The 53,856-nt window shown below is 40.0% G+C and overlaps 1 protein-coding gene and 1 non-coding gene across 3 annotated transcripts; both read left to right on the top strand.

Moving 5' to 3' along the window:
• Window positions 1-3,142: 3,142 nt before the first annotated feature.
• MRPS31 (mitochondrial ribosomal protein S31) lies at window positions 3,143-30,170 on the top strand. Of its 2 annotated transcripts, XM_068984504.1 has the most exons (8): window positions 3,143-3,724; window positions 8,413-8,697; window positions 11,361-11,367; window positions 12,791-12,942; window positions 13,684-13,824; window positions 16,343-16,416; window positions 19,948-20,091; window positions 29,922-30,170. In XM_068984504.1, exons 1-8 carry the CDS (start codon window positions 3,573-3,575, stop codon window positions 30,149-30,151), a joined length of 1,185 nt encoding a protein of 394 aa, XP_068840605.1. In that variant the 5' UTR covers window positions 3,143-3,572; the 3' UTR covers window positions 30,152-30,170. The 2 variants fall into 2 exon arrangements, with proteins under 2 accessions (XP_068840605.1, XP_068840604.1); XM_068984503.1 differs by lacking the exon at window positions 11,361-11,367 and having other exon boundaries at window positions 3,152-3,697; window positions 12,787-12,942; window positions 16,337-16,416.
• LOC138089379 (small nucleolar RNA SNORA71) lies at window positions 16,442-16,573 on the top strand. Its single transcript, XR_011145807.1, has one exon. It is a non-coding gene; the product is annotated as a small nucleolar RNA SNORA71 (small nucleolar RNA).
• Window positions 30,171-53,856: the final 23,686 nt, after the last annotated feature.

The raw sequence follows: 53,856 nt of genomic DNA on the forward strand, positions 1-53,856 counted from the left end.
TCCAGGAGTGCCACGTTTGACATCATAAGATATCCTTCTAAAGGACATCATTTAATAGCCTTCTAGATAATTAAACATTCTCACACCAAATTTTTTTCTGCAGGAGTTCTGGAGCTGGCAATGCAAATTTTTTGTACCCAGAAGGGTGCAAAATTCTATATAGACTGAAATATGAAGTGTTTAAAAGACCATCAGGATAGTTGGAAATGGGGGAAAAAATCCAGAAGAATATACTGGTAAGGTGAATGGCCTTAATTAAAAGTGTGCTTGGATGTGGTAGCAAGTCTTCAAAGATGGTCCTGCCTCCTGGAATAAGCCATGCATCCTGGAATTTGAAGGGAAATGTAATTTCCTCCAGTGGTCCAGCGGTAAAGCATTCACCTGTCAGTGCAGGAGACCCAGGTTCGATCCCTAGGTCAGGAAGATCCCCTGGAGGAGGGTATGGCAACCCACTCCAGTATTCTTGCCTGGATAATCCCATGGAGAAAGGAGCCTGGCAGGCTACAGTCTGAAGGGTTGCAGAGAGTCGGATGTGAGTGAATCAATTTAGCACGCACATGCGTAGTTCTCTCCCTTAGAACATGGGTTGGCCCTGCAACTGATTTTTTTTTTTTAACCAATAGAATATCATAGAAGTGATTCTAGGTGACTTCCAACGCTAGGTCATAAAAAGCTGTGCAACTTTAGCCCACATCTGTGGAATCCTCATTGCAAGGCAAGCCAGCTTCCGTGTAAGAAATTCAAATGCCCTAAGGTGCCATGCTGTGAGGAAGCCCAAGCTAGCCAAGTAGAGAGGTATAGGGAAGGAAAATGATCTGTTTTCCATCTACCTATCATAGTTTCATTGGCTGGGCCTCTGTAAATTAAACTGACAGAACACGGGTTAACAAGAGAAAAACAGAAATTTATTAACACATGCATCATGCATATATATGGGAGCACTCAGAGATGAGTAACTCAAAAAGTGGTTATAATTCAGGGTTATAGAGCATTGTAACAAAAAGCAATACATTTAGAGATGGGACAAAACCATAGCAAATGCTTTGAGTTTCTAGGGCAGCATATTGTAAGAAGGTAAACATATATGGGAACTAATGAAAGATAGAGGTTAGTGAGTAAAGTTGGTCATGTGGATTCCTTTTGAACCATCTCTGGGCCAACAAGGGTCTAGAGTTGTCTTCAGGGATTAATTTTTGTCCTTCCTGGTAGAGGAGGGAGGGGACACCTTTGCAAATTTATATCCTGCTTTTGAGCAGACATAGGGAGGGCAGAGAGGTTGGGGTGTGTGTGTTTGCTTCTTCTTAAATGCTTACAGCTCAAAATAATCTTTACACCAAAGGGGCATATTTTGAGCTGGCATATTCTGCTATATCTCAGAGGCCATGTGGACAGAGAGTGGGGTGGGGGAGAATTGCCCCGTCAGCCTGTATCTTCCAGTCATTCCATCTAAGCCATCAAATATATGAATGAAAACACTGTTTTGGACATCCAGTTCAGACTAACCACTACCTGACTGCGACCACATGAGATACTTCAAGCAGGAACCACCCAACTCAGCCCAGTCAACCACAGAACCATGAAAGATAATAAATTGTTGTTTTAAGCCATTAAGTTAAATTTTGGGGTGATGTGTTATGTAGCAATCAATAACTGGAATATAGAATGATTTTTTTTTTCATTTTCACGGCAGACTTGTCAAGTCAATTAGTGTAGAATTTCATGAGACATTTAGGACAAAGTCACTGATGTATATCTGGACCTCTTTCAGTTGATTTACCACCTCTTGCCAAAGGCTTTCGGCTCTGGAAAGTGCATTTCAAGGGGGTAGGGAAGAAAATGACCAGTGTATCGACACCAGAGAAAAGGAGGAGGAAAACATTTTCTTCTAGGCCATGCTTTTGTTGCTTTCATAAATGATTGCTCTGGACAGTTGCACAAGTTACCGTTTTTCAATGGACGGGTCTATTTTATTTTTCTTAGAATGTACTGAATTTCTCTTACAGTTTAATTTGTGGTCAGTTAGAACTGATGCTGGGGGGGATTGGGGGCAGGAGAAGAAAGGGACGACAGAGGATGAGATGGCTGGATGGCATCACTGATTCGATGGACATGAGTCTGAGTGAATTCCGGGAATTGGTGATGGACAGGGAGGCCTGGCCTGCTGCGATTCATGGGGTCGCAAAGAGTCGGAGGCAACTGAGCAACTGAACTGAACTGAACTGAGAACTACTCTATTAATTATCTTTATTGTGGTAAACATTTCATAACGTATGTGAGCCAAATCATTACACTGCACACCTTAAACTTAATGCTGAGTGTCAATTATATCTCAACACAACTGGAAGAAAAACAAACAACCTCACAGCCAAACAATACAGTGTATTTCTTGTAGGCAGAAGAAGAAAAAAAAAAAAAGGAAAGCATCCTTGAGTGTACTGTACTTAGCATTGTCATAAGGGTTCTGCCAGGGTTAGTGGATCTTAGTAAGATCTGCTCAACGTTTACAGCACAACACACAAAAAAAATCCCCTAGCAATCTTGATTCTTTTTTGAAGCGGCAGGGAAAATGTTGATGTTAATATTCAACGGAGGGCTTCCCAGGTGGCGCTAGTGGTAAACCGCCTTGCCAGTGCAGGAGACATCAGAGACGGGGGCAGGGGTGGTGGGGTGGTGGTAATCTCTGGGTTGGGAAGATCCCCTGGAGGAGGGTATGGCTACCCACTACAGTATTCTTGCCGGGAGAATCCCATTAACAGAGGAGCCTGGCGGACTCATAGGGTCGCAAAAGCCGAACACGACTGAAGCGACTTGGCATACACACACACTATTCAACCGACACTATGGGATTCTAAGCTAGAGGTTTCCATGTGACCTAAAAGCTGGCATTTTTTTCTTTTTTCATGACTCATGGGCTTCCAGATTGTGGAACCCCTCATCTCTTCTGGGTCACTGTTCACCGCTTTCATAAAGGGCAGAAAAGGCCACATCTCTCTGTTGCATCTTTTTTTTCAATCTCTCAGGACATTTTGGATAAATGAAGCATATGGTTTACGTTTTGACTCTCTGTCAAAAACAGAGACTGAAAAGAATTACTAATTTACCGGACCGCATGCCCACCGTAACTTGGCTTTTTAACCGTCTTGGCCACCATGGATCATTTTGAGAATACTATGATAAACGCTGCGACCGTTCATCACCGAGAGTCGAGCTCTTGTCCCCCAGACGCCGCACCCTGGGGTCAGTTCTGCGCTTCATCGGCAGCATCTGCACAGTCGATCGCTTCCTCCACTCCCAGCTGGGAGATCAGGGTCCCCCCACCCTTTGCGCCGCACCCTCGCTGACCTCAGTTGACTCCATCTCTGGGACCAAAATCTCTGTGGGGCGCAGTCGCCTGCAGGCAGCGGCTAGGCTCCGGGCGAATCCGGAACATAATTACTCTCCCCTTGTTGTCCACCGGAACGCTACGGGAGAGGAGCGCGCCGGGCCGGGGGACGGAAGCGGGAGCCGGGGGGGCGTGTTTGGTAGAGAACGCGTCATCCGCCGGTGTCCCTGGTGGTGTTCGTTTCTCGGAGATGTTCTCTAGGGTCTCGGCGGTCCTCCCTTTTCGCCCCCTTTCCCAGCTCCCTCTGTGCTCCGCAGGCCCGGAGGCATCGGCAGCCATCGTTGTGCCCCTCGCTTCTCCGCACGGAACTGTCAGGTACCGCGTTTCCGCGCTGGTGGGCCCGCAGGTCTTCAGGCACCCCTTGTCCCGGCTCCGGCACGTTCAAGTTTAATCTTTCTCCGGCGTCCTGGGGTTCGTGTTATGACCCGCGAGAGCTTAGAAGCCGCCGCTTTAACTCTGAGCAAGGGAAAATCCCAGAAAAATAAGGTGACTTGCCCAAGGTCATAGCGTGCGTGGGGAACAGCTGCCGTCACAGGCCTGGGCCGCTGCCCTGTGCGCTACCACCTACCGCCCCTCATCTCTCTTCCCGCTTCTCCCCTCATTTTATCCAGGTTCCAGAAAGCGAAATTCTTTTATGTACTTTTTTTTTTCAAACCTCCCAAGACTGTGATGGTCTTATTCCTACCTTCATAATTGAAAGCACTGATCTTTATGCCAGCACTGGGGTTATGCCCCGAATACACAGTCCTGCCATCGCAGAGCTTAGAGTTCCACCAAGTAGGCAGTTCAAGTATAGTGGAGTAACCGCTGAGATAATGTGAGTAGCGCAGAATACGGCAGAATTCGTCGAACAGGTAATAGCTGGATGAGCAGAGACGCCTGACCGTTGTAGGGGAGGTTCAGGGTGTCCTTTCTGGAAAGAAGTCTGGTAAAATCTGAAGGGGACCCGAGGGTTTGAGTTAGCCAGGCAAGAAAAAGATTTGCAGCATCAGTTCAGTCCAGTTGCTCAGTCGTGTTCGACTCTTTTCGACCCCATGAACCGCAGCACGCCGGGCCTCCCTGTCCATCACCAACTCCTGGAGTCCACCCAAACTCATGTCCATTGAGCTGGTGATGCCATCCAACCATCTCATCCTCTGTCTCCTCCTGCCTTCACTCTTTCCCAGCATCAGGGTCTTTCCAATGAGTCAGTTCTTTGCATCAGGTAGCCATAGTATTGGAGTTTCAGCCTCAGCATCAGTCCTTCCAATGAATATTCAGGACTGACTTCCTTTAGGATGAATTGGTTTGATCTCCTTACAGTCCAAAGGACTCTCAACAGCCTTCTGCAGCACCACAGTTCAGAAGCATCAATTCTTCGGTGCTCGGCTTTCTTTATAGTGCAACTCTCACATCCATACATGACTACGAGAAAGTTAGGCCGGACTAGAGTTTGATTATTTTAGTGTTATGCAGCTACTATTAAAATACTAGTTATTATTTGTTTAGTGTTGTACAGAAGGCTGAAACTACCGCACAATTGCACTCATCTCACACGCTAGTAAAGTAATGCTCAAAATTCTCCAAGCCAGGCTTTGGCAATACTTGAACCGTGAACTTCTAGTTGTTCAAGCTGGTTTTAGAAAAGGCAGAGGAACCAGAAATCAAATTGCCAACATCTGCTGGATCATGGAAAAAGCAAGAGAGTTCCAGAAAAACATCTTATTTCTGCTTTATTGACTATTATGCCAAAGCCTTTGACTGTGTGGATCACAATAAGCTGTGGAAAATTCTGAAAGAGATGGGAATACCAGACCACCTGACCTGCCTCTTGAGAAACCTGTATGCAGGTCAGGAACCAACAGTTAGAATTAGACATGGAACAACAGACTGGTTCCAAACAGGAGCAGGAGTACGTCGAGGCTGTATATTGTCACCCTGCTTATTTAACTTCTGTGCAGAGTACATCATGAGAAACGCTGGGCTGGAAGAAGTACAAGCTGGAATCAAGATTGCCAAGAGAAATATCAGTAACCTCAGATATGCAGATGACACCACCCTTATGGCAGAAAGTGAAGAGGAACTAAAAAGCCTCTTGATGAAAGTGAAAGAGGAAGTGGAAAAAGTTGGCTTAAAGCTCACCATTCAGAAAACGAAGATCATGGCATCTGGTCTCATCACTTCATGGCAAATAGATGGGGAACCAGTGGAAACAGTGTCAGACTTTATTTTTTGGGGCTCCCAAATCACTGCAGATGGTGACTGCAGCCATGAAATTAAAAGCCACTTACTCCTTAGAAGGAAAGTTATGACCAACCTAGACAGCATATTCAAAAGCAGAGACATTACTTTGCCAGCAGAGATCCATCTAGTCAAGGCTATGGTTTTTCCAGTGGTCATGTATGGACGTGAGAGTTGGACTGTGAAGAAAGCTGAGCACCGAAGAATTGATGCTTTTGAACTGCGGTGCTGGAGAAGACTCTTGTGAGTCCCTTGGACTACAAGGAGATCCAACCAGTCCATCCTAAAGGAGATCAGTCCTGGGTGTTCATTGAAAGGACTGATGCTGAGGCTGAAACTCCAATCCTTTGGCCACCTCATGTGAAGAGTTGACTCATTGAAAAAGACTGTGATGCTGGGAGGGATTGAGGGCAGGAGAAGGGGCCGACAGAGGATGAGATGGCTGGATGGCATCACCGACTCAATGGATGTGAGTTTAAGTGAACTCCAGCAGTTGGTGATGGACAGGGAGGACTGGCGTGCTGCGATTCTTGGGGTTGCAATGGGTGGGACACGACTGAGCGACTGAACTGAACTGATACATGCATGATTTTCCTGGAATAATATAGGCTACTTTAATATAGGTGACTGAGCAGTAGTGCTAGAGCAGTGTTGGAAGAAAACATTGAAGCACAGGTTATATGAGATTCAGTCTCCTGATTGTCACCTTTCTGTTATGATACCTTTAGTGTTAATTTGACTTTCTCATGGGAAATCGTAATTAGCGTTTTCCTGAATTCATAGGTACCACATGTTGAGTATTATATTGAGGCTCCTGTGTACTGATTATAAGGATACTGATTATGCGGTTGGTTTTCATTCTGATTTTTAAGTTGTTCGATGTGTTAGCCTCTGACAGTTTTATGAGCAGATCAAGAGTTTCTTTCAGCATTTTTGGAAGAAGCCATTTTCTCTTTCATTAAAGGGTTTCATAAAGGGCTTGCCCGATGGCTCAGCGGTAAGAAATTTGCCTGCAGTGCAGAAGATGCAAGAGACTTGCGTTCAGTCCCTGGGTTGGGAAATCTCCTGGAGGAGGGTATGGCAACCCAATCCTGTATTCTTGCCTGGAGAATCCCATGGACAAAGGAGCCTGGCGGGCTTTAGTCCATAGGGTCGCAAAGAGTTGAACAGGACTGGAATGACTGAGCAGGCACACAGTAAGCTACCACTTACTAGCTGTGAAAACTTGAGATACTGTTTAACCCATTGTCTTATGCTGTTTCTTGAGATCAGTGGCACCAAGTCTTGATTAAATGCAGATCCCTGGGCCTGATTCCAGACTTACCAACTGAGAATGTCAGGAATCCATGTTTTAAATAAGGTCCCTTTTTGATTCATATAACCTCTAGAGGTTAAGAACCACTAATTTAACCTATTTGGGCAGCAGCTTCTTCTGTAATGTGGAAAAATATAATAAGACAACCTGTCCTGTAAGATTGTAAGGATTAAATGACATAGTAACGTGGCTACTCAGATGTGGTCCTCTGACAGGCAGCATCAGCATTACTTGGGAACCTGTTAGAAATGCAGACTACAAGTCCCTCCCCAAATCTGCTGAAGCAGAATTGTTGGTAGAACCAAAGAATCTGTGTTTCAGTAAGTCCTCTAGGTAGTTATTAAAGTTTGTGAAAGTGTTCTAGCCTATTAGCTTCATGAAAGTAGGGACCTTGAGATTCTTATTTACTGATGTATCATCAGTGCCTAGAATAGTGCCCAGCACAGAGTAGATATTCACTATATTTAATCAATGACTTTCATAGGTTATACCCAGTTACCAAGACTAGCACATTCACTAGTTTTTAAGGTGCTTCAATATTAACTATATTAAAAGGTTCTTAATGCCACAAAATATAAAATTAGACATTTGGGTTCCTTAGACATTTGGGAAATCTTTTTCTGCATGAAATAGATGGGATAGTTTGTGTTGTTCTTTTTCATAAATGAATCTATAAAGAAGAAAGCAGAATGGCAACTCTAGCCACTAAATATTCTTTTTTTTCTGTCCCATTTTAGCTTAGTTTACAAAGAGTGACTGGTTAAATGACATTGGTAGCTCAAGTGAGAAAGTCGAAAAGATTAGAATCATAGCCAGGAATTTTTTTTTTTAAGAAAGTAACCTTTGTTATTGATAGAAGTTTCTTTATTTCATAGTGTTTAATTGTGAGATATTCTTATGTCAGGTTAAGAACAAGAACTAGGCAGTCTGTTAGTTTCGGGTTTAAGAATAATACATTGAAATTTATTAACCATGTCAGTGGTTTGCAAAGTTTTTAGTGTTATGGAACACATAGACAGTGATATTTGTATTAATACCAAACCTTGAGGTAAATGGAAGGAGGCAACAGACAGGCACTCCAGGAGCTGCTGGCCCCGAATAGCCTTTGCTGGGCTCAGGTGGGCAGCATCTCAGCACACCTGTAACTTACTTGTGCTCACCAGTGTGTCTTAGGCCTTAGTGAGCTCTGAGCTACATGGCCTTGGGTAAGTTACATCTCTGGTTTCCAGTTTCCTTATCTGCAAAATGGGGGTAACACCTGCCTTATGGAGTTGATGTGGGTGTGGGAAAATATACATAAAATGTTGCACATAACTAGGCACACAGTATGTGTTCAAGAAATGTTAAGTGCTGTTCTTATGGTTGCTAACAACAAGAATAAGCAAAAGGGAAGGGTTTGAACTGAAAGAAATTTAAATCCACTGAAGCAATGTTTTGAGCCCTGGCTCTGTTATTTTGCATTATATTTCCTTTTTTTTTCCTTTGATCTTTTCAGGACAAAAAGTAATATCCAGAGATATTTTGGCACTAACAGTGTGATCTGTAGCAAGAAAGATGATAAGTCTGTTCCAGCCTGTGAAATTCCCAAAGAAACGGAGAACCAACAGAGTATAAAGGAGAACAAGAAAAAAGACTTGGTAAATATTATTAAGGGCATGAAAGTTGAATTAAGCACAGTAAATGTACAAACAACAAAGCCACCCAATAGAGGACAACTTAAAAGTTTGGAAGCTGCAATTGGCAGACTTCAAAAATCTCCAGACGATGCCCCCAGAAAGAGGTAAATTGAACTGCAATTCGAATTTTTTTTTAAAGTAATTTTGGAAACTCCAGTAAACTTTTTCTTTCAGAAAAAAAAATTTTTTTAGAGTACATTAGAGGTATGGAATTAATGAAGACTGAATATTAGTTTGTAAACACAGAGACTAATAATTACATGAGAAATAAAATAAGTGGATTATCTGTGTAGAGTCTAGAGAGAGGAAAAGAATAGTGATCTAATTGAGAATTCCACATTCTTTTACATATTTATCAGTTGTTAACCACATTTAATTGCTTTAAGCTGTTTATTAGCACATTATTTACGTCCTGATTTGAAGGTAGCTTTGTATCTCTGGAAGACTTCTTTATTTGAAATTTCATTAAAAAATTCCACTTAGGGTAGAATTTTGGCATGTTAATTACCGCTGTTTTATATGACTTCCTTTGCAGTAATTCCAGGGCTCTCAGCTTATGTGGTTTCTTAAAAGTATTATAATTCCTTGTGCATGTCAAAAGAGTATAATTTACTGAATTTAAGTACAGTCATGATATTTTAGCATTTTGTTGTAGTTTCTATGTCAAGATTTTGTTTTAGTTATATATAAGTATATAAATAATGATTGCACCAACAACATCATCAATAATAAGAAATGTGGCTGTAAGATCCCTATCTGTCACTTAGCAGAATAAATAGATAATACAGATTTCTGTACTCAGAGTGACTGAACACTTTTTAATTAATTTTTATTACAGTTGCTTTTCAATGTTGTATTAGTTTCTGCTGTACAGGAAAATAAATCAGCCATATATATACCTATATCCCCTCCCTTTTGGACTTCCTTCCTATTCAGGTCACCATGACTTAACATTTTAATGGAATTGTTTGATTTCTATATTGTATCAAAACTACCACTGGAAGGCATAACTAGGTAGAGAGTAAGCTAATTCAAACAGGAAATGCCTGTAATAAGTATCTTCTCCTCCTTTTTAGAAACAATGTAAAACAAATTAAAATATATATACATATAATTAGATAATATTCAAATACACATTTTAAAATATTTATGAAGAATGAGGGTTTTTCCCGTTTCCAGACCTGCTTATGATCCCTTATGCTTTTTTATTATAATTTAGTTAACTGTTAATGAAGTGGTTCAGATATGTTGATTGCTTTGGAGAGATTCAGTGAGTGAAAAGTGAAAGTGAAGGTCTCTCATATGTATCAGACTCTTTGCGACCCCATGGACCATACAGTCCCTGGAATTCTCCAGGCCAGAATACTGGTTGCCTTTCCCTTCTCCGGGGGATCTTCCCAACCCAGGGATTGAACCCAGGTCCCCCGCGTTGCAGGCTAATTCTTTACCAGCTGAGCCACAAGGGAAGCCCAAAAATACTGGAGTGGGTGGCCTACCCCTTCTCCAACGGATCTTCCTGACCCAGGAATTAAACCGGGGTCTACCTGCATTGCAGGCGGATTCTTTACCAGCTGAGCTATGAGGGAAGAGATTCAGTAATTTTAAAAATTGCTTTCCAGTTAGGTATGAATGAGACAAGCATAAAAGGAGAATTCTCTGCTCAGACTGCTTTGTGTTTTAAGGGATTCCAGATGCACAGATCCTCTGGACTGTCCTGGTGGCTCAGAATCCGCCTGCCAGTGCAGGAGACTCAGGTTCAATCCCTGGGTCAGGAAGGATCCCCTGGAGGAAGAAATGGCAACCCACTCCAGTTACCTTGCCTGGAAAGTCCCATGGATAGAGGAGCCTGGTGGGCTACAGTCCATGGGGCTGCACAGAGTCGGACACGACTGAGCGAGTAACATAGACAGATGCGCAGAACTAGGTTAATCACTGTCTTTGATTCATGATGCACTGTCATTGCTTCGTGCATGGCCTGCTTTTAGTTTCTTTATTTGTATTATGTATTGAAACCTGTGCACATTTATATAGATACCATGGATGTGTAACTATTGCCCCCAAAGTTAGCAGCATAAAACAGCCATTTTTTTAATGCTCATAAATTCTGTGGGTCAGCAGTGTGGATGGAGCAGAACGAAGAAGGTTAATCTCCACCTCACAATCTCTGAGACCTCAGCTGGAAGACTTGGAAGTTCAGGAGCTGGAACCATCTGTGGGTTTGCTCAGTCTGGTCTGGCAGTTGATACTGGCTGTTAGCTGATACCTTAGCCAGAACTGTTACAGAAACACCTGTGTGTGGCCTGGGCCTCCTCACTGCATGGTGGCTGGACCCCATCTTCATCTTCCCATCAGTAACCTTCTGTCCTGAGGCAGCCGCTGTTCTGATTTTTTTTTTTTCCCACCTTAATTTGGGGAGTGTCCAGAGAGAAAACGAGCCCCTAGGAATTGTGTAGTTTTTATGACCTAGCCTTCGACACTGTCACTCTCATTCCTGTTCCATACTGATTTTTGAAGGCTTTGTGCTTTTTAATCACAGCAGCTGCTGGAGAACCGTCTTTACAAAGATACAGTGACATAGAAAGGAATGCGGTAGTCTGATGTTAAAGCTGTGAACTACCTTGACTTAGTAGTTCACAGTCGCTGACAGACATGGCTAATATTTCCCTGTGGTACTCTGGGGTGCCTTAGGGCACAGTTTGGGAACCAAGGTCCAGGTCTATATTGAGCTCCCTGTGAGAGGCCCTGGGACATCTTTTAAGTTTCTTAGAATTCCTGTTGTCTGAAAGGCACTCTAAGGCACCGTCTTAAATCTTTCTAAGATCTTAGGTTTTTACAGTCATGCCCACAGCTTTGGAGCCAAATATATCATGAAACCAAATAAGACCCCTGGTGGGCACAGTGGTAGCCAAAATTTCTATCTCCTACGTTAACTAATATCCTTGTAACCAACCAACTGCCTTTTCCAGTTTCAGCTACCTGTTCTTTAAGGTCCCCTTTCTTTCAGTTCCGGGTAACACTGACTTACATACAGCTCTCACTCACAGCTTCCTTGAGGGTCTCTTTGAGGCCAAGCTTCAGGGATTTGGGAACCTCAGTTTTCATGTTACACATCATTTCCCGAGATAGAAAGCCAAGTAAAGTAAAACAGTAATTTGGATCCTACTCATTGAGATGGCAATTATTTTCAGTGAGTTAAAAAACTTTTTTGTAGCTGGCATATTTTTCTGGTAACTTACCCTAATTTCCTGAAGAATAGCCCTTTTTTTTTAGCTTATGGAAAATGGAAAATATAAGGTAAAATCCTATGATGAAGTTTTGGCAGTTACCACATCTTGCCATTCTTGTGTCATCTATACCTTCACTCGCTTTCCATCTCCCACTTGATGATTTATGGTTCCCCCCACCAGCCGGGTAAAATTTACATACATTGAAGTATACAGATCTTAGCGGCAGGATATTAACAAATTGATGTGCGCGTGGAACACCCACACTTTCCAAGATGCAAAGCATTCCCCAGCTTCAGCTTCCCCATCAGTAACTTTCTGTCCTGAGGCAGCTGCCGTTCTGATTTTTTTTTTTTTCACCTTAATTTGGCCTTTTGATACAAGTAGAATCATGCAAGATACACTTTGATTTAACCCAGCTTCTTCCATTCATTTTCATACATGTGACAGGGGCTGAGTACTGTTCGTTGCATGGATATATATCACAGTTTACCTGTTGTGGTGATAAGTGCTTTGGGTTGTTTCCAGTTTGGGGAGATTTTGATTAAAGCTTATATAAACAGGTTTCACGACTTTTATATTTGCTTGCAGTCTGTATTGTTTTTTGAAATAAAATGACATCTAATTTAAAAATCCACAGATTTATCCTTTTTGAGGCTGATCCCTCATCCTTCCACCTTCATATATTGTTCTGAGTTAGTATTGTGCTGCATTAAGGATCCATTAACTTGAACTTTCAGCATTGTAACACTTGTTTATAAAACTGATACCTCATATTTAAGAATTCTTTTTTTTTAAGTTTATTGAAGTGTAGTTGATTTACAATATTGTGTTAAGAATCCTTGATTTTGTTAGAAATTGAATGGTACTTTTCGAATGACAAGAACTTTTTCACCCAGGAAATCAAATTTGACTTTCCACTGAAGTCATGCCTCCCTCTCATTTGTTTTCCATGTTCTCTTTCTGAAGCAAGTCCCTGAGCCTGGAGTTGGTGGCGGCTGCGGCTGCAGTTGCTGACTCTCTCCCTTTTGACAAGCAGACCACCAAGTCGGAGCTGCTCAGGCAGCTCCGGCAGCACGAGGAAGACTCGAAGGCTCAGAAGGATGGAGAGAAACCCAAAATTAGGTTAGTGAGTCAAATAGCCGTGCCAGTGGCACTGATACCGCCAAGAGACTGGCTTCACTCAGTGCATGCTGAGCAATATACGTAATATATCCATTCGTATATAAAGTATGCCTTGTAAATATTAGCAGTTTGATTTCTGTTATAACTCACATGTTAATAAGGAGGATCACAATGTTACAAGACCAGTGGAATGGTTAAAACTTCTTTTGAGAAGTTACATAATTCTTGTCCCTGAAAAAGAAGTGGTACATTCAGTAATGTTATTAAAAATAATAAGTAACAGAATAAGAATTTCTCTGAGAAGATTTTTTTTTAGATAAATAATATGCTGATTTTATGCATAATATGATCACTCATTTTATTTGTATTTGAACAAACGTAAGGCAGCAAATAAAAATGGCTACATTTCAGCTGTAATGCAGCTTTTTAATCTAGGTGATAGGGATAAAGATACTGATTGTATTTCCACTTCTCTGGATGTGTGACAGTTTCTCATGAGTGACACCTTTAATCATGTTTTGAATGAGCATTTCTGAATAGCACTTTTAAAAGACAGAGCAGCAGCAATCTTAGTGGTCTGTGGTATTGATACACAACGAATAGTCTTTTATTTAGACATAACTTTTTTGTTCACTATTAGTACATAGACGTGTAAGAATTATATGAATCTCATGTTTCAGAAAGTTCATTACTCTTCCATAGCTAAAATTTCTAACACACTTGACCTTTCTCTTTTCTCAGTTTCAGTAACATCATATCAGATATGAAAGTTGCCAGATCCTCCACAGCAAGAGCTAGCACACAGCCAGTGCACCAGATTCAGTTTGACGAAGGGGCTGATGATTTTGCTGACCAAGAGAAGACGGCTGATCTGAGAAAAAGGTACTCAGGCTCTGCAGTCTTACTTGATTTGTTGAACTATCGATTAACTCTGTTGCTGTGTATATTCTTGCTATTGGATATCTGAGCGTCACGGATACATTTATATCTGTCTCCATAGTCTCTGCTTACCATCTCCTAGAAAGGGAAAGATGTACCGGGTTTAGCAGCCTTCCATTTTCTATCTCGTAAATCAAAATGGGCCCCGCCTCACATTTACCCTGATTAGCGGTCTCCTGTTTAGAGTAAGTGGAGCTGACCAAACTCTGAACAAACGCATGTTTTGTGAGAAGCATTATTTTTCATTCTGATGTAGCATGTTCATGTAGCCTTTACCTTTTTCTAGAATCATCTTTCTTCACACCTCAGAGAAAGGATCCACCATCAAAAAAGGGAAGATCCATTATAATACCTTTAAGTGGTAGCTTATTTGTGGCAATCTCAATTCGGTAATTTGTAGTTCTTAAAGATGCTAAGCCATGTCTTACATAGTTATTTTATAGTAGAAAGCTGTCTGTGTTTACGTAAAGTTTGTGCTTTTTCTCTTTCAAGCCTTTGAAGTGATAGTTGGGGAGATAAAGCCGAATATTTAGCATGTTCTTACAAACGCTAGCTGAACTTTATAGCAGGATGTGCTTACAATTGGAGTGTTTTCTGTGTGTTGCTTATTCCATGGATTTTGTTCTACATATAATCTCAGGAATCTGAGTTAGCGCCTTCTGGGTGTTAAATTATTAATTTATACAAGAGGATTGGAAAAGATGGTCAGCAGTTAATAAACGAAGTTCAGATGTTATAGTGACTTTGGAAGATTCTTTGAATTAAAGTAATTTGTATATCTGTGACATTGAGTGAAGTAGAATGTGTCACTTGGAATTTAACTTACGATTCCTCCAATAATGACCTATATGGGAATAAAATCTAAAAAAGAGTTGCTATATTTATTTGTATAAGTGACTCACTTTGCTGTACAGCAGAAGCTAACACAGCATTGTAAATCAGCTGTATTCAAGTGAAAAAAAATTCCACAAAACACCCTAGAAAACTTCACAAACAAACTAAGAGCTTCTCCCAAAATATTTAACTGTAGTCATCTTTAAATCAGTCTCCAAGTCAGTCTTTGAAATGACTCCATGCAATTACATCAGAATGCTGTATCATAGGTTGATTTTTAATGATTTGAGCGGTCATCAAAAATTAGAAGGCCACAAGGCGGAAGATAAAAAAGTAGGGAAGGGGTTTATGTGCTTATAATGCCTGCATTAAAAAGCTGCTTACAGGACTCTAGTATAAGGGGAAGCAATGGTACACCAGATTGTTCACCTGCTGTTGACTTGGGTTGGAGCAACCTGAGACAACCCAGGCCTCAACTGATTCCTTCCATCAGAAATGGAGAAGTGTGAATCACAAGTGCTGGCTTTGGAGCCACGCTGGCCTGCACCATGCATCTGACTAATTCCGGGACATCTTTCATAGTCCTGTCAGTCTGTTTGCCTACCTGTGACATGCTGAATATGACGCCCTAGGGCGTGGCTCAAATGGTAAAGAATCTGCTTGTAAGGCAGGAGACCCAGGTTCCATCCCTGGGTCAGGAAGATCTCCTGGAGAAGGAAATGGCTACCCAGCCCAGTATTCTTGCCTGGAGAATCCCATGGACAGAGGAGCCTGGCGGGCTACATACAGTCCATGGAGTCCCAAACAGTCGGAGTCGACTGAGCTACTAACACTTTACACTTATCTAATTTTAATATGATATTTTAATTTTTTTCAGTTAGTTTAATTTAGTAGAAAAAAGTAATTTGATCCAGAGAAGAATTCAAAGTTATTTTAAGAGCTAACCTTCCAGTTTATAACCTAGTGTTTAATCTGCTAGGACATTTTTTCAGATAAGAACGTGAATTGATGCATAAAGCAGTTGATTAAAACGTACAAAGAAAAGTTACCTATTAACTGTGACATTAATTTTGAGTTAATTAAATAGTTTTGTAAATAAAGTTAATCATAATTTTAAAATTACAGAACGATCACTTTGCAAGTGGAGATGTTTTGATTTTTCTGTGCAGTCTTTTATAATTATAATTTGTAAAAAGAAGCATGCAGTGTTTTCTACCCTTAAATGACTTAAATATTGACTTTAACAATTTTTAACTTAGCATATTTTGATATCTTTCTACAACATCAGATTCTCTAAAACCTTAATATGCAATGGAGCAAATAAAAATTGTAGTAAATTAAGCTGATCTTTTCAATTAGGTATTTTGGAAATTAAATTGTTGTAACTGCTTTGCTGTATTATGATGCAAAAATTCAGGTGAATTTATTCCTATTTTTAATTGTCAGTCCTAAAGACATGTGGTTTAATTCAAATATCTGGTGTGAGTCAGTGGAATTAATTTTTAATTTTTTTTTTACTTTAAATTTTTATATTGACTTTCATATAAAAGTTTCCTCTCATAAACAATTTTTGTTGACCATGTATAAAAATATTCATTAAAATAATTTTTTTCTTTTTCAGTTTTAGGAAAAATATATACAAGGGGAAGAGACTTAATATTTTTGAGCTTAAGGCAGTTACCGAAGAGGCACCTGAAACAGGTTTGTTAAGAAAATAAGACTGTTCTCCTGCATCGAAAGTGATCGTGGGCTGCCTGTGCCCTGGTCATGGATACTGGAGGGAGAGGAGTTGCTGAAAGATCTTACCCCATGTTTGAAGAGCCTAGCCATCAGTTCCAAATCCTGGAGTTTTCACACACTAGCCAAAAAAAAAAAAAGTAGCACTATTTATTTCTCAGGTGTGGAAACGTTCTATCTTTGAACAATGTCCTACTTTGATTTCATAATAATCGGGTATTTTGATATTCTATCCTGTCATTGACCATTCATATTCATGTGCAGTCTTGTCTGACTCTTTGCGACCCCATGGACTGTAGCCCTGCCAAGTTCCGATCATGGGATTTTTTAGGCAAGAATACTGGAGTAGATTGCCATTTCCTCCTCCAGGGGATTGTCCCAACCCAGGGATCATACCCCCATGTGCTGCATTGCAGTGGATTCTGTGTTCACTGAGCCATCAGGGAAGCCCTGTCTACCTGGATCGTGCTTATTCACGTAGTTGTTAACATACTTGTGTTGGTCAGGTTTTCCCTTTGAAATGTTGCAGCCCCAAAGGACACAGGAGGTAAGTACTGTCTGCTTCAGGAATCCAGATCTATAGAGTGGCTGCTAACCTGGGTTAAAATGTTAATGATCAACTGTTAGACTGTTTGCAACATACCTCTGTGTTGTTAGTAAAGAAAAATTGTAATGTCTGCCCTAAGGCATCTTACTATCTAGAAGAGGAGTGTCATTTATAGATGCTAACTTGTAGAAATGGTTTAGAGATTATTTAGGAGATGCGAAGGAGAGCTTTCAGAAAATGTATTTAGTGGGCTTGTAGTGTTTTTTTCTGAACACACTTAGTTGGTTAGTTTTTGTTTTCTTCTCTCTTTCGGCAAGAAGTCAAATTCCTTAGTTACCATTTTAATCCTAATTAAAAAAGAACTAAGAGTGTCCTCTTGCTTGACATTAAATTTGTTTTACTGATAAAGTAAGTGAATAAACTCCATACAAATGGTCTATGCTTATAAGTGACTTTCATTTCTAAACATTGTAAGTTAGCTTTTTGAACCTTGGTAGAAATAATTTTAGTTCTGATATTTAAGTTCCTAGGCCATCTTCCAGTGGCTCTGTCAGTTATAAAAACATCTGATTTTCCCACTGTTCAATAAATCTCTTGACATTAGTGGCTAGGTCTCACTGATTTTTGTGTAATGAATAGTCCCTAGCCAAGTGGCTTACAAATAATAGGAATCTGTTATCTTAAATCTCTTTTAATTGAGCTATAAATAAATACCATGGAGAAAAGGCATTAATTCAGTCACTGTTCATTTAAACTGAAAATGAAACTAGGTGACCAACCCCCTTCTTGTACTGTGACAGCTGCATTCTGTCATAGATGATTGATGAAAAGGAAGTGCAAAAGCACAGACATGGAGAATGGATCACCTCTCCCCTGTTGAGGTGGCAACTCTTTTTGGCTACACTGTGCACTAGCGGATCTTAGTTCCCTAACTAGACTAGGGATTGAACCTGGCCTATCAAGGTGAATCTTAAACCACCAGACCTCCAGAGAATAACAAAGTGGCAACTCTTAAACTTGTCTCTGAAAGGGAATTTGTTGACAGGGTAGCTGGTATTGTCTGCCTAATGAACAACCAGAAGAGGCACATGGATTCTTGAAGGAGCCAGCTTGCTTTTTAAAATCAGGTATCCTATTCCGGAAACTTAACATGAGCTGACCCAGAGATACTGAAGGTATATGTATTTTCTAAAATAAAATTAAGTGATTATGCTCTATTAAGGAAAGTAATGCACATTTATATAAATGTACTCTATTGAAGGCAGTTTAATAAGCTCTGCTTGCATGAATCTGAAGAAAGTCTTTTGTTCCCAATTAAATTCAATCATAGCAACAGTGTGCGAACTTACATTTAGTGTTTTTTCACTGCTCTTTCCCTACCATGTGTTGATAAAAATAATGCCTGACATGTTGGCATTCGTTAATTATTTATTGACTGACTGAATGAGTTCTTCCATCCCATGGTTCCCAGATTTTGCTCCCTGCTAAGTTCTTACACTGCTGCGTATCTTAGACCCAGCTGCTTATCCTGGAGTAACCTAGAGCTGAGAGGCAGTTTAGCCTCATGGAAAGAGTTTTGGTGTTGCATAGATCTTGATTATTCAGATTCAGATTCTGCCTTACTAACCTCTCAGAGTCTCCCTTTTCCCACTTAGGAAGTCTGGGTAATACATACATCTCAAGGATTAAATGAGATAATATAATTAAACTGTCAAGTAGTGTCTGGATGGACTTCCCAGGTGGCTCAGTGGGCAGAATCTACCTGCCAGTGCAGGAGACTCAGGAGACACGGGTTCAATCCCTGGATCAGGAAAATCCCCTGGAGAAGGAGATGACAACCCACTCCAGTACTCCTGCCTGGGAAATCCCATAGACAGAGGAGCCTGGTGGGCTACAGTCCAGAGGGTCACAAAAGAGTTGGACACTACTTAGCGACTAAACAACAGTGTCTGGAACACAGTGGGCGTTCAATAAATAGTTGTGACTCTTAATAATGATTATGGAAAAAAGTTGATCAGTGTCCACTGAATAAATTTAAAAGTTGTAACCATAATAATTAAATTATTTTCTGTTATGATTACTCTAACTGTGGCTAATTAGCCTAACTGCTGAAATCTTCTCCTTATCCCATGTACAAGACCAACATAATTCATAGGTAGCAGTCAGTATGTGGTCAGGCACAGTCATACATGAACTTCCATGTACAGATCTATGTATGGATCTTTTTTAGTAAATAGGAGTAAAATGATGGTGTGATAGGTGTATTCTTAACTTCTTAAGAAACTGCCAAACTCTTTTACAAAGCAGTGTACCATTTTACATTTCCACCAGCAACAGTTGGTGAGAATATGACTCATTCTTCAAAGATGTCTTGAATTTCCAAAGGAAATAAATGATTGAAATGTGATATAATGATCATAATAAGCATCATTATATTACCTTACTCATAGAGTTGGTTGTGAGGATTAAATGGACTAATATATAAAAACCATTTAGCACAGAGTAAATGCCCAGTATACATTAACGGTATTATCATTGTCATTGTTATTGTGATTTAGTTTACATTAATAACTTATCTCGACAGACTAAAACAGTCTAGAGTTTACAGATCAAAATCACATGTTGTATAAAAGTTCTCACATTCATCAAAAGGATCCTTGAACACATGGATGTTTATTTTCTCCACAGTAGAGGGGACTGTGAGACTAGGGGTTAATTACCTAGCATTGTAGTAAAAACAAAAGTTGAGGCTTACAGTTATTGTGGTTGTAGTCTTTATATATAGTTTTTGTTTCCATTTTAGCTATCAGAGAGTGACCTTTCATTATATACTGTTTATGAGTTTCAAGATCTCAAAATACATTGCCAGTTCAGAGGTGATGATAACATTTTTAAAAGAAAGATAATTACATAGAACTGTGTGTATTTCGTATGTCTTTATTCTACAGAGGCAGCACCTTCTCTTTGGGATGTAGAATTTGCTAAGCAGTTAGCAGCAGTCACTGAACAGCCCTTTCAGAATGGTTTTGAAGAGATGATCCAGTGGACAAAAGAGGGGAAATTGTGGGAGTTCCCAATTAATAATGAAGCGGGTAAGTCTTAACATCAGAGGTTTATAAAACTCTGATTGAGATTAATCTGGTAGATGTTCAGTTGTAGGTCCTGGATATTTACCTGAATTTCAGAACTTAGTGTAGACATCTTTGTGATGTCCTAAAAGAAATCTGACGGTGTTTTTAAGAAGAATACTAAGATTTCACTTAATTCTGATTGTTCGATAAGAAAGTAAATTTCCATGGCAGAAATGACATCATGAATTTCTATGACATCCAGGTGTTGAAAACCGCAAATGACAGTTTTGTGCTTGCTAAGCAGGAGATAACTTGGTAAATCTTCTAATACATTAAATACTGGGTAAGATCATCCTTCAGTTTGGGGCAACATTACAACTCTTTAAGTCGTACACTAGTGTCTTATTTGAAACCGTTGCATTAACAAGGCACGTGTTTCTTGTATTCAAAACCTCTCAAAATAAGTATGTTTGGAGGCTTTGAACTTCCTTGGAACTGTGGCTGCATACCTAGATACTTTGAGCTGGTAATAAAATATTTTCTCCTTTCCTGGAGATCTTTCTGGAGGTGTTACCTCTTCCTCAGTCAAAAGGAAAACAGTATTAACTCTGCTATTTATTTTTTATGGCACTCATGATATCATCAGCTAAACATGTCATTGAATATTTATAGGTATATTTTCAGTTAGAGATTCGTTTACTTTTATGGTAAGATTAGCTAGAAATTGCAAACACCTCAGGAAGTCTTAGGAAAACGCAGTTCATATTTTAACCTTTGTAATATTCTGCACTGTAATATTTTAATTTTTGATAACCTTTCATTTGTTTGGATAAGTGGGGTAGAAGTTTAAATAGTCTTATATTTTCATATAGTAGTATTTTATATAGGAAAACTTTAGGGGCTTACACATCCTTTAGCAAATTCTTAATATTTTAAATATTTGTATGATATATTCAATAATATAGAAATCTGTGTTTCATCTATTACATAATGTGCATTCTGAAAGGTATCAGGGTAAGGTAAAAAAACAAAACCCAAATCCAGAGACTTGTTTGTATAAACCTGAATACAGATTCCAACTCTGTCAGTTATTAGCCATTTGCCTCTGAGGTAATAATTTAACCTCCTGAGCTTTAGTTTCCTCAACTGTAAATTAAAGAAACCTCATTGGAAGAATGTAATAATTAAATCAGATAAGTTAGTGAGTTGCTCAGCACAGTTCTTGGCATATAATACTTAGGAATAAATGTTAGTTCCTTTCCCCTCTTGTATGTGATCATAGAATTTTAAAGTAGCAAAAAAAAAAAAAACTAAGAAATACAATCTGTGATGTTAAGGGAAGACTTCATTCTGTATTTGTTGAAGCTTGGATGTTCCAGGTACTCATGGTGACAGACATGTTTTAAAACCCATTATTGAGATAGAATATGCGACTTAAGAGAAACAGCGAACTGTGGTGGTTAGAGGTCAAGTGCCTGAGTGAGGCTTAATCTCTCCCAGCCTCAGGTCCTCCGTCTTATAAAATGATAGAAATAATAATAGGACTTATTTTTACGGAATTCTTCTGAAAAACAAGTCAGCTTATACAAGTCACCATCATCATCCCTGTTTGTACAACAATGATATTGTGAGGGGATTTGCTATTATAACTATTTTGTCTTCTATAACATTTTAAAATCTTAAAATATTCACAAGGATATTGTGTATTTTCTAGGCACCACCAAATAGGATCGTAGGAAAGCATGACTTGGTGATACATTGTCATCAGCAGTGAAACGTTTCAGTTCATCAAAATCTTGCGTGTTCAGATGCTAAAGAATTTAGCTTAGATTTGGCCTGGTTTTCGAGAAAGTGCGATTTCTGAGAAAGGGAAAAAAAAACCCAAACATGTTTTCTGGTTAGGTTGGGGAGATAAATGTGACAAGTGTCGATGTACACTGTACACATTATTGATGCTTTGGGGTCAGAAAGGGAGACATCTCATTTCCAGCTCCTGAAGGCAATTGTTATCTGAATGAAAAACAGGAAGGGAACTGTGGAAACTTTCTCACTTTGATCACCCCCCCTCAGTACACACTTAAGATCTTCTCAATACTTTAATAAGAGGACTGGCCTTAGAACCCGGAGTCTTAGCCCTTTAGTAACGTTCTTTTATGTTTCTTATACTTCAGTTTTAAGAGTAACGAAATATCATGCTCTCTCTCCTAATAATTAGTTTCATGAAGATTTACTTTGATACTTTTGGAAAAAGATTCCCCCCGCCCCCAAAGAAAAAACAGGGGCTTACCATGTCAGGTTGGGAACACAATGCTGAAAACATCTTAAAGGCATGTCCTGTGTTTACAATTTACTTCCCAGTGTTGTGTCTTTCTGTTACATTAAAAAAAAAAAATCTGTTGTTTGTTTTGCTACTTAAAATGTAAAAATTGTCTTTCCAATTTGATGTATTATTATTATTATTTTTTGGCGAGTTAAGACCTGACTTGTCCCTTCTGATGTGCTTTTCCAGTCCAGAGATTTATAAGAATGGTTGCTGCTACTGCTAAGTCGCTTCAGTCGTGTCTGACTCTGTGCGACTCCATAGACGGCAGCCCACCAGGCTCCCCTGTCCCTGGGATTCTCTAGGCAAGAACCCTGGAGTGGGTTGCCATTTCCATCTCCAGTGCATGAAAGCGAAAAGTGAAAGTGAAGTTGCTTAGTCATGTCAGACTCTTAGTGACCCCATGGACTGCAGCCTACCAGGCTCCTCCATCCATGGGATTTTCCAGGCAAGAGTACTGGAGTGGGGTGCCATTGCCTTCTCCATATAAGAATGGTTAGGTGGAATTATTTCCAGTAGATTTTCCAATAAGATCACTTTTATTTTAGCTTTGGCTTTATCTAAACTTAATCCCATTTTTATCACTGCCCAGTTAACAAGAGTCTTGCTCTTGCATATTCATCAGCCATGTATATACCACCCAAATTACAGGTGTCTTTGAAATGCCCTCCAAGAGTAATTCTCAGTTTGGAGGCTTCAGTGGGCAAAAAAGCTCAGTCATGCTTTTATTTTTCAGTTGGTTTAAATTTGTTCACTTATAACATGCCATCCTTTGCCTGGGTGTCTGGAATGAGTGCTATAACATGAGCTAGCAAGAATAGTTAGAAAAGCTCAGAATTACCATAAAACTCAGTGGTGGTTATGTGGGAGGATATAGTGTGGAGAAAATCGGGGCAAATATAAAGATGATAGGTCTGTGTTGTCTGAAACAATCTGCTGGTTGTTTCAGATGGTGGCCAGTGAACAAGAGCCTCAGAGTACTGCCAGGAAAAGAAATAATAGTTTTGACAAAATAGAAGTGAAAACAAGTCAAAGTGAAAGTGAATTTGCTTCAGTGCTGTAATACACTCTTTGTCAAATTGTTCGTTGCTATTCGCTGGATTTTACCTTTTATTTGCTATACTGTATTTTTAGCTGTAGTCAGTAATATTAACACATTATTGACCAGGGGATTTTTGTAGAAACTAACGCCTATGGCGTTAATACGTCTCCAGTCAATAATGTGTTAAATTGCATTTACTAATATTTAAAGTAGAATTAGACACAGATTTAACCTATGTTGCTTTAGTTAATTGTACACCACTGGGGTTTCCTTCTTGTCTGTAATTTTCCACTCTTATTTTTTCCTTACTATATATTGTTTCTTTTGCTTTTTAAAAAGTATTTTAAGCTATAGAAATGAATGTATGAAAGTTTACTCACAAAAACGTAATACAGAAGAATAAAGAATAAACTTTACCCCTCAGTTCTCTTCCCTTTTCTTGAAACAACCATTGCCAGTAGTTTGATGTATGTCCCCACATCCACCTTAAATGATAGTTTCACATTTATCTTTGTTTTGGTCTAAATGGGGCCGTATGATACATATAGTGTCCTGTAGCTTTTTAATTTTATTTAGTTTTACTTAGCAGTATGTCTTAAGCATTTCCTTGTCAGTACATAGAGATCAACTTTGTTTTAGTAGTTCTGTAAAATGGGAACTATTAAGTATTCTGTACTATGCCATTGTATGAATGACTGGAATTTATTTTTTACCATTTTCCTACTGATGACTAGAGCTTTAGTGAATCCTGTTATACATATCCTTCTGTCCATGTCTGAGTATGTTAATTCAAGGGTCAAACAACAGGCATATTTTAAACTGCAATAAATATGGACACATTCTCTTCTAATAAGATAGCCAGTCGATCCTCCAACTGGTGAGGATGATTCCACCATTGGTGGGAGTGGGGAGGAATTATTCACTAATCAGCATACAGACTTAATTACCCTACTTATCAATTAAATGATTCATTCCTCTTTTTGTTTTAGTTTCTCCAAAAAATAAAACTGCCCATCTTCTCTGGGAGATGGATGGTGTAGCTATCTAGAGGTACAGGTAGAAGATGGATCTTGGGAGATCTAATTATCCCCTAAACCAGTTTTTAATTAGTCTTCTGTTTCTTGTCCCTCATCCCCATTCCTAATTTCAGTGGTATATGGTGCCACTAATTTCCAAAGCCTTTGATGTCTGTTTGCTTCTTAATTTGGTTTTAGCATTTTTCAACTCAGCTGACTCAACTCAGCTGAGTCAGTTACTACTTATCTGTCCACTTTCCTTCTAACATTTTGGTGATAATCCTGTTACAGTTTCATTTTCTGTTCTGTTTATCTTTGAACTTTTTAACTTTTTATTCCTTTTACTCCCATCTAGTAGGTGTTAAAAGGGAGCAGAGATTTTAAAAATCATGTGTTCTATCTACTACATTTTTTTTTTTTTTGGTTTGGCATTTTGTTTTCTTTTTTTTTTTTTTTTCTTTATCTACTACATTTTAACTAGAAGTCCTTGTTGCTTATCTTTTAACTGTTCAGAGTGTCTTTAACCAACAGAGATTTTAATTTGGACGTAGATCTGTTGGCTTTTTCCTGTTTAATCTATCTGGAACTTAGTTTTGTATATAGTATCCCTTCTTTATCGCTTTCTCTCTTTTTTTTCTTTGTTTTAGACTTCCCAGTACTAGGCTTTCTTCACTCATTGACTCATTCAGGAAGGATCTGTTCATTATACCTTCCAAGTTAAAAAGATGATTGATTTATCATCTAGAGAAAGAGTAACCAGATAAGATCACCTGTGCCCTCAGATGCTCTTCCCCCTAATAGAGCATAGTCATAATTTCTGTGCTTGTCTAACTCATTGTGACTTTATGTCAGAGATAGTTGGTCTGTTAATGATTTAACAAATTAATTATTGATCTTGTATTAGTACAACTATTTTTAAAAATAGTTTCTCTTGCACAATTTTCTGTCTTAAGTCTTATATCTTAAGTACGTCTAAGGATACTAATAACTAACAACCGTGACATTCAATCCAGGAGTCACCCTCAGATTTTTGAGAACAATTATTACCTTGATTTATTATGTTTCTAATGCTACAGACCTTATTTTTTAGCCCTAACATACTCTGTTCCAAATATTATTGAACATTGAAACCTGCCTTGTTTTTCATATTATATTAGCCATACTGATATTTTTTCTTTAAAAGAATATTGTCATGTGGAACGGTAAGCAGTATTTGATGATATGGAAAAGATCTTTAGCAGAATGAGACTTTTTTTCATTTTTACCTCTATATTGCATTTTCCCCATTCCTATCCCTGGGTGCATATATGCCTTAAAAACAAAAACAAAAAAAAAGTAAAGATGGAACAACTTGCTTGCCTGGTGATGTAAACTATTGATAACCGTAGAGAATTCTCAATGGGATTCAAGGAAAGACTTTTTTTAAACAATAATTTGTCTGAAAAAATACACATGAATTTAGGTAAAGGGCTAGAAGCATATACACCTTAGAAGTGATTTGTCTTGGAAGTAATCGGCCTTGAAAAATGTGAATAGGAACTTTGGAGGGTTATGGGATAGAGAACAACTTCTGTTTAAAATATTCCTGTACGTCTCTTTTCCTGTATTTCATCAAATACAACATACGTTTGTTTTTCAGAGTTTTAAATATCTCTGAAACTGATGTATCTTATTACGCTAGTCAGGCCGCAGTGAAGAGGTAGTTGTCATTGCCTGTTGTGGATATGCATCTAAATTTGCATTGGGAGCATCAGAAGAGGCCATAGTGGAGCCCTTAAGAAATGCTGCATCACAGATGTTCTTAATGGAATGTTGGAAAGCATGGCCACTGACAACTCAGGGTTGAGAAGCCAATTCAGTAGAGTTGGATGCTGAATGTGAAGAAGTCTTGTGTGTTAGTTGCTCAGTCATGTCCAGCTCTTTGCAGCCTGTTAAGTCTTTAGCCCACTGGCGTCCTCTGTCCATGGAATTCTCCAGGCAAAAATACTGGAGTGAGTTGTCATTCCCTTCTCCAGGGGATCTTCCTGACGGAGGGGTTGAACCCACGTCTCCTACGCTGCAGGTGGATTCTTTACTGTCTGAGCCACCAGGGGAGCCTGAAGAAGTCTTAGGAAAACCTTCACCAATTCTGTTTTTGCTACATAATAAACCACTCCAAACTTCGTAAAACAACAGCCAAGTCATAACTGCTCATGAGCTTATGTGTTTTCTGGTTGGCTTGGGTAGGTGCCTGGGGTTGGATCATTCTCGATTGGTTTCTCTCACATGTCTAGCTGGTGTTGGGTGTTGTCAGGGGAGGCGATAAGGGGGTTATATGTCACTCATCATTCATGGGCTAGGCTGGGCTTGTTCACCTAGCTGTAGAAGAGTTCCTAAAACAATAGTAAAGGCTTTTCAGGCCTTTGCGTTGAGTTTGGCAGTGTCCCATTGACCAAGCAGGTTACCTGGCCAACCTCAAATTTAAGGGTTGGAGCAACAGGCTGTATCTACCTCTTTATGGAAAGAAGGGCAAAGGCACATTGCAAAGGGTTATATATACAAGCATAGTAGTAGTGTGTGGCCATTTAGCAATCTAATGCCTTGATTAATTTATTGTGTGTTTTAGTTTTTATAAAACTGATGGCTAGATCTTTAAGTGTTCAAATAAAATTTTAAAAATCTCTTTCAATAAGTGGAAGATAATTCTAACTAATGAGAGAGCATTTCTAAGATAATTTTTTAGATAGTTTTTGAGATAATTATGGGTTCATGTGCAGTTGTAAGAAATGATAAATAGTCCCTGTGCTCTGTACCCATCTCCCCTAGTAGTTGCCTCACATATAAGCACAGGACAGCATCGCAGCCAGGCAGTCGGCATCGGTCGTGTCTCAGCCACGTTCAGATGTCACCACTTTCACATGTACTCTATTGGCGAGTGTGTGTGTGCTGTGTGTAGTTGCACCATATATGTAGGTTCACGTGACTGTCACCACAGTCAGCATGCAGAGCAGCGCCGTCACCTCTAGGGTCTCTCTTACGCCCGTTTATAGCCACGTTTCACTCGCCTCCCACTGCCTCCCCTTCCTAGTCTCTGACCCCTGGCGATCACCAAATCCATTTTCCATTTCTCTAATTTTTCCCATACAGATGGAATCACATAGTGTGTAACCTTTTTTCCGAGTGCCCCCCCCTTAGGATAATTAATCTCTGGAGATTTATCCGAGTTGTTACATGTGTCAGTAGGGGTTTTTTGCTATTGTTTTATTGCTGAGTAATATTTCATGGTTTGAATGTACCTTATTGTTTAACCATTCACCTGATAAGAGACATCTGGGTTGTTTCCAGTTTTTGCCTGTTAACAATAAAGGTGCTATAAATATTCATGTACAAGTTTCTGTATGAATACAAATTTCCATTTTCCTGGGATAAATACCTAGGGGTGCAATTACTGGGTTGTATGGTAGTTAAATACTACTTTTTAAAGAACCTTTCAAGTTGTTTTCAGAGTGGCTATGCCATATTATATATGTAGTTTAGACCATTATCCGTTCTTTGTTAATTTGAAGTACGAAGCTTTGATTCTTTTTCTTTCTGGTCAGTGATACCCAGTTCTCTGGCACCATTCATCGAAAATTACTGTCCTTTCTCCATTGAATCATCTATGCATCTTTGTGGAAAGTTGGCATATTCATGTGGATCCGTGTTAGTCTGCTAGGGCTTCCATAACAAAATATCACAGACCGGGTACCTTTAACAACAGAACAGCCTTTCTCATAGTCTGCAGGCTGGAAGTCCAAGACCCAGGTGTTGGCAGTGTTAGTTTCTCCAGAGGTCTCTCTCCTTGGCTAGCACATGGCCACCTTTTCATTCAGTTGTGTTTTTTACCATGAATTATTTGTATTAATTTCTAACTGTTTGAAGATTTTCCTGCTGTTTTCCTGTTACTGATTTCTGTGTTGATTCCTTTATTATCAGAGAAGATACTGTGTATTATTTCAGTTATTTTAAATGTGTTGACGTTTGTTTTGTGACACAGGGTATGGTTAAGCCAGGTGAGCGTTCCGTGGTTGCTTGAAAAGAATTTGTGTGCTGCAGCAGTTTGGAGTGTTCTGTAGATGTCAGTGTAATCCTGTTGGTTAATATTTGGTTCTTCTATGTCTTTGCTGATTTTCTACTTGGCTGTTTTATCAACTGCTGACAGTGGGATAGTAACCATAATTGTGGATTTTTCTATTTCTATGTTTCTATCAGTTTTTCTTTCATGTATTTAGAAACTTTTGTTTGGTGAATGCATAATTCAGATTGCTATCTTCTTAGTGGGTTAATCCCTTTATTATGTAATATTCCTCTTTCTGATATTTGCTCTGGAGTCTACTTTATCTGATGTTCATGTAGCCACTCCTGCATTCCTTTTTAAAAGTTAATGTTAGCAAGATATGTCCTCCTCCATACTTTCAACACCTATGTTATAGGTGTTTGAAGTGAGTTTCTTGTATACAGCATATAGTTGGATCATGTTTTTCTTTTGATTGGTATAGGCCATTTACGTTTAAGTAATTATTGATCTGTTAGGATTTAAGTCTCATTTTGTTATTGTTTTCTGTTCATTTTTCTGTTTCTCTCTCCTCTGTCTTTTCTTGGCTTTCTGTGAGTTGCCTGAATATATCTTAGGATTCCATGTTATTTTATGTATTTTTTAGTGTAGTTTGTATAGTTTTCTTAGTTGTTTCTTTAGATATTAAAATATCCATTAGTAATAATTACTGCCCCATTTTGAATATTTGTAAAATGCTAAGCAGTGTAAAAGAGCTTTACAAGCGTTCTGTCTATTTTAATCTTTAATATTTACAGCACCGTGAAGAACGTGCTGTTCTAATACTCATTTTGTGCCTGAGGAAACTGATGTTCAGAGAAGGTAACTAGCCCAGTCACATGGTTGTTAAATTGGTGAGCAAACCTCTGTCTGACTCTAAAGTTCATGCCTTTAACTGTAATACTACCTCATTAATGTTAGTTTTATAGTGTAGTGGGGTTTTTTGGATTAATTTATTTATTTTAATTGGAGGCTAATTACTTTACAATATTGTGGTGGTTTATGCCATGCATTGATACGCATCAGCCACGGGTGCATTGACATGAATCAGCCACGGGTGCACGTGTCCCCCTGTCCCGAACCGCTCCCCCCGCCACCCCATCCCTCTGGGTGATCTCAGTGCACCGGCTTTGAGTGTCCTGTCTCATGCATCGAACCTGGACTGGCAATCTGTTTCACACATGGTAATATACGTGTGTCAGTGCTATTCTCTCAAATCATCCCATCCTCACCTTCTCTCGCAGAGTCCATAAGTCTGTTCTTTATATCTGTGTCTCTTTTGCTGTCTCACATATAGGGTCATCATTACCATCTTTCTAAATTCCATATGTATGTGTTAATATACTGTATTGGTGTAGGTTTTACATTGAAAATTGTAATGTATTTTGTCTCATTTCCTAGGTTTTGATGATGATGGTTCAGAATTTCATGAACATATATTTCTGGATAAATATCTGGAGGGTTTTCCGAAACAAGGACCAATTCGCCACTTCATGGAGCTGGTGACCTGTGGCCTTTCCAAAAACCCATATCTGAGTGTTAAACAGAAGGTTGAACATATAGAGTGGTTTAGAAATTATTTTAATGAAAAACAGGACATTCTAAAAGAAAGTGGCATACGCTTTAGTTGAAGACCATGGAAATTTTTCTTTCAAGCTGTTTGAGATTCATATTATAACTAAATAAAATAATTTTACTAGAAGTTTTAATATACTGTGTTCATTATGGTATCTGATTTGAATGGTATAAATACTAAATTATTTAAAAGTATATATGGTAGTAATTGAAAAATATTCCTGCATAGAAAAAAACCACCAGCTTTTATGGATTCAACTAGTAATTCTAAACAAAAAGAATATCTTAGAATTAGTAATAAGACAACTTTCTCTAACCTTTTTCTTTTCATGCAGTAAGCATACTTCTTTGAAATATAATTAGCCATATATCTGATGTCATCAGAGGGCTATAACAGTTGAGAGGATTTACAAACTTACATGCATAGACTATATGTAAACATGCAGTTTCTATATTTGCATATTTATGCTTAGCTGTTTCTGACTCTTTGCAACCCCACAGACTGTAGCCCGCCAAATTCCTCTGTCCCTAGAATTTTCCAGGCAAGAATACTAGAGCAGGTTGCCATTTCCTACTCCAGGGGATCTTTCCAACCCAGGAATTGAACCTGCGTTTCTTGCATCTCCTGCATTGGCAGGCAGATTTGTTACCCTTGAGCCATAGGGGAAGCCCAATATTTGCATATACACATTTTTTTTTTACCTAAGTCTGGATCACTGTAGTGAAGTAACCTTGTAGAAGCAAAGGACTTACACTAATTGCTTTTAGTATTTTGGGTCATCATACCCAAATTAGAAATAATTTCTATTATGGTACATAGCAGTGCGATTCAAGTTCTTACAACTGACAGGATTGAGGATTCTTTAAAAAAAACACAAAACCTCAAAATAAGAATTTAATTGACAGTGGAGTGGTCTCAGACTAGTGGTGTTTCAGGCCCTGGCACAAGCACACAAAAATTGAATGTGAAGCAACTCACCATAAATCCATTCTTCAAATGACAAAATACATAAGAAAGCACCATGAATTTGTACCAACATAAACAACAGAATCAGACTCATAAAGCCTTCAAATATTGGGGTTATATTCAGAATCTAAAACATGTCTAACTTAGAATGAAGTAAAGATCAGGAGACTATAAAAGTGACATATTTGAGAATTTAGTGAGGGGTTTTAACAATAGACCCCGGAAAATAGATCTAAAGAAATTTGCTGCATGCAGCAGAGAGAAAATATGAAAGAGAGGTAAAGACAAATATAGTAACACTTGTACAGTGAGATGTTAAGAAGAAGAGAAAAAGAAATGGGCCAGAAGTTTTCTTTGGATAAAGAGAAATGATAACTGTAGAAGAAATAGGATCTCTATTTTTAAAGTCTTCCCAGAAAGAAAACAGTAAGCTCAGACCATTTCAAGAGTTAAAAATATTCAGAAGGCAAATAACCCTAACCTTATAAATTATTCCAAAGCATATAAAAAAGGGAATCAATTCCAACCCAATTTCAAGAGATCAGAATAACAAACATGAATTGCAATTGTGAAGACATTTGAAAAGTCCAAAATAGCAAGCAAAATCCAGCAATGAATAGGAAAGAAAAGTTGACAACCTAGTTTATTCCAGGAATGCAAGGGTGGTTTGACAATGGAGGAAAAAAAAAATACATACCTCAAATGGTGTAGAAAAAATAGTTTGATAAAATTCAACAGTCATTTATCATTAAAACTAGAAAACTTCAAGTAGAATTTCTTTAACTTGGTAAATGGCATTTACAAAAAAACCTACAGCAGACATCTTCATGGTGAATCATTAAACCACTTCCTTGAAGATGAGACCACAATTTATTGTCTGCAATATACTGGAAGTCTAGACTGTACTGTAGCAAGAAAAGCAACTGGGACTGCAAATTACCTTATTACCCAAAGATAATCTCCAGTGAATCACATCCTCTTTTTGAGAATAGACAGAACCTAAGACTTGCTTCTAACAAATAGAATATGGCAAAGATGTTGGGTATAGTCACTCTTGACTGGGTTGTGGTGTGATGCCTGCGTATTCAGTTGTGTCTGACTGTGTAGACTAGCCCACCAGGCTCCTCTGTCTGTGGGATTCTCCAGGCAAGAATACTGGAGTGCGTTGCAATTTCCTCCTCCAGGAGATCTTCTCGACCCAGGGGTTGAATCAGCGCTTCTGTGGCTCCTGGATTGGCAGGCAGATTCTTTATCACCGAGCCACCTGGGAAGACTGGATGAGAGAGTTCCACTGGCTTTGAAGAAGTAAACTGCCATGTAAGAAGACCTATGAATGGGCAACATGGCAAGGAACTGAAGGAGCCACTAGGAACTGACAGCAACAAAATGGGGACGTCAGTTCTACAGCCTCAAATAATTCTGCCAGCGGTCATGTCATCTTGGAAGAGAGGTCTAAGCTCTAAAAAGGACTGCAGCTTAACTGACATTAATTGTAGCCTTGTGAGACTCTGAGCAGGGGACCCAGCTAAGTGACCCACAAAAACATGGAGATAATAAGTGTTCTCTTAAGTCACTAAGTTTGATGTACTTTCTTATGCACCAATAGATACTATAAAAAAGGAAGAAACAAACTGCCATTATTAAGAGCCTGTGTTTGTATAGAAAACAAATCTATAAATTAAAAGAATAGGCTAGTTTAGCAAGTTTGTAGTTGCATGCCTATATACCAGCAACAAATAGATTACATAAAATGTATAAGATACCATTTATAGCACCATAAAAATCATGAATGAGCAAGATATTTATAAAGGAAACTTAAAAACTTAAATGAAATGTAGTAAGAAATAAAAACTTAAAAATAGGTAAGGAGATGGATAAAAAAGTTCATGGGTAAGCACACTTAGTATCATAAAGATATTCTCTCCAAATTTATAGCTTTAATGAAATTTCATTAAAATTTCTGACAAGGTTTTTTTTATAGAACTTCACAATTTATGTTAAAATTATAAAGGGAAGCAAAGAACTAAGAAGAGTCTAAACACTTGAAAAAGAAGACTGAGATAAGGAATTTGCCTTAATTTTTAAGCTATCAATACTTAGTATAAAGCTATGATGATTAGACAGCAGGATATTACACACAGATGATTAAATAAACTGATAGAAGAGTGTAGAGAACACAGAAATAGGCCCATTAGTATATGGAAACAATATATGACAAAGCCGGCATTGCAAATCAATGGGAAGAGTACATATTCAATGAATGGTGTTAGGATAATTGGCTAGCCAACTGAAGGAAAGAAAGTAGATTCTCAGCGTCACAGAATACAAAAATATCCAATTCAATTGAATTTGAAACCTAAATGAGAAAGATAAAATTATAAACATTTAAAAGAAAAAATGTATGACTCCAGTGTAGGCAAGGATTTAAGATACCAAAAGCAGAGACTTCCAGTGGTTAAGAATCTGCTGTGTGACATAGGGGACAATCCCTGCTGGAGGAGCTAAGATCCAATGTCCTGCAGAGCAACTAAGCCCGCGTACCACAATTAAAGAAGGCTGTACACTTCAGTGAAGACCCCGTGTGCCACAATTAAGACCAGATGCAGTCAAATAAACAAATATTATTTTTTTAAAAAGATAACCAAAAGCACAATCTCCAAGAATAATATTAATACATTTGGCTATGTTAAAATTTAGAACTTTAAATCAAAAAAGACACCACCAAGAGCAAAAAGACAAGTGTCCAACAAGGAGAAGGTAAATGCTTCACATATAATCACCAAATGAGTAGTTTGTAGAGTTTACAAAAAACTTTTAAAAATCAACTGGAAGAAAACAAATGGTTGCAAAGAATATGGTCAAAACATAAAAAGGCATTTCATAGAAGAAAAAATATAAATGGCTAATAAGTATATGGAAAATGTGAGGGAAATGCAAATGAAAACCATATTGAGAAAACAGTAATTCAAAAAGATAGATGCACCCCAATACTTCATAGCAGCATTATTTATAATTGCCAAGTTATGGAAGCAACCTAAGTGTCCATCAACAGATGAATGGATAAAGATTTATCCATACACAATGGAATCCTACTCAGCCATAAAAAAGAAAATGTTTTTGCCATTTGCAGCAAATGGATATTGCTGAAATAAGTCAGAAAAATTCAAATGTTATCACTTATATTTGAAATCTAAAAAACACAACAAACTAGTGAATAAAACAAAAAAAGAAATAGACTCATAGACAACAAACTTGCGGTTACCAGTGGGGAGAGAGAAGGCAGGAGGGAAGTCTATTATGTGATTATTTAAAATCAATCAGTGTGAAACTTCTGAAAATTTTAAAGCACTCTAGAATTTAAAGAATCTTTCGGTTAAAAAATTGTTGTAAAAACCATATTTACCCTGCTTGGGAAAACCATCTAAGGGTTGGAATCTGTGGTTAGACTAGCTGCTCTCGTTTACTGATCCTGGACTTCATTACAGACTCCCTCAGTTTTGTCTTAAGTCGAAGATTTTGTCAGCAACCAAGGGCTTCTGTTCAGTCACTGGTGGGTTTTACTTCCAATTCCAGGGCTTGTCCTAATGCCGAATACGTAGTCAACACCACCTTCGAGGTTGTCTGTGTAATCTGCAGTGTTCAATACATTGCTCCAGTAAAAGCTCTCCCTATTATAATTTTATTTCAATAATCATTTGCTTGAACTCTTGGTTTGAATGTTAATAAAACGGTATACCTATAAAAACATAAAAAAACCATATTTATTAAGATAACATTTTTGTACTCTTTAAATGGTTAAAAAATTAGAAGTTAGATAATATCACACATATGTTGATGTTGGTAGGAGTGTAAATTGGCACACTCTTGGAATTACATAATTATAATCTATAATCTATATATTATATATAGATACAATATATAAATATATAACAATTATACATGAAACAGTTATATATTTGAATATACATACATATATAAACATCTATCATCATATGTATACATATTTATATAATCTTTGAACAATCAGTTCTGCTCCTTGTGTATATACCTAAAGAAACACTTGTAGATATGCGCTGGGAGGCACATTAAAAAATGTTCAAAGTAGGGCTTCTCTGGTGGCCCAGTGGTAAATGATCTACCCAACAATGCAAAAGACACGGGTTCCATCCCAGGACTGGGAGGATCCCACATGCTGAACAGCAGCTAAGCCTGAGTGCCACAAGTACTGAGCCTGTTCTCTAGAGCCTGGGAGCTGCAACTGTTGAGCCCACAGGGCGGCAACTACTGAAGCCTGTGTGCCCCAGAGCCTGTGCTTTGCAACAAGAGAAGCCACAGCAATGAGAAACCCGCCACACTGCAACAAAAGAGTAGCCCCCCGCCTCCGCAACTAGAGAAAAGCCCGCACAGCAAGGAAGACCCAGCACAGCCACAAACAAGTAAATAAAATTTTAAAGATAAAAAGACAGGCTAAAAGAAAATAATGTCACCTGTAAAAGAAAATGTTTGAAGTAGTGAAAATCAGGGGAGAAAAGTGCCTGTTGCCTGGAGAGCTAATAAATAAACTGTGGCTTATTCATGCCACAGGACTCTATACAAGCAAAAATGGTGAAAATAGAGCTATACACTTCAATACAGATGAATTCAGACGTTGAGTGAAAAGTAAGTTGCAGAAGAATGCATGTAATATCCTCCTCTTTACAATTCTGAATATATTGCAGAGCACTAAATATGATTATAATAAAGATCATGAGAATGATAAACACAACACTGTTAAGTCACGGAGGCAGGAGAGAGAGGCTATGGCATGGACGAGGGACGCCCAGGGAGCCTACACACTGCTAACGTTCTATTTCCAAAGTTGGGTGGTAGGTTCACATGTGGTCATTTTACTATCACACTTTAAAAGTTATATTACAGATCTGCCTTTATATGTAGTAACATTTCATGATATTTAAAAGAATGAATGTAAGTGGATATATAACTGGAAGATATGCAGAGTTTGGCCATTGGTTTGAAGGATATATCCCCACAGTTGAGACCATGACATTAACAATGTTTTTAAAATATATATATATTTATTTACTGATTTGGCTGCATGGGTCTTAGTTGCAGTTTGTGAACTCTTAGTTGAGGCATGTGGAATCTAGTTCCCGGACCAAGGATCAAACTCGGGGCCCTCTGCATTTCGAGCCAGAGGGTCTTAGTCACTGGACCACCAAGGAAATCCTAAGATACAATGACATTAAAAACACCCTTTCTTTGTCTACTTTCTCACTCGATTCTAAACAATGTACTGTCTTGAGATTCTTGGTCCTAAAGAATATAGTATACTTAGATTCTTACCTTGTTCCTATTCTTAAAAGTGCTCTGAAACTTGCTTGAGTAATCAGTTTTAAAGTATGTAAATAAAGACAACAAAACTATCTTAATCCTAAAGTTGCTTTTTTAAAAACCTATGCATTTATACATGTATGCAAATTGCTATTAAATTAGGAAGATTTCATTCTAAGTAACCAGGTTTTAAGAGGCTGAAGCAAACCTTTCTAAAATATGTTAACTCTGCTGCTAAGTCGCTTCAGTCCTGTCTGACTCTGCGACCCCACAGACGGCAGCCCACCAGGCTCCGCTGTCCCTGGGATTCTCCAGACAAGAACACTGGAGTGGGTTGCCATTTCCTTCTCCAATGCATGAAAGTGAAAAGTGAAAGTGAAGTTGCTCAGTCATTTCCGACTCTTAGCGACCCCATGGACTACAGCCTACCAGGTTCCTCCATCCATGGGATTTTCCAGGCAAGAGTACTGGAGTAGGGTGCTATTGCCTTCTCCATGTTAACTCTAGGACTAAGCTATTTCTGAACATGGTATGATTTACGAGGTATCTTAATATCTCCTTGAACTAAAATATTAGTGATGGTGGTGGCGGTGGGGTGGTAAGTGGCTCATACTAGGGAAAGCAAACCGTTGCTGGAATACGCTCGTGATTTACAGCCTCTTTTTTTTTTTTTTTTTTAATTGTGTTAGCTGCAAAAGAAAGGAAGGACTAATGTTTTCCAAGGTTTCAGTAGCATTTTTATGAAGAAAGAATGTAGCACAGAATGTTAGAAAACACTATGGTTTCTGGAATTAATACTCCTCTGTGTGTGCTCAGTCATGTCCAACTCTTTGTGACCCCATGGATTGTAGCACTCCAGGCTCCTCTGTCCATGGCATTCTCTAGGCAAGAATATCAGTTCAGTCCATTTCAGTCGCTCAGTCGTGTCTGACTTTTTTCGACCCCATGGACTGCAGCAGGCCAGGCTTCCCTGTCCATCATCAACTCCCGGAGCTTGCTCAAACTCATGTCCATTGAGTCGGTGATGCCATCCAACCATCTCATCCTCTGTCATCCCCTTCTCCTCTTGCCTTCAATCCTTTGCAGCATCAGAGGCTTTTCCAACGAGTTGGTTCTTTGAATCAGGTGGCCAAAGTGTTGGAGTTTCAGCTTTAGCATCAGTCCTTCCAATGGATATTCAGGACTGATTTTCTTTGGAATGGACTGCTTGGATCTCCTTGCATGGGTTGCCATTCGCTTTTCCAGGAGATCTTCCTGACCCAGGAACTGAATGCTGATCTCCTACATTGCAGGCAGATTCTTCACTGTCTGAGCCACCAGGGAAGCCTGTACCCAACCCAAGAGGGAGCATTTCGTGTATCTGATAGTTGTTTACCTTAATCAATTTTCTTTTTTGTTTGTTTGTTTGTTCTTCCTTCACCGATTTTAATTGTGTCAAAGGTAATTTTTCTGTCTTGTTCTTAAAATGGAGAGCAAAAGCTGGTCTGAAATAGTTATCTTTGTTTGTGCTATTTATTCACTGATTGAACATTTCAGAGGGCAAGGAAGCAAACAAAAATGCCCCGATTGGTTTTCTGCGTTATGGCTCCTGGATTGTTGACAAGTCTGCAGGGCCCTTTCTGTGTTTTTCTATGCTTTCTTTCATTTTTCTTCTCAACTTTGGAGTCAGAAGCTTCAGTTAAAAATCCCTGCTCCATCAGTAGGAGCTGTGATTCTAAGAACATGACTTCCTTATTCACCGTCTGTTTCCTCCTTTGCAAACAATGGTTTTAATTCCCATCTCAAGGGATTTGTAGATGTTAGAATTGAATGAGACAATGACTAGTATATTATATAAATGCTTTGAAAATAGAGTTGGTTTTCTTTCTCTGTACTCCTCCCTAGGATCCCAGTGTTAAGAAGAACAAAAATTGAGTCTTTTTTTTTTTTTTTCACTATCCAGCATTCAGGACTGCTGGCTCCTTGCTCATTTATATCATCACCTCTTCTCTGTGAAACAGAATCCTTAATTTTTATGATGTATTTTTCTCATCTTTGAATAGCCATAACATTTTTTTCTTCACTATTTTCATCACTGTTTAGTGGACTTTTGCTTTCCCAGGCAGAAATGGGGATGGACAAGTGTTGGGACGGGATTTTGTCCTCTGATCGCTGGGTATTCAGTCCTGTACCTGAGAGCTTCAAGTTCTCTCCTGTGGAAAAGGGCCCAGGTTTGTGCAAAGGAATAGATCCCCTTAATGAATGCTTTTCTCCATGATCTGCTTTGATACCTCTCAGGGTGTCCCAGTGAACTTTTTTTTTTTTTGACGATACCATAGTTCTCTGACCAGGGATCGAACCCGTGTCCCCCTGCATTGGGAGCACTGAGTCTTAACCACTGGACCGCCAGAGATTCCCTCGGTGACCCAGTGAAGCAGAAAAAAAGCAGGTCTTCTCATATCAATAAAACAATAATGGCTAACACTTGTGCATTATTTTGTTAAAAATTTTTATTGGAGTATAGTCGCTTTACAATGTGTTAATTTCTACTGTTACAGCAAAGTTAAATCATCTGTATGTGCACGTAAAACCCCTCTTTAAAATTTCCTTCCCATTTAGGTCACCACAGAGCACTGAGTGGAGGTCCCTGTGCTATGAAGTAGGTTCTCACTAGTTACCTATTTTATCCGTAGTATCAGTAGTGTGTGCATGTCAGTCCCAATCTCTCAGTTCATCCTACCTCCCCTTTCCCCCCTTGGTATCCATACATTTGTTCTCTACGTCTGTGTCTCTATTTGCGTATTACTTTCATAGCTTGTAAAGTGTCTTCACATCCATCACACATTCATTAGCTTGTGAAGCATTTGCTGGGTTCTGCCATGTTCTAGGCCTCGCCTAGACGCCAGACAATAAATGCGCTGGTGAGGACTCCCTGGCTTTGACAGTCTGTCCCCTCCCAAGAAAGCCTCCTCTCCCTGCCTCGTGAAGTTCCTACCTTCTCGTTGTCTATCACGGCCCTCCGCTTCCTTTAGAGTATCCCCATCCTGATCTCCTTGAGGATTGGGGTTGTGTCGGCTTTTGTCACCTCTGTGAGGTCCTGTGTTCAAGACCTAGCGTACTGTGAGGCCCCAAGAGGAACCTCCGGCTTCCCAACTGGTTCCGTGGTAAAGAATCTGCCTGCAGTGTAGGAGATGCAGGTTTGACCCCTGGGTCGGGACGATTCCCTGCAGAAGGAAATGGCAACCCACTCCAGTGTTTCTGCCTGGAGAATCCCATGGACAGAGGAGGAGCCTGGTGGGCTACAGTCCATGGGGTCGCAGAGTCAGACACGAACCCTACCACCAAAAAGAGGACCCTCACAAAGGTTTCCAAACTGAGAAAGACAAACATCTTTTACTGATTCTCCATTCATCTGATTCAAATAGATTGAATATCACCATGTGAAAATAGCTCACTGTTATTCATTATTGTGAAAAATCAAGAGATTTAAATGAGATTAACATCTTTATTACTCTTTCAAATTGTCCCACGCTCTCCTTCCAAGATATTAAGAATTAAGAATCCAGTTACCTCTGCTGCATAAATTAACGTTGGTTCATGCCTTGACATACTGAGCTACAGGCATTTACAGTCTTTGGTTGCTTCTATACCAAAACTTTTGGCCTAACTTGGAGATGGAGGTCAAGCTAATAGGAGCCAAGAATTATGACTACGAAGCACAGAGACGCCAAACTGAGAAAGACAAATATCTTTGACTGGTTCTCTCATTTCATAGGTGTGGAAAACGGAGGCCCAGAGGGAGTAACTTGCCAGTGATTTCACAGTTCGTTTACTTTTTCTTGGCCACGCCTCGAGGCTTGCAGGATCTTAGTTCCCCAGTCAGGGATGGAACCCTGGCCCCCAGCAGTGAAAGCAGGGAATCCTAACCACTGGATCTCCAGGGAAGTCCCTCATAGTTCATTTATGGCTGAGCTGAGACAAAAACCCCAGATTCATATCAGGGACTCTTCCGCTGTGTCATACCTCTTTGACATTAATCAATAGCTTAAGCTGATAAGAATTATTTTCTGGATGAACAGTAGTGAATTCCATAAACTCAAAGATGAAAGCGAATGCAAGTTGTTCTAAAACCATTTCAGCCATTTTTATGAAAGCACATGATTTCTATGAAGAGCAGTCCAGTACTAGAGGAAATGCTGAAAAATATTCAAATGCTCAGCATAGCCATAACCAGGAGGATGTGGTTTCTAATGTGTACAGCGAACATCATGCTTCAGGTGAAGCTTATTTTATTTTCAATTAATATTTTTACTTTTGAAATAATTTTAGACTTACAGAAAAGTTGCAAATATAGTAAGGTTTATATACCCTTCACTCATCACCCTCTAATGTTAACAGCTTACACAGCCATAGTTCAGTGATCAAAATGCAAAAACTGAGGGACTTCCCCTAGTGGCCCAGTGCTTACGACTCCATGCTTCCAACACAGGGGACACAGGTTTGATTCCTGATCCAGGAAGACGCCACATGCCACAGGACGACTAAGCCCATGAGCTACAAGTGCTGAGCCCGAGTGCCTACAGCCTGTGCTCCCCAACCAGAGACTCCGCCACAGTGAGAAGCCCGCTCACCTCTACTAGAGAAAACCTCTATGTAGCAGCAAAGACCCAGGGTAGCCAACAAGTAAATAATTCTTTAAAAAAATTTTAAAAATTGACACTGATACAATCCTGTCGATTAAACCACAGACTGTATTTGAGTATCATCATTTCCCCCTTAACGCTCCTTTTGTGTCCCAGGATATGACTCAAGATCCCACGCTGTATTCAGTTCCTGTGTCTTGCTAGTCTCCTTCACTCTGAACCAGGGCCTTCGTCCTTCCTTGTCTCCCATGGACTCTCCTTTTTGCATTATTGGAGTATAACTGCTCTACAATGTTGTCTTAGCTTCTGCTGCACAACAATATGAGTCAGCTGTATGTGGGCGTGTATCCCCTCCCTCTTGAATCTCCCTCCCACCCCGCCCCCATCCCACTCCTCGAGGTCATCACAGAGCACCAAGCCGAGCTCCCGGTGCCTCACAGCAGGTTTCTACTAGCTATCTGTTTTAACACGTGGTAGAGAATATATGCCAATGTCTGTATTCTCTCAATTTGTCCAGCCCGCTCCTTCCCCGCTCCATGTTCCCAAGTCTATTCTCTATGTCTGTATTTCTATTCCTGCCCTGCAAATAAGGGCTCTTCATCCGATGGGCTCTTGAGGAGTGCTGGTTAGCTATTCTCTAGAGTGTTCCTCCGATGGGTTTGTCCTTTTTTTTTTTTCCATGATTAGACTGAGGTTACAGGTTTGAGAGAAGAATGCCACAGAGGTGAAGCTCTGTTCTCATTATCTCATCTCAGGGGTACACAATGTCAACAGGACTCAGTACTAGTGAAGCCTGATCACTTGGTTAAGGTGGTGTCTGCAGGGTTTCTCAACTGTAAACTTACTGCTTTTCCCCTTGCAATGAGAAATGTCTTGGAGATACTTTGAGACTTTATGAACATCCTTTTTCTCTTCAAACTTTTGCCCCACTAACTTCCATCAGTGGACCTTTCCTGTAGCAATTATTACTATGGTTTTCTAATGGGGAGTTTATATTTTCCTCATTCCTGCTACATTTATTTTTTTTTTAATTTTTAATTGGAAAGTAATTGCTTTACAATGTTCTGTTAGCTTTTGCCGTACAGCAAAGTGAATCTAGCTTTAGGTACACATATATCTCCTACCCCTTAGACCTCCTTCCGACCTCATCCCCATCCCATACATCTAGGTGACAGGTGACACAAGTGATCTAGGTGAGCACAGAGCACCGAGCTGAGCGCCCTGGGTTACACAGTCGCTTCCCACTACCTGCTACATTTACTCATTGGGATTCTTCTGAAAAATAGTTGCCCCCCTCTTCCGCATTTATTCAGTGATTTAACCACATCAGTTCAGACTTATGGATATTAATTTTGTTCTGCAGATTAAGATCTTGTACTACCATTACTGGCTTTGTTGTTCAAGTTGTCACAGCCCTAGCCTGGGAGATTTTTTGGGTTGGCGCTTGTGTCTTTCTGACATGCTCCCATCTTTTTAGAGAACTTTGCTGTTGTCGGCTATCCCAAGATGCTACAGGCTTATCCTGTCCCTACCCCAACCCTGGACCCAATAACTTTTCTAAGGTTTCTCTTACTAGAGGAAAAACATGTAGAAACCAAGATGTGTGCACAAAAGGAAGACAGTCTTTGATGATTATAAAGCTTTTATATCAGAAAACTTACCAGCATAGGATCATGCAGTGTCTCCAGTAATAATTCTGAAGCAGAGTAGTCAATTACGTATAGATTAGCTTTCCCTGGTGGCTCAGAGGGTAAAGCGTCTGCCTGCAATGCGGGAGACCCGAGTTCGATTCCTGGGTCGGGAAGATCCCCTGGAGAAGGAAATGGCAACCCACTCCAGTATTCTTGCCTGGAGGATCCCGTGGATGGAGGACCCTGGTGGGCTACAGTGCACAGGGTCACAAAAGTCAGACACGACTGAGCGACTTCACTTTACCTTTATTTTTAAACTTTTATTTGTTATTTATTTATTTGGCTGCACAGGTCTTAAGTGCAGCATGTGGGATCCGATTCCCTAATGAGGGATTGAACCTGGGACCCTGCATTGGGAGCATGGAGCCTTAGCCACTGGACCCCCACGGAAGTCCCTATAGGTTAGCTTTCTGTGTGTGTACTCAGTCGTCCGACTCTTTGCCACCCCAAGGAGTCCAGCCCGCCAAAATCCTCTGTCCTTGGAATTTTCCAGGTAAGAATACTGGAGTAGGTTGCCATTTCCTTCTCCAGGGGATCTTCTTGACTCATGGATCAAACCCACGTCTCTTGCACCTCCTGCATTGGCAGGCGAATTCTTTACCACTGCACCACCTTGCAGCTTAGTCATCCTTATATCTCCCTGTCTAGCATAGACTGATGTGCAATAAATAGTTCCTGAATTAATGAAGTAATTCAACTGATCGCCCCTGGAACAGGGTCTTAACCTGGCATCTAGAGTCTCACTGGGGGAGGAGATGGCTCTACGGATAGAGTTCAGGATGAGGGATGTCTGTGAACCTAGGGGAAAAAAAATTACTTCCTTATTTCCACTCACCTCTAACTGAAAATTAGCATTTCCTTCAATTATGAATGTGCACAGCAAAACACAGTAGTAATAGCAGTATTAAGACTCTGTCACCCATTGAAGTCTGTTTTCACATCAACATTAGAATTGTTGCCGCTATCTCAAAATATAATATATGCTCATTACCACTTCAAAATTACAGTAATTATTAGGCCTGCGACTGGATCTTGTTGTTGCAAAAGAATAACTCATTATTATATCACATTAAAAATATTTTGATGAGTGTATTTCAGTGGAACTGGCTTCCCTTATGGTCCTTTATATTTTGTTTTACGCATTTAAGAACAGTATTCTGAGAGGAAGTCCGCAGGTATCTTTAAGAGTGCATAACCGGAGACTTCCCTGTTGGGCCAGTGGTTAAGACTTCGGCTTCCAGTACATGGGGAGTGGGTTCTATCCCTGGTCAGGGAGCTAGGATCCCACATGCCTCGTGGCCAAACAAACAAACAAACACCAAAACATAAAATAAGAGCAATATCGCAACAAAAAATTCAATGAAGATTTTTTAAAAAATGGTCTGCATAAAAAAGTTCTTTAAAAACATTCGCAACCAGGTGGTAAAGAGTGAGGTACATATAAACGTGTATTCTCTGTGATGAAGAACTGTATTATAAATTGCAAGTGTCAGTACCCAACTCCCATTCTGTCTAACAGGTGTCACCTTAAAGACACAGCTCAGTACTTGGCTGCTGGGGGCCTTCCTTGCAGGCTCTCCCTGCAGAGCTTGTCCTGGCCTTCTCCTCGATCCCACAGGGCAGTGTGGCCCAGTGTCCATGCAGCACTTAGGTCACTTAGGTCAGTGACACAAGTAGCCAGGCTTCTGATGAGCTGTGCCACTGGGCAGCAATTATTTACTGCCTCTGTGCCTCGGGCATGTATGCACGCTAAGTGGCTTCAGTCATGTCCGACTCTGTGCAACCCTATGAACTGCATCCCGCCAGGTTCCTCTGTCCATGGGACTCTCCAGGCAAGAATACTGGAGTGGGTTGCCACGCCCTCCTCCAGGGGATCTTCCGGACCCACGGATCGAACCCATGTCTCTTTTGTCTTCTGCACTGGCAGGCAGGTTCTTTACCACTAGAGTCACCTGGGAGGCCCCTCTGGACCTCAGTTTCCCCATTTGATAACAATTGTAAAGTTTGATTCCCAGCCTATAGGGTTGTTGTGCTATGCTGTGTAATACAGTACTGAAAACAGTACCTGATACATAAGAGGCAGGAACTAAATGATAGTTCTTTTCCATAAACATTGCGTAAGGAAGCATAAGTGAGTTTCTCCTTGAACAACTATGCAATCCTAGGTTTCCTCTTAAGTTCGTGGTACGGCTCAGCATAAAGAAAATCAGGGCAACTATTTTTTTGTTTGTTTTTCTTTAATGATAACTATTTTGAATTTTAATTTATTTGGCTATGCCAGGTCTTAGTTGCAGCATGGCAAACCTATTTTCCCAACCAGGGATTGTACCTGGGCTCTCTGCATTCAGAGTGCAGAGTCTTAGCCACTGAACCACCAGGAAAGTCCTAGAGCAAACTGCTTTTTATGTCTGAGCTTCCAACTTTACCTACCTGTCATTGTTGTGGTTTGGTGGCTAAGTCAGCCAAGTCGTATCTGACTCTTTCGTGACCCCATGGACTGTAGCTCTGCCAGGCTCCCCTGTCCATGGGATTTCCCAGGCAAGAATACTGGAGTAGGTAGCCATGTCCTTCTTCAGGGGCTCTTCCCAACCCAGGGGTGGAACCTGTGCCTCCTGAATTGGCAGGCAGGTTCTTTACCACTGAGGAACCAGGGAAACCCTTACCTACCTGGAGGGGTTGTGATTTCAAAACAAGAAGCTCCACACTCCCATTCAAGACTGTATAAGCCATAATGTGTTTGTAGGGGACAGTCTATTTGTATTCTCTTTTTTTGAGGTAGATATTTTAGTCAAACTATGGAATGCAGATGAATATGAAGTCTTTCATCATAAAGATCTGCATTTTAACAGGCTTGGTTATTTTTTTTTTTAATTGTCCTGTCCCTTCCCTTCCCCCGAGCTGAGATGTAAAGTGGAGTCAAATTTATAATGTGCTTCTGACCTTATGAAAAAACAGGCCCTGGAGACAGTTTTCAAGTGTCTACTTCCTGTGAAATTATAATGGGTAGGTTTGGTTTGAGAAGAACTGTCAGTTAAGGCAGCATTCCCCCCCACCCCACAGTATGACTAATAATGGCAGTTATTAAAATTGAAGTTAAAATACCTAGAATTAAGATTTTGGCAGAACACACGGAGACATTCCATGGTTTTGGACATTTTAAGTATACGCCTTGAGGAAATGTTCACGTCTCACTTGAAAGATTTTAAAAGCGAGAGGTGGAAATAAATGACAGAAATAAAAGTTATATGACAAATGCTCCTCCAATGAATTTTAAAGTTTAAAGTAAGAGAAGGGAAAAAAAAAGCCTGAGTAGACAGTCAAGTCTAAAGGATTGAAAACAGCTTCAAAAATCCTTGAGGAGAGTATTTGGGGCAATTTAAATTTCCTGGGAAATTTTGCTCTTTGTGAGGACATAATACTTTGAGGGCAGCTTTCACTGTTAGGGCTAATTTTCCAGATCTGGCAGAAGATTGTTAAGTGAAAAGGTTTCCCTTGGCCCATTTTTGACATGAAGTTATCTCCTGTTTCCCTCCGGCTTTGCAAAAACAGGCCCGCCCTTCACTGACTGAAGTGGAAACCCCAAGTCATTGCTTATCTTCCCCTCTTGGGCCCCTGGGACCTTTCAGGGCAGACCAAGCTCCGGTAGGCTGTGGAGCACTGTGGAGTGGTCTTACCCTCGCTTACATATTCTTCCCTTTGGCCAAGAGTTAACACAGAGCTTGAAGCATTATGGGCTCCCTCTGCCCTAGCTGATTGCACATCCTACCCAAATAATGTGAGGAGGAAAAAAAAGATTCCCATGTGCAAATCGTTGTTCCCAAATTATTTTACTATCTAAAACAGGGTTTGTTTTATCAGGAACAAGACGCTGTCCATATTTAATTAATTGTCACTCTGGTTCCAACCCTTACCCCCCACCCACATCTCTGCCTTACGTCCTGTCCGCTCTAGTGGGTCTTCCGTCCGCTGATCTCTGGCCTGTTCTCTATCTCTTATGAGGACTGTGTCTACTCTCTGCACAGGGATTTTGGATTCTATCATAACGGCTGTTCGGCAACCTGCCTCCATTCAGTTCAGTTCACTCAGTCGTGTCCGACTCTTTGCGACCCCATGGACTGCAGCACGCCAGGCCTCCCTGTCCATCACCAACTCCCGGAGTTTACTCAAACTCATCTCCATTGAGTCAGTGATGCCATCCAACCATCTCATCCTCTGTCGTCCCCTTTTCCTCCTGCCTTCAATATTTCCCAGCATCAGGGTCTTTTCCAGTGAGTCAGCTCTTCGCATCAGGTGGCCAAAGCATTGGAGTTTCAGCTTCAGCATCAGTCCGTCCAATGAACACCAGGACTGGTCTCCTTTAGGATGGACTGCCTCCATAACTAGTGTCATTGTTCATGAAAATCCAAAGCATCGGTTTTCTTTGAAGATTGATCCATCCCCTGATCCTGGTGCAGCCAAATAAATATTTCTTAAAAAATAAAAAGTAAAGCCTACTTACCAAAGCCTACTTCCTCCCTTTTTCTGAAGTGAAACAAAAGTTCTATTTTAGACTAATAAGCAGCTTCAGAGAGGGTGTGAAGATGTAAGGGAAATTCTCTCTTAATGAGTATGCTTTCTAATTAAATAAAACGAGCCATTTTCTAAAATAGTTTTTTCCACCCAAACTAAAAATTAGATACAGAGAAAGATGTAAATAAGACAATGTTAAAATATGTCTGTATAATGAACAACAACAAAAATGGTGGGGTATTTATATTGCTTTTAACTAATATCGTATAAAAATTAAGCAATTTTTAAAGGCTCAAAAAGACTTATTTTTCTATTTATGAATTTATTACTTTAAAAAGATAAGTGAGCCTTTTTGTGTGTGTACAAATGGACTACGCATGTTACTTACCAGTAGGGGGCACTAAAACATTACTGTTAAATTTGGCAACATTACTCCATCAGCTTAATCAGAAATGATCGAGGGCAATGGCAAGGAAGAGAAACAGTTCAATTAGAATATCAAAGCTAGCTAGCAAATTTTCTTAGCTAAGGTTGCAGAGAGAGTCCTTTTCTGTGTAAAAACTAATGTGACAGCTGTGATTAATACGTTTGGAATCAGTGAAACTGTGGACACAATACTTCATGCTGGCTCTCTGACACCTCGTGATGACTGAGGACAATTATATATGGGGATCCCTCAGATGGAAAGAAATGGCAAGACTCAGCTGTACTTGGTCTATTATATCCTGTGGTGGTCTTGTTGGTGTTCAGTCAATCAGTCATGTCTGACTCTTTGCAATCCCACGAACTGCAGCCCTAGAGGATTCCCTGTCCATCAGCAACTCTCAGAGCTTGCTCAAACTCCTGTCCATTGAGTCTGTGATGCCATCCAACCATCTCATCCTCTGTCATCCCCTTCTCCTTCTGCCCTCAATCATTCTCAGCATCAGGGTCTTTTCCAATGAGTCAGTTCTTCACATCAGGTGACCAAAGTATTGGAGCTTCAGCATCAGCCCTTCCAATTCAGGGTCTAGAATACATAACCTTAAAATCCTGGATTGGGACTTCCCTGGTGGTCTAGTGGTTAAGTCTTTGCCTTCCAATATAGGGGCTTCGAGTTTGATCCCTTGTCAGGGAGCTGGGATCCCACATGCCTCATGACCCAAAACAAAACAAAACGTAAAACAGAAGCAATGTTGTCACACGTGCAATAAAGACTGTTTAAAAAGTGACCCACAGGGGAAAAAAGTCTTTTAAAAAAATCTATTAAATATTTTTTTAAAATCCTAGGTTGTAAAAACTTTTAGGTAGATGGTAGTTTGGGCTTGGGCCCTTTGTCAGTCCACTTGAATTATGGCAAGAGTATATGGTGGGGAATGGCCAGATGACACTCTTGGGTGTCGGTACCACACTGACCTGGTCAGCCTGGACCTGGAGCGACCTGCTCTTTACTGTCAAGAACAACCAGCACCATGAGGTGAAGGAACATCTGGTCCTAAACAAGTGAGTGCTAAGCTTCTAGGAGTGTTTACTTCCATGAGAGGGAAAAGCAAGCCCATGCATGTCTCTTTGGCTATGCCGCAGAGCTAGAGAATGTGCCCTGAATTTAGCCTGGCCTGTGGCATTCTGGTTGTTTGTTTTGCAAATTGTAGCAGTATGGAAAGAAACTAGGAGCATAGGGGAGAAAAATTCCTATGGCACTGAATATGTTGAGATTGTTATCAAATACAGGGCCCGGCCCAGCTAGTCTCCAGTGGAGTAGGCTTGCGCTCTGTCCCCGCCGAGATGTTGGAAACTCCCGGGACAAGGTAATTCAGCTGCACCAGACACAAGATGAGAGTTAAGATCCAGACACGGGAGCAGCTGCAGTAACGTGAGTGGAGAGGAATGCCAGCGTGTGTGGGGAGTGTGGATTTCAAAAGCGAGCTCTCCAGAGTGTTTCTCTCCCCGACGAGAGGCTAACATTAGTCCAGAAAGGGAATCAATGACATGTTATCATCAACCCAAACAGGTGGACGGCAGAAGCCTGGACAACGGGGATGAGAACAAGTCTGAGAGAGGAGGGCGACTGACCGACAACTCAGCTTAACAGTAGTGATTTCAAGAGGCCCAGGCTGTGGGCAGCCTGCACAGAGGTTATCTGGACAACCAGTGTTTACAGTCTGGGCAGACTGGATCCAACGGCAACGTGGGAGGCCGGCTCCAGGGAAGGCTGGTTCGGCAGGAGGATGCCTGCAGCCTCGTGGACCTGGAGGGGTTGGGGGGTGCTGGGAGCTTGAATGGTCTTTATCTGGGTGTGGGCAGCTTCTTGCAGTTCTGTAGGCTCCTGAGGGGACTGCCACAGGCTCTGGTCCGTGTCTGCTCAGTCATGTCTGACTCTTTGAGACCCCATGGACTGTAGCCCTCCAGGCTCCTCTGTCCATGGGATTTTCCCAGGCTTCCCAGGCGGCTGAGTTGTAAAGAACCTGCCTGCCAATGCAGGAGACATAAGAGATGTGGGTTTGATTCTTGGGTCCAGAAGATCCCCTGGAGGAGGAAATGTCAACCCACTCCAGTATTCTTGCCTGGGAAATCCCATGGACAGAGGAGCCTGGCAGGCTACGGTCTGTAGGGTTGCAAAAGATTGGACACAACTTAGCGACTACACACGCATACAGGGTCTGGTCTATCCTTGCCTGATTCAATAGGCTGGCCTTTCCTTTCTTTCAGTGAGCCCCCTTGCACAAATGCTTTTCATCCACATCCCTAAATGTGATACCTCTAAGGGGTCTCCAGAATCCTAGTGAAGGAGGAAGAGAAGACCTCGGGGTGAAGAAGACAGTGAGGACCTCTTTTTCCCTCTTTTTCTTACTTGTCCACTGGACAGTTTACTGAAAGCAAGGAGTGATGGACTTGTGTGGGTGGGCACGGTTGAGCCCTCCTGCACTACAGATATGAGACTAACAGGAAGGGGATTTAAGTCTTTGGCGGAACTAAAACCATGCTGGATGCTGGATTTCCGCTCAACAGACAGCCCCTCGGAATATCTTTAAAAGGAATCTCAGACCTTGTAAGTACATCTGCAATGCCTGGGGCTCATCCCACCTGCAGGTACTTTTATATAATTGCCTCAGTGGAGCCCCACAGCAGTAAGTGTTTCCATTCCCATTACTCAGATAAGGAAACTTCCTGGAGGAGTAAGGAGTTGCTATTGAGTCGCTCAGGCATTCCCGACTCTTTGTGACATGGACTGCAGCACGCCAGGCTTCCCTGTCCTTCATCATCTCCCAGAGCTTCCTCAAACTCACGTCCATCCAGTCGGTGATACCATCCAACCATCTCATCCTCTGTCGCCCCCTTCTCCTCCTGCATTCAATCTTTCCCAGCATCAGAGTCTTTTCCAAGAGTCAGTTCTTTGCATCAGGTGGGCAAAGTTTTGGAACTTCACCTTCAACATCAGTCCATCCAGCGAATAGAGCTGATTTCCTTTAGGACTGACTGGTTTGATCTCCTTGCTGTCTAAGGGACTCCGAAGAGTCTTCTCCAGCACCACAGTTGAAAAGCATCACTTCTTCAAAGTGGTGTTTGAATTTGAATGTAGTTGCTTTAAACTTCTATCACTTTTCCTTGCCAGGTATTGGGTTTGTGACAGAGTGGCAACAGGTATTAGATATACACACTAAAGAAACCACATGGATTACTGGTTCAGAGCAACTGCTTGGGTAGGTGTCCTTGTTAGCTAGGTGACTTTGTACAAGTTTCTCAGCCTCCCTGGTCCCAGTTCCCCCTCCTGTCAAAGAGTACCTCTCCCACAGGGTTTGTGGAGGTGAAATAAGTTTATATGGTTCAGTGCTTGGAACAGAGTAAGTTCTAGTATGTGTTTTCCTCTAATGCTGACCCTGCTGCTTGTTCATAAACCATTTGTTACCAGCATGGATTTGGTTGAGACTTCACTCTCAAGTTAGGAATTTATTTGTTTAACTGCATTTTTGGGTTAAGGCCCTTTAGAACCCCAGTGGAAAGTTAAAAGTCTATACTAACTTTTAGAAAAACGTAACTGATCCTTTAGTCAGTGGGTTAGTTTTCTAGGGCTCTGTGTGTGTGTGTGTATGTGTGCGCTCAGTTGCTCAGTCATGTCTGACTCTTTGTGACCCCATGGATTGTAGCCACTAGGCTCCTCTGTCTGTGGAATTCTCCAGGCGAGAATATTGGAGTGGGTTGCCATTTTCTACTTCAGGGTGTCTTCCTGACTCAGGGATCGAACCCATGTCTCTTGTGTCTCCTGTGTCGGCAGCCAGATTCTTTACCATTATGCCATCTGGGAAGCCCCATTATGACCACCAAATAATTTTTTCATCACGACCCATTTAAAAGTAATTTTTCTGTTATGACCAGTACAAGAATTTATCAGCAAGGTTGCTAATAAAAAACTTTCACACCTCTAAAGTGTTCAGGGGTAACATTTACATTACAAATTCTCACCTTCACTGTGTAATTTTAGCAGCTTCTTTTGTTTCTTAATTTCAGGCAGGTCCTCCCGATTTCCAATTTAAGAGGTTTCCATGGTTCTCGTCAATTTTTGTTTATTGGTGAATAAATTTGTTGTATGTTTTAATTGGGCTGTGAAAATAAGGTGGCATTTACAATCTTTTAATAGAATTCTGGTGTGTATACATAGGAGCGTGAACGTGTGTTCCTGTGGGTGTGGGTGTGTGTGTGTGTGCACACAAACCAGAGGCTGAGACATAGTTTTACGGTACCATTGCCAAGAATAACTAATCTAGGAATAACTGCAGAATCTGATAATACAGGTGGTGTTTCTTGTTAGAAATAATTTGTCTGAAATAATTTGTCTGCATGAACAGACGTGAATTCTTTTTAATTTTAAAACTGAACATTAAAATTAAGCTACTGCCCTTTTCCTAAATTAGTGTTTTAATAGTCTTTTTTTTTTTTTAAAAATCACACCTAGGAAAAAAGATTCTTTATTCAAAAGCCATTTTATTTCAATTCCCTTTAAGTAGAATGCTTTTTGCTGTTATTGTTCTGTATGTTTTTCTTTTTTTGAAAGAGAGCTAATTTTTTAGGACTGTTTTGTTTCCATGAGAAAGTCACCCATCTCCAGCTTTTATGCTTCTTAGAGACAACATCTAACTCTTATAAAACACATTGTGGTGTTTGAGTGGGTTTAGTTTTTAAGAATTTCACTCCCAAAAAGAACTGCAGAAAACTAGGAATATATTGTATCAATTCTCTGTTGCAATTGTTTTAGAAAAATTTGCTCTATTGTTGAAGTTGTGCTGCTTTCTGTGATAACATTATCTGTTAAATGAAGCTGTCAGTATCGTCATCAGCTAAACTACCAAAATGAGTCAGCTAACTTTATTTTTAACCGCTTTTTAATTGCCTGCTGAGACTATCAAGAATAATGTAAGAGGATTTTTAAAGCCTTTATAGCAATGTTTTGGTATATCAGGCTATATAAAAAGGTACATCAAAGGTTCAGAATTCTCAAGTCATTTCCATGAATTTTTCCTTTTAATACTCAGCTGCAGGGAATGGAGAAGTAATGAAAACCCTTGAGATTTGAGGCTTTCCCTAAATTCTTGCTACGACATTCCATGGATGTTATACATACTATCTCTTAATTTACAAAGAATCAGTTGGATTTGGGCAACCAATGCACGTAACACTTGAAACATGAAGGAGCCATAGCAGGATTTAGAACAAATATCGGTGATTTAGAAATCATGTGTTTCCCTAAGCCGAAGTCATTTGTCTAGTAACAAAAACCTACCCACGAGGTTGTACCGATGTCAAAAAACAAACATTTCATCCCTGTTTCAAAGCACTTTAAGATGTTATTTTAATCCTTACAATACCTCTTTGAGGTATGTAGGTGGCAAGTAATACCAAGATAAAAATTCAAAATGCAGAATAAATTGAACACTGCTTAGTAAAAGAACTTTAGCTGATTGTGCTTTGCTGCTTTTCTTGGACCGTCCATTGGTGATTTCATTTTATCATATTTTGCAGGGTAGGACCAACAGCACCGCATATTTGCTAAAACAGTTACCGTGGTCTATGAGAGTCACTGTGTTTCCACAGATTTAAGAAAAAATTTTTTTTACGTTTTTAACAAATCTTTTTATATTTTAAACTTTTTATTTGTATTGGGACATAGCTGATTATACCTGGTGGCTCAGAAGGTAAAGAATTCGCCTGCAATGTGGGAGACCTGGGTTCAATCGCTGGGTTGGGAAGATCCCCTGGAGGAGGGCGTGGGAACCCGTTCCAGTATTCTTGCCTGAAGAATCCCCATGGCCAGAGAAGCCTGGTAGGCTCTAGACTGTGGGGTCGCAAAGAGTCGGACATGACTGAACGACTCAGTACATAGCTGATTAACAATGCTGTGATAATTTCAGGTGAGCGACTGAGGGACTCAGCCATACATACACATGTATTCATTCTCTCCCAAACTCCCTTCCCATCCAGGCTGCCACACAACATTGAGCACAGCTCCATGCGCTATACAGTAAGTCCATTTTAGATATAGCAGTGTGTACCTGGAATCCCAAACTCTCTAACTACCCTTCCCCCCTTATTCTTCCCTGCTGGCAATCATAAGTGTTTTTCTCTAAGTTTATGAGTCTGTTTCTGTTTTGTAAATAAATTCATTTGTA

The sequence above is a fragment of the Capricornis sumatraensis genome, chromosome 12, assembly GCF_032405125.1.
Source record: "Capricornis sumatraensis isolate serow.1 chromosome 12, serow.2, whole genome shotgun sequence".
NCBI classification, from domain to species: domain Eukaryota; kingdom Metazoa; phylum Chordata; class Mammalia; order Artiodactyla; family Bovidae; genus Capricornis; species Capricornis sumatraensis.

Bases quoted from the DNA above. Each gene is read 5' to 3' on its own strand.
- MRPS31 (XM_068984504.1), top strand. From the start codon at position 3,573: ATGTTCTCTAGGGTCTCGGCGGTCCTCCCTTTTCGCCCCCTTTCCCAG. The intron at 13,825-16,342 runs GTACTCAGGCTC...TTTCAGTTTTAG, and splicing joins ACGGCTGATCTGAGAAAAAG to GAAAAATATATACAAGGGGA. The intron at 20,092-29,921 runs GTAAGTCTTAAC...CTCATTTCCTAG, and splicing joins CCCAATTAATAATGAAGCGG to GTTTTGATGATGATGGTTCA.